Raw genomic sequence first — 57795 nt, forward strand, 5'->3', positions numbered from 1 at the left:
CAAATGGTCAGTGAGTTTGAACCCACCAGCTGGTCCATGGGAGAAAGACGGCAGTCTGCTGCCATAAAGATTTAAAGCCTTAGAAACCCTATAGGGCAATTCTACTCTGTCCTCATCTCAATACCAATGGGTTTGGTTTGGATTTGGGTTAGAGAAGGAAAGAATTGTCTGTATCCTTGAATTCTTTGCTACTCACATAGCTGCCACCTTTGGAAGCGAGAGAGGGAGTGCACATTGGTGGACCATCTGCCTGGTTGGGTGCTTTTACTGCTTGTCATCAGGTTGACTCTGATTCATATGACCACACCTGTGTCAAGAGTAGAAGTGAGCTCCACAGGGTTTTCAGTGGCTGATTTTTCAGAAGTAGGTCACCAGGGCTTTCATCTCTTGTGCCTCAGGTGGACTTGAACCTCCAACATTTTTTATTAACAGTCAAGCGTGTTAACTGTTTGGACCTAAGCCCCACGTCCATATCCTCACAGAGATTTAAACCATGCAAGGAGGAGGGACTTTCCTTGCTGTTTGGCCTTTCAGAAAAGTTCCAGAACTGCTCCTTTGGGTATGACAGTCATTTGGCCTTGGTCCCCTTGCTGACTACCGTGACCTGTCTTCCTGATCACAGGCACTGGCTAGGCTAACCTTCCTCATCCTTCATGCACCTGTGGCCCATCTCAGGGACTCCTGGCCCTGTCTCCTGTGTCTCCATGGCACCTTCTGTAATCGGTAATGACAAACAGGTTTGTGTTGCCTTGTTTAGTGCCCATATCCACCCTGCTGTCTACCACGTCCACTTGGGACACACAGCACCCTCAGCCCTGGCCTAGTGCTACCCATTTAGTGCATTCTCACAAAATGAGCAAATGAATAGGCTCAGGTCATGCTCCCCCTATTGGCTACCAAATTGTAGGCAAAAATCGGAAACTCCCTGTGCCTCAGTTTTCTTATCTGTCACATGGAAGTAACAGTACTCAGCCTGTAGGGGCTCTGAGGGGTAGCTGCACCAGGCCTGGTGCATAGCATGTGTACACACATGAGCTGTCAGTTATTTTACTTAATTTTTTTTGTTTTGATTGTCAACAAGGCTGGAATTTGAACCAGCAAGGCCAGAAAAAACCTACTTGACACAGTGGGTAGCCATTGACTCCCCTAAAACAGCATGCAGCATAGAGTTGGGATGTGGGTGTGCACCCTGTCCCAGTTGTGTATGGCCAAGTGATTGGGGCATGTGGCTATACCTCCCAGAGCTCTAGGCCCCTTGTGGGTGCTGGGATTTGTCATTGCCATGGCTCAGAATGAGGACAGGAGGCAGAGGACTGTTGGCCAGTGTTGTTTATTCAGCCCAGATGGGACAGGCTGCCCTGATGTTTGAGTGATCACCCTTCAGGAATCATTGCACTTGATTCCTGGTTCCCTGTGGGTGCAGAGGCGATGTCAGTGTGGATTGAAGGCAGCAGCTCCATGTCAGGCAGCAATTTGAATCCTCCGGTTAGCACTGATTACCTGTGCCTGTGGGTATGTTCCTTAATAAGGAGCTTGATATTTGCTTGGTAAAGTGGGTCAACCTCACACCTGATAGATGAAATGACCCCATGAAATACGCAGCACCATGGAATAGCCTATCACCCAGTCCCTAGTAAGTACATCATTAAGTAAGTGTTCATTTTGGTGGTGGCATCCCTGATGGAGGATTTCATCCTCCAAGGTGCATGCCAAACCCAGATATCACCCTCTGGAAAGAATGTTCTGGATAGGCAGGGTCGGGTCCTAGTCCATGTCTCACACAGAACCTGATTCTCACCTTCTGTGTTGGACAGTAGTATCCCCCAAGCTGGGAAGGAGGTGCACTCTGGTCTTGCAGTACTCTCTTGGGGCACAGCAGGCATCCCGACCTCATCCTCAGAGGACACTCAGATGCCTGGGAGCTGAGCTCCTGCACATTCACAGCTCTAGTTTCTTTGGGTATAGACACGGGGCTGGACCGTTCTCATACCAGTGCAGACCTTGTTGTTAAGTGCCGTCGAGTCGTTTCAGACTCATAGCGACCCCATGCACAGCAGAACGAAACACTGCCCAATCCCGCGCCAGCCCCACAATCCCTGCTATACTTGAGCCCATCATCGCAACCACCGTATCAATCCATCTCGTTGAAGGCCTCCCCCTCTTTCGTTGACCCTCCACCCTACCAAGCATGACATCCTTCTCCAGGGAATGGTCCCTTCTGACAACATGACCAAAATAGGTGAGACGAAGTCTGGCCATTCTTGCTTCCAAGGAGCATTCTGGCTGCACTTCCTCCAGGACAGATGTTAGTTTTTTTAGCAGTCCATGGTACTTTCAGCATTCTTCGCCAGCACCACAACTCAAAAGCATCAACTCTTCTTCGGTCTTCCTTATTCATTGTGCAGACCTTAGCTTTTTGCATTTTTCTTTTACTTTAACTTGGTCACAATTTCTGTGGAACTAAATTTAAACCCATATCCTTTGTCATGTTGTCAGAATGGACCAATCCCTGGAGAAGAATATCATGCTTGGTAAAGTGGAGGGTCAGTGAAAAAGGGGAAGAGCCTCAACAAAATGGATTGACAAAGTGGCTGCAATGGTGGGCTCAAGTATAGCAAGGATTGTGAGGATATTGCAGGATCACGCAGTGTTTCATTCTGTTGTACAGAATTGGAACCAACTTGATGGTACCTAACAGTAACAGTAGCATCCTTTGTTTATTTTATTTTTTGTACTGAACTCCTCCTTACTGTATATTGCCTTTCCCTTCAACCAAGTTAATAGGTGTCTACCTTCTAGTTGGTGATTGTCCCTCCCTTCCCCTCTGTCCCTGGAAACTTTAAAAGAATATTTCTTTCTGTGTAAACTTTTTCTTAACTTTTACAATAGTGGTCTCATACAATAATTGTTCTTATGTGATTGACTAATTTCACTCAGCATAATGTCTTCTAGGTTCATCCTTGTTATGAGGTATTTTGCACATTCATTGTTATTATTTAATGTTGGGTAGTAGTCCATTTTGTGTATGTACCATAGTTTGTTTATCCATTCATCCATTGATGGGCACTTAGGTTGTTTCCATCTTTTTGCTACTGTGAATAGTGCTGTGATGAACATGAGTGTGTATATATCTATTTGTGTCATGGCTCTTATTTCTTTAGGATATATAGCTACTGGTGGGATTGCTGGATCATACAGTATTTCTATTTCTAACTTCTTAAGGAAGCATCATACATAATGTTTTCCACAGCAGTTGTACCATTTTACTGTCCTACAGTAGTATATGAGGATTCCAGTCTCTCCACACCCTTGCCAGCATATGTTGTTTTCTGTTTTTTGAACTTTGCTATTAATGCTTGGGTGAGATGACATCTCATTGTTATTTTGATTGGCATGTCTGTAATGGTTAATGATTGAAACCATTTCTTCATGTGTTTGTTGCCCACCTGAATGTTGTCTTTGGTGAAGTACCTGTTCATGTCCTCTGCCCATTTTTTAATTGGATTGCTTGTCTTTTTTTGTTGAGGTGTTGAAGTTTTCTGTAAATTTTGGAGATTAGTCTCTTATCCAATATATTGCCAACTTTTTTTTTTCCTACTCAGTAAGTTCTCTTTTCACTCTTTTGACACAGTGTTTTGATGCACATAAATGTTTAATTTTTAGGAGGTCCCAGTCATCTAGTTTGTCATCTGCCATTTGTGTATTTTTAGTACTGTTTGATAGTATATTTATGCCAAGTATTAGGGTTTCTAAGTTTGTCCCTAGTTTTTCTTTGATGCTCTTTATAGTTTGGGGTTTTACATTTAGGTTTTGACCCATCTAGAGTTAGTTTTTGTATATTGTGTGAGAAATGGATTCTGTTTCATTTTCCTGCAAGTGGATGTCCCATTTTGCCAGCACCATTTGTTAAAGAGATTCTTTCCCATTTAATGGGCATCAGCCCTTTGTCAAAGATAAACTGTTCGTAGGTAGGTGGATTTACTTCTGGGTTCTCAGTTCTGTTCCATTGGTCTGTGTGTCTGTCATTGTACCAAAAGTCCTTTGTTAATTTTAAACGAAGGGCTTTTGAACTTCAGTGCTTGGTGTGTATGTAACCCAGGGCTCCCTTAGGTTGTTTGCCATGCGTTTTTCTGGCCTGTTTGAGGCAAAGTGATTTTTCTGCCCCCTCTGAGGCCTTGGTTTCCTCACCTGTAATGAGAGTGAACATCCCCCTCACATGTTAACACCCTGAGGACCGCCTGAGAACAGAGGATCTGTTCTCTTGAAGTGATCTGCCCCAGCCACACCTACTGTTCAAGCAGCCTTCCCATTTTCTCAGACCTCTCCTCAGCTTAAGGATAGTGACTAAGGCATTTGACTGCTAGCCAGAAGGTTGACAGTTTAAACCCACCAGCCACTTCGTGGAAGGAAGACAGGGCTATTTACTTCCATAAAGATTTACTGCCTCAGAAACCCAAAGAGAGTCTCTGTGAGTCAGAATTGACTTCATGCAGTGAGTTTTATTTTTATTTATTTATTTATTTTGGTCTCCTCAGCTTAGGGCCTCCCTGACCTTGACTCATCCAGTCTGCCTCTGACCTACTTCTGAGGGAGGACAGATGGTCACACACCCTACTAGTGCTGTTCCCTGGTATTTACAGTTGAAATGAGGCCAGTGGTATTGGGCAACCCTGGGTACCGTGCCCGTTGCTAACCACAGCATCCCTACAGTGTCAACAGTGTCTCGACCCTGGAGCCTGTGCGCCAGTGCCAGCACCTGAGCGAGCTCTACCTGCGCAAGAACCGCATCCCCAGCCTGGCCGAGCTCTTTTACCTGAAGGACCTGCCGTGCCTGCGGGTGCTGTGGCTGGCTGAGAACCCATGCTGCGGCCCCGATCCCCACCTCTATCGAATGACTGTCCTGCGCAACCTGCCCGGCCTACAGAAATTGGACAACCAGAGTGGGTGTCTTGCCAGTGTGCCAAGACTGGCCTGGGTGGGAGACCACGGGGCTGTCATGCTTGCTAGTCTAGGGACTTAGGAGGCTGAGATTCAACACCACATCCAGAAGAAAATCCTGATAACCCACATCATTGCTAACAGGCCTGAGCTGGGAAGCTGTCCCTCCCCTAATCTTCTTCCCTCCACAAATTCCTCATCTTTCAAGACACATCTCCAAGGTCATCTTCACCATAAAGTCCTCTTAAGGGGGAACTCCCAAAGTTTCTTCTGCTTATAATAGTATTAAGGAGCTCAGGCGACATAGTGGGTATGGCATCTGGTTGCTAACCAAAAGGTTCAAACCCAGCAGCTTCCCATGGGAGGAGGGTGAAGCAATCTACTTCCATAAAGATTTACAGCCTTGGAAACCCAGTGGGGGTGGCTATGAATCCGAATGGACTCCGTGGCAGTGGATTTGGGTTTTTGGTTTATTTCGATCACCTGGCTTTCCTTTCTAGGCCATAACCCACCCAACCTTGAGTCCCAACCCTCACTTACCCAGTCGTAAGGGTAAGTACCTCCTAGGTAAACACAGCACAGGCTGGTCATCCACCGTCAAAGGGCACTGGAGCAGTTTCTTTTTCTTTTAATAGGCTTTACTTTTTAGAGTGGTTTTAGGTTTAAGGAAAATTGTGCACAAAATACAAAAAGATAATTCCTGTATGCCCACTCCCCCCAACCCTGCATACAGTTTTTCCTGTTAACGCCTTAGATTCCTTTTCTTGTTTTTATCCTCTTAAGAATGATGCTGCTGTAAATCCTCACCCCTGGTCCCTGGCGAGCGTGTGCAGGTGTCAGAGGTGCAGTGTCTAGGCATGCAGGTGGTAGTACTGCTGGGTCATGGGGACTGTGTGTGCCCAGCAGCCCTGACTGAACTTGAACTCTAGTAGCTGTGCCATCTCAACCCCCAGCAGTGAATCTACACACATCATCCCCAGTTTGCACTCTTCCTGTTGAAGGAGTAGAGTACCCCCTGAAGTTTCAGTTTGCTTCTCTATGTTCACCCATAAGGCAAGTACCTCACCATGGGCACGGCCATTTACCCCTCTCTGTGAAGGTGTAGCCCATTCCCCAGGGGACTATGCCTTTTCCTTGTTCACCTACTGGCTCTCTGGAAGCCAATTACTAATCCCTGTCAGTCATACGTGTGACAGATACTTGCTTCAGATAGGCAACTTTAAATAAGCATCAGGGCGATTGAGGCATGTGAGTGAAGTGAAGTAACTATGGTCTCGTCCTTTTGTAAACTTTGCCTCAGTTGAGGGGTTTTATGAGCTTTTACTTCTAGCAAATCTAAGTTCATAGGCAGACATGTGTCCAGCAAGTGCCTGAGCTGAGGACATGGACATGATTGCCTGACCCTGGGCAGCCAACTCACTGGGTGGGAGGACACACATTCACACATGTGCAGACACCATTTCAAGACTGCGCTGAATGCCATGGGATGACGAGGGCCACAGTATGTGGTTCGGTGTCAGGAGCCGTTCTGATACTCTGGCCTGTCTCCTTTACTCCGAAGCTGTGACCGAGGAGGAGCTGTCCCGAGCACTGATGGAGGGGGATGAGATCACTGCTGCCCCAGCCAGAGAGGACACAGAGAGCAGGCAGCCTGGGATGCCCTTTGCCCTGAGTTCCGTTGACCCTTTGACTGAGACCGAGCAGGACCCATTGGGCTTCAGCACTGATGAGGCGAGGTATGGCTCACAGGGGGCTAGGAAGTAGTAGAGGCCCAGCCTGGGTCTCCCCATGCAGAGAGTCAGTGGGTATTTCTCTGCCCTGCTAGGTCCTTTCTTCTGTTATTTGCATTTGAGACCATAGTGTTTCTTCAACTACTATTTCTTTTAAAAGCCACTTTAAAAAACCGTATTTATCAAACAGCAGGCGGGGCAAGAAATAAGTGTGGTCTGGAGACACCCTTAAGGAGCTCTGATGGTATAGTGGTTAAGGCATTCAGCTGCTAATCAGAAGATCAGTGGTTCAAACATACCAGCCACTCCATGGGATGAAATTGAGGCACTCTACTTCTGTGAAGATTTACAGCCTTGGAAGCTCCCAGGGACAGTTCTGCTCTGTCCTTTAGGGTGGCTTTGAGTCAGAATTGACTCAATGGCAGTGGGAATGGTTTTGGTTTGGTGGAGACACCCATGGCCTCTGAGTTCCTGAGGACACTGAGAGGGGGACTGCATGCAGGGACAGAGAGCTGGGACACAAAGGGTTTAAATGTGGGCCTCTGGGCCAAGAGTCTACTCAGCAGATCCAGGCCCTTCCCCTTCCTACCATTGTTTTTCCCATGATGGGGGAAGGTTTTTCAGGGCCACCTTCACTGAGGGGACTAGTGCAACCCAGCATCATGTATGCTGTGAGCTCAATGTGCCAGGACTCACACAGGGGTCAGTCATGTGAGTGTTTAGTGCTCCCCCACCCCAGGAGTTGTTATAGCTGGGAAGTTTGGGTGCAGAGAGGCTTCCCCTGAATAGGATCAAGAGAAAGGCTCACTCTCTGAGCCAAGTGCCGGTCAGCCAGAGTTGACCCAGGGTTCCACCTCAGTCTCGCTTTGTGGAAGCTGACCTTTTTTTTGTCTGCTTCTGTTTTGCTTGGGTAGGGAGGTCTGTTTTCATGATGGAGGAGTCTGTCTGCACTGTGCTATTGGGTGCAGGGACTCCCCCACCATGCCCCTTAGGCCCAAGCTCTATGTACCCCCTCACCAGCAGTGTCCAGGAGCACCTGGGCATGAAGTCGCTGTCCCAGGACCAGTCCTCCTCCTCTCCACCACAAGAAACCACCAGCAACCTCAAGAACAAGGTGAGTGTGCCCAGGCAGCCCCTGGTCCCTATACCTCAAATGTGGAAATCTGGGTGGTGGGAAGCTTTGAGACACTCTAGGAAGTTATACCAAAGCCAGGTCCCCAAGAATGGAAAACTGGCCCTGAGGGCTCCCTCGTAATTGCCTGACCCTGGGCAGCCAACTCACTGGGTGGGAAGACACACATTCACATGTGTGCAGATACCATTTCAAGACTGTGCTGAATGCCATGGGATGACGAGGGCCACAGATGGAAGCTCATGAGAAGAGCAAACTCCTTGGAGAGCTGAGGCTCTGAAAGATGCCCCTCCCACCTGGGTAGTGGACGGAGGTGGCAGCTGTGCTAACATGTGCTCCCACATCCTGAGCTGCACTTGTTGGGAAAGAGAAAGAGAATGGCAGGAGTACCCACCCAGCTGTGGGGTCCCAGGTCCCCCTGTGCTCCCCCCTGCTCCTGGGGGCTCTCCTGGCAGGTCACGGTCCTGCAGAGTTTCATGTCCCTCCCCCATGAGGTGACCAGGTCAAGGCTCCTTGGATTTGTAATGTGCTTTTAGCCACTGAGGGTTTTCTAATAAATTTTGGGAGGAACCCCAGTACATGAAGTATCCAGGAAGGATCTGCTCCTCTGCAATTGGGGGTGTCCAGAGCCCCTTCTCTTTCCCTATCCCCTTCCTCCTTGCTCTTGAGGCCCTACAGAGCCCCCAGGCCTGTGGTGATCCTAGATTAAAAGCATGGATTTACCTCTGTGTCTTCAGCAAATACTAAACAGGCTATAAGCCTGCCCCCCAGCACACACACATACACAGCTGCCTCTGCAGAGAGACAGGCAGGTGCTGCTCCTATCTGGGTGTGGGGTATAGCCTGGTGGATCATGAGAGGGCTTGGTGGCCAAAGAGACCCTGGGGACATGGGAAGAGGGTGAGATGTGAGGGATCAGAACCCAGGATGCAGGCAATCAGGTGGGCCCATGACTCTGCTTTGATGGCAGTGGACCTCCTAGAACAGACCTTTCCTGTCCTGTGTGTGCCTGTGTGAATAAGCAGCAGAGTGGCTAAGAGTGCCGCTCACCTCCACGTAACATGCAGAGGGAATCAGCTCAGGTGGTCCTATTTCAGTGCCCTTGTTGTGTCTTCCTGGCAGAGAAAGATAGAAAATGCATGTGTAGGTGTGAGGTACACGTGTTTGGGAGCACATGTACATATGTGATATCCACAGCACATGTATGTCAGAGCACATATCACACAGAGCCAGCCCTGCTCTAATTTCTGCCTCCATGTGCCTCAATTTCCTCATCAGTAGAAGTGAGTGGTGAGCAGAGGGCCACCTGGGGATGTGAGGGACAGCAGGTTAGCAGGTAGAAGTATGTGAGATCCCACCTGGCAAGCGTGAGCGCCGTGGAAATATCTGCAGCATGGTTTCCCTGTATTCTGACTTTGTGTCTGTTTCATATTACTTGTTCCCTGGAAGGCCCAACCTAATCCCCACCCTAGATGCTCTGTTCTCTGTGACATGACCATGGCTGCATCCATGGTATGGGAGTGGCCCACATTGCTTGGCTGGTGGCTTTCATTTAATGACCCCTCTGTCCCCAGAACAATGTGCTGACTGCCATCCTGCTGCTGCTGAGAGAGTTGGATGCTGAGGGGCTGGAGGTGGTGCACCACACCGTGGGCAGCCACCTCCAGGCCCTGCACAGGCGGGAGTTGCAAGAGGACATGGAGTGACCCCATAGGGGATCAGCCATCAGGCCCCACTGGCCGGCTGGACTGTGCCAACTACACCACCTCCCTGCTGTAAGTCCTAGTGTGTCCCCAGTGTCCTCTCCAAGTATCTAAGAATGGAATGCTGCAGCACTGCTACTGCCCACAGCCCCTGCCTGGGCCCTTGGCTGGGAGTAGCCTCAGGCTGGGAGCCAGCACCAGAACCATGTCTGCAGGAAGCTGCACCACAGCCTGTCAACTCCCAAGAAGGCCCTGAACAGCCCCCAGGAAGGAGAAGAGTGCAGCCATTGGGCCACCGGGTAGATCCAGTTCCTCCTGACCAGTAGAGGGACAGCTGGGGCAGTGGTGGTGCACCCAGGCCAACAGGGTATGGATGCCTTCCTCTGCCCAAGCCACTGCTGTTCCTGAAACTCATCCCTGTGGCTGTGAGGATCCTAGCTGAACTGGGAGCTGCTTAAAATGGACAACTTTGAAGGTGATTTTCCTAATAAAGTATTTTTCCAAAATCTGATCTGTAGGCAGACATGTCCACATGCACACATAGCCTGGGAATTTTTTAAAGATAAATACTATTTCTCTCAGTAGAATAGGGAGATGCTCGCAGGATGTTCTGCTCATTTTCAGTCCCTGACTTGGTTGGACACACTCTTCACTGGCCAACGGAATCTTCCAGAATGCTGGCCTTGTCAGGCTCCCCAGCAACCCCTCCATCCCTACCACCTCACCCCCACTGCAGCTTCTGCCTGCATTTAAGGCCATGTTTGAATTGTGAGGAGGAGGAATGGTCATTATTTTCCCCTCTCTCTAATAGCCCTGCTTCAGTGCAGGGTGTTTATGCTGACTAACTTAGCCAGACCCCATTACTTCCATGTGGGGGCCGGGGGGATGTAGCTGTGGGGAGAAGAGAGCCTCCTGGAAGCTAAAATACATCTTCCCTGTGAAAAGTTGGCAGGTCTCATCAGGTCTCATCATGATGTCCAGCCTCTGGGCAGTGAGCCCACAGTAGAGGCCTTTATAGGGCCTACCAAAACTTCAGACACACTCACGTGAAAAATGAGGTTGTGAACTGGTCCAAGCCATGACAGACTAGCCAGCTCATGCTGGTGTATGAGTCACTGGGCTGGAGAGGAGAAAGCTGACCTTCCCTCTGCCCCTTCCCACTGCTGGGGCTGGGGTCCAGATCTATTTAAACTGTCCCAAACCTGCACAAGCTAAGAGCATGTGCAGTTATACTGACAGGATAGCAAGTCAAAAGGATGACAGGTTGAAGGGATGCAAGAATTGAGTGATGTGTGTGCAGGTCAGCAAAGGCTTAGCTCCCAAAGATAAGGCATTCAGATGGCTATGCTGTCACAGGAAGGTGAATGGTCTGCTAACCATTTCAAAGCCATTTCTAGAATTGTCAGAAGCCATTTCAACACTCTACCTTTGGAAGACCCAGTGTGAAGATGGGGTGCTTCTGTCTGTGGGATTATTATGTAAGTTCTCTGGGCATGGAGCTTGGTCTCTGTGTTGTGGGAAGCAAGGAGTGGCTACCTGTGGTCACTGAGGTAGGGTTGTCACAAAGCCTGTGTCTATGCCTTCTCTTGATTGATGGTATGCCAGATGCTCTCAATAAAGTGCTGTCTGTCAGAACAAGTTGGTGGAATGCCCCCCTTCCTCCCCCACCTGTGTATCTCCAGAATACCTGAAGGTAGTGCCACATGACTTCCCCGACCTTCTCCACTCACCTTCCCCAGCTGCCTGTTCTAGGCTCCTTTGAGTTCTCAAGCTGGGTTTGAGGAGGAACTACATCAAGTCCACTCCCATTTCTTCTGTTCAGAGGTGGGCGCTGGGCAAAGTTAAACAACCTGCTGGGAGTAAGGGGATGGTGTGGGGCATTTGCCAGTTTCCATGGTGTACTCCCACTATGGCTGACACCAGGCTTCCAGGGTCAGGCCACATTGGGCAGAGGCGCCCATAGGCACTTGGTACTTGGTGGGGGTGTGGATGCTAGTCACTGTAGGTGCTTAGAGGCTACTGCTGTTAGAGGACTGCCATCTTTCTCCAGAGAAGTCACCTTCAGTCTTACTGGGGGAGGGGCAGAATGGGGAGGGTGGTGGGTACCCTCTTAGTCTGTGGTTCACACCTACCATGGCTCCTCCTTCCCCCTCTCAGGCCTGCCTACATTCCTTGGGGTCTTATCCTGACCTTTACTTCCCCCTCCTACTACACCCTAGGGTGAAGCTGGTCTGGCCCCCAACCTTTCCAAGCCAGGCAATCTTGGCTAAGACTATTCAACTCCCAGCCCCTCATTTCCCAGCTGTACAATGGGGGTACAGCCCCACCTCATCAGAGACTGTGACAATTGGATAACGGAGTGGGTATCTTGTCTGTGGCCTCCCCACACACGTCTCTAGACACTGCATCATCCTGTCATTGTTTAGTCCCCAGGAGATCCTCCACCTGCTTATGGAAGGACACTCTGAAGCCTTTCAGCTCCTCTGTTCTCAGAAACTCTTTGCATGGAATCTCTTGGCTCTCCTCTGGGGGGAGGCTTGGAAGAGGCACTCTGGGAGACTCCAAACTGCTGTTTACACCCTCCTCCAACCTGGGTCAGGACATTGGGTCCCACTCACACAGGGCCATCAGGTTCACTGCCTCAGAAAGTGCTAACCTCAGGTATCAGGCTGGTCATATGGCCCAGAACACCCCAGTGCATCTCAGGAAAGGATGTCACAGAACCCAAGGGGCCTGGGGGAAGGGAAAGAAGCCCTCTATAGGTGCCACTGCCCACCCCTCAGGGCCTCTGAGCAAGGACACAACTCACTGTGCTGCTGACCTCAGGTCTGAAGGGGTTGGGAACCGGGGCAGGGGGCTGCTTCATGAGGACAGTGATATCACTCCTCTGTTCTCTGGGATAGTGCTCATTACCACAGCTGTCCAGGCTCAAAAGTCACAACAGGGTCAGCCTCCAGGCACCTGAGCAGCGTGCTGCCTGGCTCCTGTCAAAGGGAAGTTCACCTATTCCTGGGCCCTCAAATCCCCACTTTTACTCACCAGGACCTCCTCTGAGTCAAGGCCTGCAGGGTTTCAGAAACGGCAGGGAGTTTGGGCCAGGGCATCCCTCATCCTTCAACAAATGCCTCAGCTCTGTGGTCGGAATGCTGGGACTCCAACTTTGTAGCAGGTGGAGCTCTCTGAACTTCATTAGGCACGTAAATAACCAAAGGTCCACTAAATGCAAATTTCAATTCAGTGAGCATAGGTTCTGTATTTCCAATGTGCTGCCAGGTGACTCTGCTGCCAACCCTGAATTATACCAAGGACACAGGCTGACATGGTCTCAGAACTTTCTGACCCACCAGGGGACACAGCTGTTTTGGTTGCCTGGCCAACCCTTCTCGTCCCCACTTACCTACTCCCACAAGTGTGTGCCTAAGGAGCCTTGTCTTGTCTCTGTTCTGCTTCTGAGACCTCAGTCCAGAGAGTCTGGAGGACCTACCAGGGTCTCAGCAGCTGGGGGCTAGGCTCAGAAACTCTCCCCAAACCAGGGCCAGTGCTGTGAGGACTGGAAGGCCACTGCCCCTCTGCCCCTAAGGACACAGCCCCAAGGCCAGGGCAGGCTCCGGAGAGGCTTGGGTCACTCCGCAAGGCTCACGCAAGCCTGCAAGACCTAAGAAAATGAGGTTTACCCCCAAAGGCATGTGTCCTTGGACCGCAGTCCACCCTGGGGTCAAAGGAGCCCTACAGTCCAAGTGGTCAGAGAGGATGTTACCATCCGTCAGGGCAGCCACACGTAATCCCACCCACCTGCCCTAGAAGGTTGTAAGGACCACATTCCACATCTAGAGTAATTTTATTTATAGAAAAGGTGACAAGGGCTAGTCAGCCACAGTGGCCAGCTTGGCCAGAGCAGGTTAACAGTGAGGTCCACAAGGAACAGCCCCTCTCAGAGGCCAGCGGGTACATTGGGCTTCATGGGTGCACCTGGGGCTAGAAGGTGGGCTCCCCAGGAGCTCTGTCCATGGACAGTTGGTGCTGCTGGAAGGAGGGTCCATGGGTTGGTCCAGGAGGCCTGACTACAGCAGGGACAGAGACGGGCACCTGCCATCACCTTCCCACTTGCCCACAGGCTCTGGGCCCCTTTGCCTCAATGCCTGGAGATGCGCTGGTCTGGGTAGGATGGACAAAGCCAGGGAGGAGGTCTGGGCATGGCTTAGAAGCCCTTCTCGATGCTCAGGGTGCTCCGTGTGACGTGCTCCAGCTCCCCCGACACGTAGTCAGCCATGCTGATGCGGTAGTGTGCCAGCATCTTCAGCATAAGCCTCAGGTTCAGCCACCACTGCTCCCGGGGCATGCGGTGCCTGCAGTCAGGCGGGTAGCTCAGGGCTCAGTCCATATGCGCACACACCCACGCTCCCTCCCCTCCTACCTTCCCTGGGTTTCCAGTCCACAACCTGACCCCTAACCCCTGTGCCCTGCCCCACACTGCACACTCCTACCTCCCCCAGCTTCTCCAATCCCTGTGCTTGGCCCAGTTCCCACTGAGCCCCACCCTGCGCTCCCTGCACATCATGCCCCCCATGTACAAGCCCCTCCCTCTGAACACCACAAGCTGTCTTACAGCCCGGCCCCTCAGCAGTTGATCTACTTGAAAGATAAGATATGTGGTTGTGTGGGGACATGCCTTAGTGCCCTATCCCTCCAGGGCCTGGTACCAAGAAGGAGCCCCTAGGCCTGACCAGTCCCCAGGCTTCTCCAGGCTCCTCCTCCTTCACTCTACCCCCACCCCACGTTCTGCCCTTGGAAGACTGTGGGAGTGGAGCAGGGCCTAGAGTGACAGCCCTGAGTTTGAGGCCTGCTCTGAGTATCTTCACAAGACCCCAGGCCTGACCTTGGGGATAGGCACAGCCTGGGGTGGGACTTACTCAAAGTCCGTATCTTTCTTGAGCTCTGTGACAGGGCTAAAGGCCACTGCCTTCTTCTTCAGGCCGATCACGCAGGCTGAGTCAGGAGTATTGGCGAACACCCGCCCTGTGGATTGAGGCAGGTGTCAGGAGCCAAGCCCTGCACAGGGCAGGCAGGGCTCACGGCCACTGGCCCCCACCCCATGCATGTACCCTTGCGGTAGACTGCCTGCAGCTTCTCCGACATCCACAGCATGGCCTTCACCCCCAGCTTGGTGCCATAGTTTCGGTCAAAGGGGGTTGGAGCGCCACCCTGCAAGCAGAAGGGGTAAGGCCACATAGGCCTGGGCAGGGAGAGGGAGCCCCAACCAGGGAGCAGCAATGAGCCCCACAGTGTGGCCATATCATGACCTCACGGGAAACCTTCCAGAGGAACTTCTGGATACTCTTACCCTTCCGACCTCTGCTTTTGCCAGTGCTATTCCCTCTTCCTGGAGGGCCTGGTTACTTTTCTCCACTTCCTCACTGTGGCAGGCAGAGGGCTGCCAGGTCACTGGGCTGGGATGACCCCAGTGATCCCCATCAGTAAGCTATAACTCCCATGGGAGAGGGAGGCCAGACAAAAGGACTTGGACCTCATGTCAGGCGTGATCCTGCAGTCACTGAGGTGGATGGCACACCAGGGTTTAGATGTTCAGGTGGTGGTCACAGGAAGACAAAAGACACTGTAGGCAACCTAGCAAAGAACTTGGAGCAGGACTTGGGGTTGGGGTTTGACTGCCCCCTATTTCCTGTAAGAACTCAGCAAGACACAAAACCTCTCTAAGCCTCTGTCTGGGACTCCATGGCCCCAGAAAAGAGATGGGGAGATAAAGGGGCTGGGCTCCTGACATATGGAAAAACCCTGGCTCTGACCAGGGGCTCCACCTTCCAGAATGTGCCTCCCCTACCTGTTGCAGGTGGCCCAGAACATTGGTCCTGCAGTCAAATACACCCTTCCCTTCTGACGAATACAGGTTATACAGGAACTCCGTGGTGTAGTATTCATGGGACTTCTCATTTCTGGCAGAAGGAACCAGAGGGGAGCTGGGTTAAGTGGCGCTAGTTTAATCTTAAACTGCAGGATCTGACCACAGGCTGGGTTTGGGAGAGGCAACGCTGATGCTCTTGGGAAAGCCACATCCCCAATCCCTTCCCAAGGCCTTTTGCTGCCCAGCTGCCCCTCCAACAGCCACTTGGTAGCTTTCCCACTCCACCAGCCCCTCAGGTCTGGAAGCATTCACTGAAGCTCGGCAGACCTCACCCCTCCCAGGCTCCCTACACCCAGGCCCCAAGCAGCCGCACCGAAGCACCAGGCCCCTCTGGATCTCTGTCTTCATCTTCTCCGTCATATGCTCCACATTTGCCTGAAGAGAAGAAGGGACACACATGGAATGGTCTCAGTGTCCTGGAGGGGCCAGACAAGCACTGGTCTGCAGCCCCAAGGCTGTCTGGGGAGGAATTCCAAGCAAAGGATGGGCAGGTCAACAATGTGGCCCGAGGCCACTTCAGATGGGGTGGGGGATGGGGAGAATGATGTAGGAATGCTGAGGGTGACAGGCATGGAAGGTGGGGGCATGTGTGCAGGGCCTGAGGCTGGACAGGGCATGGGCACTTTGGGAAAAGTATGCTAGGCAAAGAAGCATGAAGAAAACCAAAGATACATGGAAAGAATTACTCAAAGGGACTAGTGGGCCATGTGAACGTCAGCCTCTATGACCATGAGATCAGAAGAATTAGATGATGCCAGGCTGCCACTGTCAACCACTTGGAAAGGGATCAGTACAGGAGATCCTGGATAGAGTGGGAGAACAATATGGAACAAAAATCACAATCATAAAAAAAGACCAGGTTTACTGGTCTGATGGAGCCTGGTGAGACCTCTGAGACTACAGCCCCTAGTTACCCTTCAGTTCCAGAACTGAACTCACTCCCATGGCTTCCAGCCAAATAATAGACAAGCATATGGGGTGAACATTTACATCAGGTGGATACACTCTTTAGAGCAATCAATCATGAGAAAACAGAAGGGCAGTATTTTTACAGGGAGATAGCTCAAGGGGCAGGAATGCATAGGAAAGAAGGACACAGGGAAGAAGTAACTACAGGGAGGAAGTAGGAAGAGAGCTATTACATTGTGGGGAATTGCAGTCAATGTCATGAAACAAAATGTGTATGAACTGCTCTGTGGAAAATGAATTTGCTGTGTAAACTTTCACCCAAATCACAATAAAAATTAAAAAAAAATAAAACTCTACTCAGCCAAAGGTAGCAACTGGACTTGAAGCCAGGCAGGGTGGGGCATGGCCACAGTTTCAAGGGAGAGGGCATGGGGGATGGTAGGCTGGGGTTTTCAAATAGGCCATGAGCTCCAAGGCAGTCAGGTCATGACTCCTTCACAGCATGCCCAGCCTGGTTGAACCCCAACCTCACACATGCCTCAGGAGCAGACCAGGTCCAGCCCTGTGGGGTGGACCATGGGGGTGGTCTGCAGTGGGCTGGGAATGGGGACTGAGGACAGGGGTGAGCTGGGCACACCTTTAGGTCATGGATGTTGAATGGGTCCTCGAAAACGTAGGCAGCATCGGCACCCACAGCAATGCCTGTCACGGTGGCCAGGTAGCCGCAGTAGCCTCCCATGGTCTCCACGATGAACACACGACGCTTGGTCCCTGACGCTGACTGCTTAATGCGGTCACAGCTCTGCAGGGCCACAGGGTTGTCAGGGTCTCCATACCCCTCCCTGTGATAGGCAGGGACCTAGTCGCTCTACCCAATAAAGTGGCCCCATACATGGACTTGGGAAGAGCCAAAGGCTGGAGAAGGGGAGGCCAGTGGGAAGTGAGAGGAAATACCCATACACAAGGGTGGTCTTAGGGGCCAGAGCTGGCCTGTGCTTGCTAGGGGGTTGGGGAAGTTTCTACTTATTGGAACTGTGCCCCTTAGTGTGGGCTTCTGCAAAGGGAGCTCCATCCCTGAAGGCACTCAAAAGGAAAGTTGAAGGGGTGCAAAATTCCCTCAAAAGGCTCCTGAGGAGGTTCTGAGGTTTAGACTTTCACCCACATCTCAAGGGCAATGCATCCTCAAAGTCCAGGCCAGGTCCTTATACATCAATCCTTTCTGTACCCTCAAGGTCCCATGCCCCAGGCCTCCCCATCCTCCTCAGCCACAGCGAGTCTCTCCAGGTGTTTTCCTTCTTCCTGTAGCCCTTCTCATCCTCAGCCCCAAGCCCCCTGCACTCCCACTGCAGTACCCATCCAGGTGTGTGCCCAGTCTAGACTGAACAGGGGTGCCAGCATTGGGATACCCTGTCCTGGTTCAAGAAAACCAAGAGACCCCATGGTCTACCACAGGGTCATACAGCAGGGCATATCTGCCCTAGGAGCCCATCTTTGGCTCTGAATTTCCCCAAGCAAGTCATGTGAGGGATGCCCTCAGCAGGAGGGACCATGCCCCAGCATCTAGGGTGGAAGGGATAGAAGGGTGGGATCAGTAAGAAGAAGTCTATAGAGTGAGCCCCAGGATGGGGGTGAGGTGCCCTGGCACTGCACCTCCATGGCAGCATTGACGGCGGTGTCGGAGCCCAGGCTGAAGTCGGTGCCAGGCACGTTGTTGCTGATGGTGGCCGGGATGACGCACATGACAATGCAGAGCTCCTCATAGTGCCCACGCGCCTCCACCAGCTGCAGCACGCCCTCATAGGCCTGTGGTCAGGAAGGGGGGCTGCAGTGGATGGGCTCAGACAGGGCCGCAGGCCTGCTCCGCAACCCTTCTCATTCCCCTTCCCAAAACTGGGCCAGGAGGCAGGAGTCATGCCCAAGAGCTCAGTGGCCTGCTGTGGGCCCAGTGTAATCTAAGGATACCTTGCTTCCCAGGAGACTAGGCTGGACTTAGCCCACGGGGGATGCCCCCGTCCACCCTCCTCTACCTCAACCTCACTCCCACAGTCTGAACAGGCTCAGCTTTTTGAGGAAAGGGGAAAGAACCATTGTTTATTCATTTTTTATTAATTGATTGCCAGTCCAGCCTATCCAGCCCATCCAGGGCCATCTTGCTTAGCACTCACTCTGTGAGATACATGCTATGACCTGCACAGGTAGCCTGAAGCCAGACACTCAGGTCCCTCCTGCCCCAAACTTCTACCCCTGGAGGCAAAATTGAGTGCTCTCTCTCCTTAGGCTCAGAGCTAAGGAGGCAGGTACTTCCTCCCCCTCTTCCCCTTTTTCTTCCACCTCTTCCTGCTCCTTCCCTTCCTCCTTCCCTACTTCATTCCCACTTCCTCTTCCCCTTTCCCCCTTCCTCCTCTTTGACCTTCTCCTTCCCTCCCCTATTTCCCCCTCATTCTCTTCCTCTTCCTTCTCCTCCCCTGCACCTCCACCTTCCCCAGCACTCATTTGTACTTGGTGAAAGATAAAACCTCCAAATCCACCTCCAGTTACAAACACTTCTCACAGGGGAGTCCTGCTCAGCCCCGCTGGCTCATGGAAACACTCCCAACAGGTAGATTTTCTGGAAGGGCCACCTCAGCAGAGGGGAGCTGCTCCTGGGGTCTCACTGTCCCAGCTGTCACTGAGGGCAGCCCGCTCACCTCAAACCCGCCGACAACCAGCAGGGCATGGATGTTGTGGATGCGGATGTTGTCTACAATCTTCTCCACGTAGCTCTTGGGAAGGGTCCTGCAGCCAGACACAATCACAAAGTAAACACGCATGAACACATGTGAACATGGGTCACGCCTGTCACTCCAGCCCAGGGCTGGAAAGACACATATCACATTCCCTCTGATCACAGAATAGACCATTCCTGGGCCATCCCCAAACCAATGAGTCCCTGGAAACCCTCTGGGATGTGGTGACATGACGTCAACTTTAGAGCTGAGAAGACAGATGCTCAGCACCTGGGAGTGGGTGTGTAATTCCACGGGCTCCCCCTCATCGAGAAGGGCAGCTGGGACCCTCCTCCCACCTCGGCTTCCAATCTCAGTTCTCCACCCTGTGGTGCCAGCCTCTCTGCCCTGGGAGACCCAGCCCTTATCCTCCCCTCTAGGACCCAGGGACCTGGGCCAGCCACTGCTTTTCTGGCTGCAGGCCTGGCCTGGAGCCACCACTGCTTTTCCTGAGGCCTTAGCTTCCCTGAGGGGGACACAGAGGCAACGTGAGTTGCTTCCTCAGGCCTCTCTAGCCAATTAGAGTGGGATGGGGCAGCTAGTTCCTGCAGCTGCCCAAGGCAACAATCCCTCTCCATGGCTACTCCAGGGAGCTTCCCAGGCCCTTGTGGCTCCCCTCCTTCCCTAAGCAGGTGCAGAGACCACCAGGCCCTAAGATGACATGACCACAGATGGCAGAACATGCATGGACACCTCTTCCCCCTCTTCCCTCCTTCCTGTCCCCAGGAGAGCTGACCAAGTACCCACTGTAGGCCTATAGCCACCTGAGCAGCATTCCCTCATACAAGTGACCTTATCAGGTGAGCTCCCACCAGGGAGGCCCTCACAAGAGGGCCAGCTCAGAGCCGATCACCTACCCAAAACGGGTTCCCTTCCCAGGGCCTCAGGCTGTCCTCCCCTGGCAGCCTGGAGACCATGCCAGAGATTGCCCACCCCCAATGCCCACATGGCCAGAGAGCCTGGGCCTCAGAAGCACCTCACCTCTTGGTTCCCAGCATTGAGCCACCACGCCCCAACCAGCCAGCCACATCATGCCAGCATACTTCCTGCACCTGTCAGGGGAGGCTCAGCTTTAAGAGGGTCGGGTCAGATAATTTACACCAGCTCTCTGCTCTTTGGGTAGGGGAGGTCCCTGTGCTGGAGGTCGGGATTGCAGACATGGTCCTAGTCTCTGGGTGCTTAAGGTTGGTGAGGGTAGCATGGCTGCCAGCACTCACACCTCCATCACCTATCACCCAAAAGGGTCTCTGGTTTGCCTTCTTCATTCACCTGAACTGGACCATTTCACAAGGCTGCACGTCACAAGCAAACTGGGGCTAAGCTATGAACAAGCCAACAAACACACCAGCCCAGTCCCAACAGGGAAGCAGCCCTGGTCCTCAGCCCCTGGCCACCACCTACCTGTCCTTTGGCCAGCCCCTCAAAGCCGTCGTGCACAACGTAGACCGTGTGGCCGTGGCAGATGCCAGTGCGTACTGCTGCACGCACGGCCGCATTCATGCCAGCCGCCGGGGCCCCCACATTCAGGATGGCAAGGGAGAAGTTGGTCTTTGAAGAGAAGTGGAAGGAGATAAGAATGTGAGACATAGTGGGGTGGGGCAGGCTCTTTCAAGTCCAGGAAAAGGGGCCCAGGTGCTCAAGCAGTCACACTGCCAGCAAGGCAGCTCCCTGGAACAGACACATCTGTCCTGCTAACTTCAGCAGATTTTTATAATGGCCAATGGAGGCATTATACCTCTCCAACTGATGAATAGCCAAGGCCTCAAGCAGAGTGGTGAGCATAAATGCCACCGTGAGTAACAGTCAGGCTGTAGAGCACCTGCCGAAGCCTTCAACCGTAACCTCACTCCTCAGGGCCAGAGCAGCCCCCAAAACTTCTCCCCCAAGAGAGACAAGGCCAGTACAGCTATACTTCTAAAGGTGCTGGTGGCCACAGCTGGTATCGGATTACCCAAAAAGCAAGGTAAGCACAGGCTCACTTGTGCTTACTTATAATCTGTAGTGAACAGTTTCACATTTTTTTTACCATATCAAAGATTCTGCTTCTAGGTATGGCTAGCATCTGTCTTCCTCCTAACCCACAGTATCTTCCTATAGAATCAAGCCTCTTTTCAAATACACAATCCCTGACAGTAACCTATAAGGAACATAAGTATTTATTACAGATTAGTGAGTAAGGTTGGGCATTCCTACTTCCGTAGTGATACTGCCTCGGAAACCCAAGGAGGGGTCGCTATGAGTCGGGGCCGACTCGACAGCACATAACAACAACAACAAGTGAGTAAGCACAAATAAGCCCATGCTTACCTTGCTTATTGGGTAATCCACCCTTGATAAGGAAGTACAAAGAAACCAAAACCAAAACAAAACAAAAAAAACAGTTGCCATTGAGTTGTCTCTGACCCATGACAACCCTGTGTGTGGGAGTAGAACCGTGCACGGTCCATACAGTTTTCAACACCTGATTTTTTGAAATTCAGTGTCTAGATTGCCAGGCCTTTCTTCTGAGGCACTCTGGGTGGACTTGAACCTCCAACCCTTCAGGTAGGAGCTGAGCACATAACCATTTGCATCACCCAGGGACTTAAAAAAAAAACAAAACTGAATGCAATTTGAAAACTATAGTTAATTTAACCCAATACATCCCGAATATGATCCCTCTGACCTGGAATCAGTACACTAAATCACTGATGAGAGTGTACATTCTGTCTTCACACAAAATCTTTGGAATTAGTGTTGTTTGGCACGTCAGCTCGTCTCACTCAGACCAGTTGCATTTTGAGTGTTTTGTGGCACCTGTGGCTGGTGGCTCCATGCCGGGCAGTGGGCTCTAAGTATCCCCTAGTATCCAGTAACCAGCCAGCCTACTGCCCCAGAAGCAGTACTGCCCCAGACCCATCCTGGGAGTAATATGGAGGCTCATCTGTCTCCCCATAGCCTGGTACTGACAGTGTTTGGGATAAAAGGAGTTGAAGAAAACAGGACACTCAGAGATGAGCTCTCACAGATGGGTGCCTGGATGCCCACCCTACACCACCACCACAAGGTGGGCAGCAGAAATACAACAACTAGTCCCTACAGTGGCCATCACATCTGCCAGGGCTCACTGCTTTGTGCCAGCTGCCACACCGTGCCCCCACCCTTCCGGGGGAAGACTGGCCTTATCCTCATTTTGTAGCTGAAGAGACTGTGGGTGAGGGTGGGGGTTGGAGGTTAAGCAGTCTCTCATCCAAGGCAGATCCTATAGCACCAAGAATCAATCTTACGTCTGTGCTGCCATCTCACCCATGTGGGTTAGTAAAGGGGTGTGTCCACCCTCATGACACCCCAGGGAGGCAGTGAGTATGCATAGGCAGAGAACAGACCGAAACAGAGGGGACCTCCTGGCTGCCCCAGTCCCAGGGACAAATACTCACAGAGGAGAGTCTGGCAACAGAGGATGGTGGAGGCTTGGGTAAAGGACAGAGCCCTGGCAGAGCAACTGGCCCAACTGAGCAAGGGGGAGGTGGCTCCCTGGTGTGCTCACAGACTCTGGTCCTCAGCCCCTCTCCTACCCCTGGCCCCCAGCCTCTGGCCAAATTGGACTTCTGCATCCTCCACCTGCTAGCCCCATGTGATGGCTCAAGGTGCATGGTGCCAAGACACCACTGTCTGTGACTACCTTGATAACATCCTTTCCTTGTCTCACAGTCATTCAGAAATGTCTTTGATCAACCTGATTTTAAGAGAGCTCATTTCCTCAGGCTTTTGGCTATTTTAGCAAGCTTCATAAATGATCCCTCCTCCCTGAGTTAAATGTATTAACCTGACCTAGATTTTCCTCAGCTCTTTGTGAAGCAGCCAGGCAACAGCACGCTTGGTGCTCCCTGCCTCTCCAGACATGGGCTGTCAGGATCCACAGGCAAGCAGCACTGGGGCCTGCAGCGGCCAGAGCCAGGCACACAGAAGAGATCACAGCAGAAGGGGCTGTGACTCAGTGGGGCCAGCACCAGCTCACAGGGGCACCCTGAAGCTGCGTATAAAGGCACATTTGCAGCAGGGGCCAGCATGGAGGCTGCAGAGAGAAGAGGACCAGAGGCCCTGTCATGCACGCACCTTACCTTCTCTTTGGCGATCTTCTGGTGCGCAAGGCGCTTATAGATGTTCCAGTTGTTCTCGAAGCTCCTAAAAAGGAAGCTGGTCATGCACCACACAGCCTGTAGCTCAGCACATAGCCACATGAACAGAAGGTCACACGGTCTCAGGAAGCATGACATGTGGCTCAGCATGCAGTCACAAAGACACAGAGTCACACAGCACATGGCCCCACAACTAAGTAGGTCACACAGCATGAAGCTCAGGCAGCAACGTGGTACGCAATCATACAGTACACACGCAGTATGCAACAACACAGCACAGGGCCCTGCAGCTCAGTCCTGCAGCAGGTGGCTTGCAACTCAGCCACAGAGGAGCTGGACACATACAGAGTCCAAGGAAACTGGCCACACAGCAGCCCACAGTTCAATCACAAAGGAGCTGGACATGTGCGGAGTGCCACTCAAACCCACAATCCCTCAGTTAGGTGCCACTGCTTGAAGGTATAAGATGCCATAGCCTGAAGGCCCACTGAACACGAGATGGCAACATCTCCCATAGCACAGTCCACACCCCATGTCCACCTGTGCATACCGAGGCTCTTCAGCAGTTTCCAGGCAGCACCTTCCAGCCCCTTGATCTGTGCCTGCATTCTCACACTGCCCACTCCACGGCACCATGTCCACTGGCCTCCGCCTGTCTCTCCCACCCACGAGACTGCTCCTTCCCCTTGCTGTTGTTGTTAGGTGCTGTCGAGTTGGACCCGACTCATAGCGACCCCTCCTTGGGTTTCCGAGGCAGTATCACTACGGAAGGAGATTGCCCCATCTTCCTTCTGAGGAGTGGCTGATGGGTTTGAACTGCCAGCCTTCTGGTTAGCAGTCAAGTGCCTTAGGCTCCTTAGTTCAACTTCAGAACTCTGGAGAGAGTTCCAGGCTGAACCCGCAGCCTGCCTCTTCCTCACACTCAGGGCACGCCACAGCCTAGGCATAGCTGTGAGAGGGCCATGTGAGCCAGCAGATCCCTCAAACATGCCCCCTGGGCCTCACCTGCCCCGGAGCTGGATGGCCTCCTCAAAACGTTTCTCGTCCATGGCCTTCTGCACTTCCTTCGTCTTAGAGAGGAGAAACAGAGCACAAGGGCAGGGCCTGGCACATACACATTCACTGCCAGGCCGAGCCCAGCCAGGGGAGGGAAAGACAATCCCAGACTTGTTGCTAGAGCAACAGCCACTGCACAGGCCAACTCTCAAGAAGGTAGGGAGACCCACAGGGCCGGCCCTGGGCCCCACTCGTCTTCGGTTTCCAGGGGCCTAGCCAGGGCATGAGGAACAGAGGGTGGGGCTGGTCAAGCCTGCCCCAAACCAAACCCAACTAAGGTCACAGCAAGAGGCTCTTCAAAGGGAAGTACCACATCTCCCCCTCTGACTCATCAGCCCATCCTTCCCTCACCAGCCCTGCTCTGGCCCGCAGCTGCAGGGCCCCTGAAACCTGCTGAGTCAGACTTATTGACTCCCTTGGCTCCACCTAACAACCCCTGGAATCACTCAGCACCCCTTGGCTCACCCTGGATCCCCATGGCACCCCTCAACTCACCCTGGATTCCCCATTTCCCTTCATGTGCTCCTCTGTTGATCCCCCACCTCCAGCTGCCCCCTGGATCCTTACAATTTTAATACCTCTCTAGGGGCCTGTCTGAAGTCCCACCTTACAGATATGATCACATTTCCCTCTCTTATCAGTTGACAGGGGCCTGGAAAGCTTGGCCCCACTAGACATCCAACATGCAGGCTTTGGGTTTCCCCAGAAGCAGGGGTGTGACTAAATTGAAAGGGTGGAGCTGAGTGGTGGAGGCATGGCCAAGAGAAAGAAGCCTGGCCAAACAGTGGGAGCACCCGAGTGCTTAGTACTCACCATCTGCACACACTCCATGAGGGGCAGCCGCACTGACTGGTTCCCCGAGAGGCTGACCACGCAGGCTGGTGTTTCAGGTGTGGCTTCCAGGAGTGCCATCACCGCCTCCATGCCCATCTTGCTACTCTACATGAGGAGAAGGGTGGGTTGGCTTCTAGGGACTGGCCTACCCCCAACCACACATGCACACATGAAAACACATGTGTGCACACACATTCAAACAATACCCCACCTACCAGGACACGGTCAAACGCTGAAGGGGTCCCTCCCCTCTGTACATGGCCCAGCACGGTCACGCGTGTGTCAAAGCCCAGCCGCTGGACCACCAACTGCTCAGAGGGAGATACAGTCAGAAGTCCCAGGACTCACTTCCCCAGCCCCAGCCTAGCTACAGGCATTCTAACCTGTTTAGCACCCCTGCCCTATCACAAAGACTCCAGGGTATCAGCCAACCAGGTCCCCCACAGAGTTGGCCTGGGGTCCATGCCCACAGCCTTTAAGTGTGGGGTCAGAATCCATCAGGCCATGGTTCTTAGGTCACAGTGCATAGAGAGAGCCACCGATGAGGAAATGCTAGCTGGAGACAGGATCACCCACTCCAGGATCACTCCACTCCACCCCTTACCCACCCACGGTGGCCAGCGGGTAAGGGGGTATGGTCGGGCAGGGTCAGTCATTGGTTTGGCTGCTTTGGGCAGAGGAAGGGGGACTGGACTGCAGGGAGCATGTCCTAAATGAGGACAGAAACCAAAGAGTCTGGGCTCCCTCAATCTCTGGGCCGGGCACAGGTTCAGGCCTGAGTCCAGGGCTTCTCAGGTACCCAACCACATCCACCCACACCTGCTTATCGCTTGGAAGGAAAGATCTTCCATTGCCCCATCCCTGGAACAGAGCTGACCCCCAAATCTGACCAAAATAAAGCACCTCTCTGGTATGCTAGAGTGGGAGTCTAAGCATGAGGGCACAAAGAAGTGCCCCACCCACTCCCAACTATGTGACCCTGTGCCTTGCCTCATCCATGTGACAGGGCCTCCCAGCCCCTTACTGGCACACTTACATCCTTCACGTAGCTGGATGTGATGGGCTTCCCATTGCGGTCGATGGCGCCCTCAGCGATGATGATGATGTTCAGTCGGGACCCACGACTCCGAGTCTACTCCAAAGACAAACCGCTGGGCTCAGCCATCTGCCCCGACACAGCCACCAGCTGCTCTGGAGTGGCCTCCACCCCTACACTGCCATCCTTCAGTAGGGTCCTGGCCCCGCCCACTACAGTGCTCACTAGTTCATAGTCCTCCCAACCCACATGAGGTACGCAAAATCACCCCTATTCTGCAGAGAGGAAATGAGACCTAAGGGGCTTGAGGTCACCTCTTGGAGAATGGGCCTGAGGTCAGCCCACAGGGCCTCTGGTCAAGGAAGAGTGAGGGGCAGAAAGGGAGGAAGAGCTTGATGGGTGTAAGCTGGGGGGCTCTTGACCTACCAGTCTGAGGAACGGGGCTACTGAGAAGGGTACCCTTGGGGCTGGGCCCAAGGCAGACAGCACAGTGGGGTCAGGTCTGGGTAAGGCAGGCTTGGAGAAGCCCCTTGTGCTCCTAGAGGAGGGCTCTTGAGCACCAGAGCTGGAATGCTTTTGAGGGAGGACAGGGGTGGCAGGAATTGGCACTGTGTCCCAGAGCCATTAGGCTCACAGCTAACTGGACAGTCGGGTCTCCACGAGTCCCACCTCAGAGTGCTGGCCACAGACCAGTGCTTCCCAGAGCCCTGCGGCCTGGAAACAGTCCCCTTCTCCAGTCCCTCTCCAGGGCTGTAGGTAGAGCCACATACACCACCCCCTATACTGGCCATGCCCCAGTCTCTGAGTGGGCATTATGTTCTCATTGTTGGCAGTGCACCACAAGATTTCAAAACACTCTCTTGTTTATTCATACAACACTACAACAATGTGGGACTACTCAGATCCACAGACGGGGTGGGTCAGCTCACCTGAGTCAAAGGAGCAATGGCGGGAGGGAGGCTGTTTGGATGAGGAGGTACTGGTGGTGGGGGTAGGCTCTGACACTCAAAGATGGGGCTACATGTTGGGGAGAAGAGCTGGACCCTCCCTGAACCCCCAGCACAGCAGCCAGGTGGGGGAAGGGACACCCACATGTGACAAGTAGAGAGACTGAGGCTCAGGGCACTCCAATGAGGCCTGAGAGCTAGATAGAGCCAGGGGTTGGTGTCCAGATCCAGGTCCTTCCAGAAGATCTTCATCAACTGGAAGGCTCCGCCCAAGTTCAATAGTGAGTATGCCAAGGCCAGAGGCTGTTGAGGCCATGGTCACCCAGAGCTACCAAAACCAATCCACCTGGTTAAGAGCACACTGCGGCAAGGCCTCCAGGATGACAGGACCCCACACAGAATTGTGGCCAAGAAAGAACAGGGGCCTCCCAGGTCACAGCCTCCAGCCAGCCTTATCTGCTAGGCTCCGCCTCCACCCTGCCCCTTCATGTTCCTGGAAGGTTCTGGAAGCCAGGCTATAACCTTTGGCCCTGGATGGGACAGAGCTACACAACCACATAGAGGCAGTGCCACCATTACCACCACAGCACAATATGCTAGAAGAAGGAGAAGCAGCCCCAGGCTGCCTGCTGACCCCAGGCTCATCCTGAGAGTGAGGTGTGGGTAGGGATGGGGGGTGCAGGTGATGCTTTTCCAACTCAGAAGACTGAGGAAACCCAGGCTCTGATCCTGGGACTCCAGAAACAAAAGGAGAAAGAGCCAGAGCCACTGGGGAGACAAAGGGATAGAGGCCCAGGGGAAAGATGGTCTCACACACATAGCAACCGTGAGAGGGATGTTGGGAGGACAGGAAGCGGAGAAAGCTCCTTTCCTCTCTGCAGAGACCCCCAATATTACCTTCAGCGGCCAGCCTGCCTTCCTGCATCACCACCCCTCAATCACTGTCCCAGGGCTTTTGCACTGACAGTGCCTTTTGGCCCCTGACTTCCCCACAGCAGCTCCCTCAAACCCCCCTCCTCTTCAGACATCCTTCTGCCCACCCAGCACTGCTCCCTCACCTGCCCCACTCCTTCCTAGAGCACTGAGCCCATCTGCCCTTCCCTGGATGGGCAATGACCAGCCCTGCCCTTCATGGAATCCCCAGCCAAAGACTGGGCTAATGTGGATACTTTCCCCTAGCTGTCAGGGCCTGGGCCCAGAGAAGCCATTTAACACCCTTCAACACATGCCTTCCCTCCAAGGCCCAAGTCTCATCCCCATGGATGTGCCAGGGCTGGAGGGCAGCCTGCCTGCACTAGCCATGTGCCACCTGCCTTAACCTCTCTCTGGATAGGAATAAGCTCAAAGCTCCCAGGGCTCCCAACTGCCCTCAGGAGAAAGTGCAAACCTTCACCAGGTGGAGGAGCTGCCCACTGCACCACAGGCCCGTCCTTGCCTATATACTCATCTTCACAAGGCCACCTCCCACAATCCTCAGATCAGTGGTTACAACCCCCAAGAAGCCAGCCTGATCATGCATCACACTTCCGGACCTTCTGGGCACCCACTAGAAGCAGCCTGACCACGTGGAAAGGCCTGGGCCTAGGACAGGGATTCACTGCCTTCTGCCTCTCACCTACCCTGCAGCAGGACAAGTGGGGCATCAACTTGTTTGTTGAACGCATGCATGAGCGAATGAACAGCAAAGCTGGCACAGATCCTCAGACGATGCCCAGAAGAACAAGGGCAGGAGGCACCTCTGTCTCAGCCCAAGTTTGCAAAGGACCCAGGGAGGAGTCACACTGCCACTCACCTCACCAAGCCGCTCGCACATGAAGTTCTCCCAGCCATCTTCAGGGGGCGCCTCGGGGATGAACAGCCAGTCAGCCCCGGAGGCCAGGGCAGACACCAGGGCCAGGTACCTGGGGTGAAGAGAGGCTGGGCAGCCACAGAGAGCCCCACCCAGTCTGCACAGCTGCCTCACCCAGGAGACTGACCCACGTGTGGCAGGGCCTCTGAGCCTGGCCCAGCACTAAGGACTCAGGACCCAGTCACTGGGGTCCTCCTACCCTGCTGAGGAGGTGCCTCTTCTTAGTCCTTCTCCCCTTCACCCAGCCCGAGACAGTGCTCTGCACACCCTAGCTCACTCCCACCCCACTATCCTTCATTCCTCCTCCTAGGTTAAATGAATGTGTGCCTGCTATGTGCACTGTGGTATATCGTGGGTATATTGTAGTATATTGTGGGTGTAGGACAGAGCAGTGGACAGGACAGCAAATCCACAGTATAACTGTCCCCTGTTCCTGCTCTCTAGAAACCGGCCCCAGAGGTCCGCCTTTCAGCTGACAAGGACACTTCCCCTCACCCATGTGCCCTCGATGACCAGGATGCCCCCTTACCCACAGTGACGCCCCATCACCTCCAGCACAAAGGTCCTCTGGTGGCTGTTGAGGTAGAACAGAATGTAAGGTATCAGTGCCTTCCTGTGCCATGCCTGCCTGCCAGACTCACTGGGAGTTCTGAGTGACATCTTGGACATGGAGCACAGATGAGGGATAGACACCCGGCCCCTTACACCCTGGGGAGCACATCTCAAGGCTAAAGGACACCTCGACCCCTGACAAGCCCTCAACCAACTTCCTACTTCGTTTCTGTTCTAGAGTGGAAAGCCATTCATCCACCCTAGTCTGGTCGCCCTGTCCAGCAGCCTGAGGACACTCTGCAGACACATGTCATCACTAAGAGTAGGTGAGTGGCCAGCAGAACCAGGCCACACTGCAAAGACCCCAAAGGAAAATGTCCAGAGGGTGAAGATAGACCCCAAGCCCTTACTTCTCCCTACAGGCATCTCTCCCTGCTGACAGATGAGGACACTGGCTGGACATCAGTGACACTGCACTGCCACCAGCAACAGTTTCCCCTGGCCTTCATTGCACCAGGCCTTGCAGCACCAGGCCCCCATTGCTCAGGCATGGAGAAGTGGTATAGTCGTGCTGACCTCTGGGCAGTGGTGGTAATGGCATCAATGACTTCCATGATGCGGTGCAGGGCCGAGTCAGTGCCAATGGTCATGTCTGTGCCACAGAAGTCATTGTCGATGGAGCCAACCAGCCCAGCAATGCTCAGGTGGGAGTAGGTCTGTGCTGTGCTCTCGGAGATCTTACCTGGGCAAGGGGTTACACGGGAGGGCTGGCTGAGTTCCAGCCCGATTGAGCTCCTGAAGCCACCACACTGGCCAGAGACCCCATAAAGCCAGCACAACACCCTCAACCACAACCCAACCAGCAGGTGGCCTAGCAGGTCCCAGAAGCCTCAAGCTCAGCCTCCTCCTCCCAGGAAGAACAAGGTCCCCTCACAGAGGAGGTGGAACTCATCACTCTGGTGGGACAACCCCAGGGCAGGCTTGGAGAGTGGACTGCACCCCTTTTCTCCATATGCCCCATACAAGGGAAGGGTGTCTCAAGTGTTTTCAAGTACATCCAAGAGATTGCTTTCTGACTTGTGACCTCAGGACTTTTAACTACATCTGCAAAGTGTGTTCTGGATCATGTCCAGGATGCTGTCAGGAACCATTAAACACAAAACTTGTCAATCAGCATAGGAGCCTGCTATGGGTTGAACTGTGTCTCCAGAAAAGATAGGTGGAAGTCCTAACCCCTGTACCTGAATGTGATCTTGTTTGCAAACAGGGCCATTGAGATTGTTACCAGTTAACATGAGACATACTGGAGTAAGTATGGAGTAAGAGACAGCCCCTGGACTGTCTACTTGAGTGATGTCTTTATAAAAGAGAAGAGACAGAGAGACACACACAGAGAGGAAGACGGTCATGTGAAGATGACAAGGCAAGGAACACCTGCTGCTACCAGAATTTGGAGAGACAAGGGAGGATCTTCTTGAGAGACTTCAGAGGGAGTGTGACCCTGCCAGTACCCAGCACTTGGAGTCACAGCCTCCAAAGTGTGCAACAATAAATTTCTTTCGTTTCTAGCCACTCATTTTGTAGTACTTTGCTACAGCAACCCTATAAGACTCATAGAGAGAGACTTCCAAGCGTGCTTCTGGTATTCCAGTCCCTGGTTCCTCTAAGCCTCTCAGAGTTGTGGGTCTTTGATGTATTTATCTATACCAGTATCACTGCACTGTGGGATGAGAGGATATGACCTATGTAATTTCCACTTGCAAAATTTATTAAGGTGTGTGCTTTTTTCTTTTTCATATTCCATGGACTTCCTCTGCTTCCAGGATCCAAAAGAGATGTTTCTGAATCTCCCTTTCTGCCTCTGTGTTTTCAAACACCACCTATGGAGATGGTCTGCTCACTGTCCATCTTCCTGGGTTTTTTGTTGTTGGTTGAAATTTGTAATTGGAGTAGCTTTGCTACTTTTCAAAGACCAAAGTGCTTTTACAGGGTCAATCAAAACACAGTATCAGTTAGCAGATGTTTTTCTAACAAACCACTAAGTATTTTAACATCAATCCAAGTACTGCAGTCTACCCCATGGGTAGCCTGAATGCTTCCTGTGTTGCCAGAGTGGCAGACGGGAGTCAGGGAGTGGACCCCACACTCCTTGTCTGGAAACTGTCCCAGGTGGCTGTCCAGGACTGACATCTGGCTGGGAGCTGCTTCCTGCCCAGGCCAGCAGTGCATCCATCAGTCAGGTACCAGACCCAAGGACAACTTGGCCAAGTGCGGCCACTTGCCCGGGCCAGCAGCACGTCTGCTGGGCCACTTCCACGCTGGTCTCACCACAAACCCACCTTCCTCCACCAGTTCGGCCAGCAGGCTGCCCCACTCGCTGCGGAAGATATTGGCACCTGTAAGGCTGCCATCCCCACCAATAACACACAGGTTGCTGATGCCACGCTGGACCAGGTTGTAGGCTGCAGCCAGGCGTCCCTCCCTTGTGGTAAAGGCTTTGCAGCGAGCACTGCCAATGACGGTGCCGCCCTGCACAGGAGACAGGTTGTGGGCATGGGCAGCAAGGGTGAACAGCAAGGGGACTGGGCAGAGCCCACAGAACTGAGAAGTCCAGGGGCTGTCTCTCTGCCTCCTGGGCTTCTCCTCACCTGTGAGATGACGATAACATCACCCCTCAGGCTGGTGAGGATCAGAGTAGGTGAGGGAGTGAAGGGGTCGGGAAATTGTGCCACAAATACACACTCACACACATGCTACAGAGACACAGACACCCACTCACACTAGTACTGTCACACTCACACAAACACAGTCACACTTTCACATTTGTACACACACACTCACAGACATATGCTCACATTTACACATGCAAAGAAATACATTCACACACTCATATACAAACACACACACTCACACACACACACTCTCACATGCATTTCCCCCCCTTAGCTGGAAACTGAGGGTGAGATTGTAGCCAGAGTCCCCAGAGCCCATCTCAGCCACAGAACCCCATGACGTGGACAGCACGACCAGCCACAGAGCCAAAGCCAAGAAAGGGTGGACACACAGGCAGGGAGAGCCACCATGCTGCAAGCTCACCAGTTGAATGATGTTGGAGACACTGAGCCAATTGGCCTGCTTGATGTTCTCACCTCCTTCCACAAGGCCCTCATAGCCCTGAAACCAGAGAGGGACAGCAACATGGGCAGGCAGCCCAGGACAGCCAGACAAGCTCTGTCTGTCTGGGCTTCAGACTGCAGCCAAAACGTCCCCTCTAGGAAGCAGCAGGAGGCTCCTGACCACCTGACCCAGGGCCTTGGTCGATGAAGCCCATTCAGCTAGCAGTCATGAGGCTGCCCAAGAAAGAAGGCTGGTCTAACACCCACTGGGCCCAATCCCCTCCACCAGGTTCACAGTCTCATTATTGAATATAATACACATGCAGCAAAGTGCTCAGGCTGGAGAGGGCCTATTGGATGAGTCTCCTCAAGCTGAACACAGCATACACCTGGACCCAGGTGGGAACCTGAACAAGACCATTGCCCAGAGCCCCAGAGGTGCCTTCCAGTGACCTCCCTTCCTGGCCTCTCTCCCTGCACAGAGTGACTGGCTCTCCTTGCTCCCATGGTATAGATCCCTTCTGTTCATTCTAATCCTGACAGAGGTGAACACATAGGGTCCGTGTTCTTTGTATCTGGCTTCTTCTGCTCATATCATTTCTGTGAGGTGCAGCCATGTTGCTATGTGCAGCTGTACCTTTTCTGTGCTCTACCTGTCCCCTGCTGGTGGTCACAGGTGGCCCTCCGTGGGACTATTAGGAGCAAGGCTAATGAACATCCATGCCCCTGGATAGACATGTGGTTCATTTCAGGGGTGGGAGGGAGGTGGGCAGGCTGCCACCCACTAGGAGCACAAAGCATGAGAAATTTCTCAGGGGTCACAGGAGGACTATGGCACCCCAGTCTGAGGGACCTGGGAGCCACCTTCTTTGGCTCAGTGCAAACCAAGCTTCTCTCTCACTGGTCTGGGACTTGGCTGTCAGAACCCACACCAGCCCCCACCCATATACAGAAAAGGCAGAAAAGTGTCCTGAAAGTACATACTACCCAGGGAAGGGCAGCTATAAAACCCACAGATATATGTCTGCAAACACTGGGGACCAGGTCCAGCACCCAGTGTATGCCCATCCTGGCCTTTGACCCGCTGACCATGAGTCTCCAGCAGTCTCCAGAGACCCCAGCAGAGCAAGTCAAGTCAGCTCTGGCCAGCAGCTGACCATTTCTTCAAATCAAAGTCTCATAAACAGTCTCATAGCCTTGTTTCCTAGCCTTGGAACTTTCTAGAATGTCTTCGCACACTTCCAGTGACAGGGTGCTCATTTCTGACCAAGGTGGGAGACCCAGTGCACTTCTCAGCAGTTCACAGGTCCTCCCTGTGTTGAACTCTTAGCCTACAGGCCTAGTTCTGTCTTCTCAGCTGGTAAAAGCAGTCTTTTACTGAGTCCTTCTCAGTGCCAGGGACTATGGAATGTGCTTTCATATTCTGTTAGCTTTAATCCCTTAACATCATCATGAGGAAGAACTTGTTATTATCTTCATTTAACAGAAGACACTTAGGATCAGGGAAGTGAAGGACCACACCCAGTATCTCATGTGTACAACCTCAATCTCCCTGCCTGGAAGCCCATCTCCTGTTCACTAAACCAGACCACGTCCTGGAGAACCTCACAAAGGCCACCTCTCCTAGGCTCCTGAGGTCATGGACGCATGAGGCTCTCAGAAAATATAGCATAAGACTTTGAGGGGGTCACAGGCTTAATGCCAATGTAAGCCTGGGTCTGTGGCAACCAAGAAGTACGGCAAGGCTGAGAACAGGGGAAAAGAGGGGAGGCTAGGGGTTGATATATCTGATGCAAATATCAAAAACAAAGAATTACAACTAGAAAAGTACAAGGCAGTGCAGGAAATTCCATTGTCTAAAGAAAAGCCTGGCAATCTGCTTCTGCAAAGATTACAACCAAGAAAACCCTATGGAGCAGTTCTACTCTGTGCTCTGTGACACATGGGATCACCATGAGTCAGAATGAACTTGACGGTTGGCAAGAGTATGTAGAAATGCACAGGCTGACAGAGCAGGCCCCAATCTGCACCAGGGATGTGCCAGGGAAGGGGACTGAAGGATGGGTGGGTAAGTATGAGGCAAAGGGGCACCTACTGTGGCCACCTGCTCTCAGTTACAGGCCAACTAGAACCATAGAGCACTAGACTTGGTGATTTTGTAAGGAGGCTATTTATTGGCTGCTATGCCACCAAGGACCCAGGCAGGAGGGTGATGGCAGGGGAGCTAAGCAGGGGTGTGGTGGGTGGGCTCCTCACCTGCACTCTAGAGCTGGGGTCTGGCCCTTCCTGTATATCACACTCTGACCAGCCTCAGGGTGACCACTGCCCTCAAACCCTCAGGGCAGCCTTAAGGCTCCACAGCGACCAGTGACTACTTTCTGGGCAGAGCCATATTGCCCCATATCTTCTGCCTGACCACCTTATCACTTCTTCTATTCCTCTCCTCCTCACTCCAGCCCCTCCTACTGTTCCTCATCTCTTCTTCCCCCTCAATTCTCTACAGGCAGCCTTTGAACTTGAACCCACATTCCATCCTGGGCAGCAGAGACCTTGGCTGGGTTGACAGGCTCCCCCTCACACATCCTGGTAAGCTGTGGACACAGTGGATAACTGGAGGGCAGGCCATTCAAACCACCCACCACCTGGCACCTATTGCCCACCACCCAGCAGGGCTGGGCAGGCATGGACACCATGAAACCTTACCTCACAGATGAGGAAGACCTTGGCTCCCACGTAGATGCCCATGCGAGTCACAGCTCTGACGGCAGCATTCATGCCTATGAGGGGACCACAAGGATGTGTCATTCATGCAGGTGCCATGGTGATCAGAGGCCCTGATGTTTACGTGGCCTGGCCCAACCTCCCCCACCTCCCCTGTAGGGCTGCTGCCAGTGTCAAGAGGTCGAACCCCTACCCTGCCTGGTCGAACCCCTACCCTGCCTGCACTAGCCAGCAGACTCAGTGAGCTGGATTCTGCTATTACATGATGTCACAAATATTTGGAAACAGGATGCTTTACAGAAAAGCTAGGACAGTCCCCCAGCGAGGACACAGTCTAGCTTGAAGATGGAGGTCAGTGGTGTGCAAAAGTGAGACAAAGACTCTGGAACCCTGACACCACTGCGTGGGGAGAATGTGGACCACACAGAACTTGAGACAGATTCTGTGAGAAGGACAGAGCCCCTGGAGGAAAGACAGAGCCAAGGAGGGGCTGGGCGAGGAAGGGAAGAACAAAGATAGGTGAGGAAGCACCTGCTCTACACTTCCATTTCCCTGGCATTATGAAAGGGGATGAAGCCTATTCAGCCACCAAGGAATGTTCCAGATTATTTACGGCTCTCATTCCAATCCCTTGCTCCTTCAGCACCTCTGGTGCCCAGTGACAAAGCGGCCTACCTCCCCTCAGGCCCTGACCTTGGACACGACTAGTGAAGTTCCAGCCTCCTGCTAAGAAGCCAGGTGGGTGGCAGGAAGGCTGGAGCCCCTCTCCCTGGATGGAAGGAGAGGGAAAGTGGTGAGCAGAGCTAACCTTTCCATATGCCCTCCTCATTCTCAACTCCAAAATTTAGGCCATGCCTCTGCAGGGTTCTCTCCTGACCGCAGCACCTTGGAGACAGCCAGTGGGAAGGACTCTGGCCTCCGCAACTTCCCCAGGCAGCTCTGTGTCTTCAAGCCAAGGAGAAGACCTCTCCAGGAACTCACTTTGAGGACAGCCTGCCCTCCCTAAGAGTCTGGTTGTCAGGAGGCTGGAGCAGTCTCAGATGGTGCAGTTGGAGGGCCTCATGCTTCCAGTTCTCCAGCCCAAACATATACCCTGACGCCACCAGCCTCAGGTGTATCACCTACTCTCCCTGACACCCTAACCTCAGCCCTTAGGTCTGAGGTTGAAGAAAGAATGTCAGAGCAGCCACCCTGCAGAGAGCCGTTGGTGTCCTGATAAGATGAAACAGTTGTGAAGGGGGAGGAGATACACCTCAAGACTGCTTGAGCTGAGGGGAAGGAACCTTAGCTACATCTTTCACTACAGTTTGGAGACTGCACCAGGTTGAAAAGTGTCCCCCTAAAACTCATGTCCACCTGGAACCACAGAATGTGAACTTGTTTGCAAATAAGTCTTTGCAGAGGTAATTAAGTGAACTTGAGTTTATACTGGAGGTGGGTGGGTCCTAATCCTACATATTGTTATTGTGTGTGCCAACAAGTCAATTCTGACTCACAGCAACCCCCTACGACAGAGCAGAAGGAGCTCTGGTGGCATAGTGCCTATGGCATCTGACGGCTAACCAGAAGTTTGGCGGTTCAAACCCACCAGCCACTCTGCAGAAGGAAGACTGAGCAATCTACTTCCATAAGGATTTACCACCTTGGAAACCCAAGGGGGTCGCTATGAGTTAGAATCGATTTGATGGCAGTGAGTTTGGTTTTGGTTTGGATGACAGAGCAGAACTGACTCATAGGGTTTTCTAGGCTGTAACCTTTACAGGAGCAGATCGCTAGATCTTTTCTTCCATAGAGTTTCTCCCACAGGGTTAGAACCGCTGATCTTTCCATTAGCTACCCAGTGCTTAACTCCTGTGCCATCATGGCTCCTTAATTTTACATGATTGACATCCTATTAGAAGAGAAGAGACACAGACACATAGGAAGGAAGGCCATGTGAAGATGGAGGCAGAGATTGCAGTGACACAGCCACAAGCCAAGGGATCACCAGCAACCACCAGGAGCTGGAAGAGGCAAGGAAGGGTCCTCCCCTAGAGCCTTCATGGGGAGCCTGGCCATACTGATACCTTGATTTTGGATTTGTGATCTCCACAACTGTGAGAGAATAAATTTCTGCTGTTTTAACCCACACACTTTGTAGTAGTTTGTTATGGCAGCCACAAGACATTCATGCTAAGACCCAGAGATGACAAATATGTCTGTTTGCATTACATGGCCACCAAACATGTCACTCCAGTAACAGGACTTCCCATGGCAGTGGGGTGCCCTGGCTGGGAGGGGAGAGAGGTGGGCAGCTGAGAGCAGTAATGACAATAGCAGGGGCTGTGGCCACCGTCGGGACACAGTGGTTTGATCACCTCTCACTGTGCAGGAAGGTAGTAGACTGGTGGTGGTGAGTATGGTGACATTATCAGGACAAATGAACAGTGACACCACACCATCTTTCAGAAAGAAGTGAAAATGCAAAAGAGAGAAATGGGTGTCTGCAGAGAGGGCTGTCTTAGTTACCTAGTGCTGCTGTAACACAAATACCGTAAGAAACTAGATTTCTTGTCTCACAGTTCTAGAGGCTGAAAGTTCAAATCAGGGTCTCAGCCATGTCAGTTCCTTCCCTGCCAGCAGCCCTGGATGTTCTTTGCTTTCTGTGCTTATAGACAATCCTCACACAGCATCTGTCTTCCCCTGTGTGTGTCTCTCTATTCTGCTCTTTTTATAACTCAGAGATGATTAGGTTTAGGACCACCCTACTCTGGAAAGACCTCATTAGCATGACAAAAGAAAATCCTATTTCCAAACAGGATTCAACATATTTGGGGGGACATAATTCAAACCATAACAAGGGAGAAGGCAGAGTCGCTGAGGCTGGTATTGCCCCTAGAATTGGACAACTGGACTGATCTGCACCACAAGGTCCACAAGGCCTGGCACACTGCAGGTGCTCATGAAACTTGTCTTAAAGAAGTCCCATGTGCCTCATGAGAAGCACAGGCACCAACAGAGGCCAAGCGTGGTGGTCTCTGCTTGCTCCCTGGGAAGGATGAGGACATTCCTGGGAAGAAGACACTGGGAGTAGAGGGCTGTGCCAGAAGGGCTGCAATGGCTGTGGCTTACAAGATATCACACTGCGTATCTGGTCAGTGGCATGGCAACTGGCATGCTTGTGAGCCCAGCCCACACTGACTGTGGGCACAGTGGGTAGCCAGGCTGAGGCTGGGGGTGGGTGAGGGGCACAGAAACCCCTAATGCTAGCTGCTGGCAATTTACCTCAAAGCTTATCCCTTGAAAGCCCATATCACCAAAGATGCCAACAAATTGGTTCAGAAAAGGCAGAGGTGATGTCCCTTGTGTCCTCAGAGAGGAAGGAAGAAGTCCAGGGTCATCAGGCCAGGGGTTGGGCCTGCCCTGGACCCCATCCCACCCTCAGACACTGGGTGTGAAGGCCCTGGGAACATTGTGGCCACCCACCTGCCACCCATGAGCCCAAGGCTCCATGCACAGCCTATGATGATAAGCTGTCCCCAATCCAGTGACAGCATCTTCCCTGGAGAGCAAGTGTTGCTGTGCTCCCCCACAGGGACTCTTGCCCTCCCCAACCCCCTGGGCACATCGTCATGCTTATCTACTGGGCATCTAGTAAGAAAGTCGATACTTCCCCAGATCCCCTCATATGTGTATGGTTCATGTAGTGATCCAAGGGAAGACTCAGACCTTTGCCCTGATTACACAAATCTCACCTGGGGCACTTCCAGCTTGGAAGGCAGGACCTGGGTGTGAGTAGGTCTGGGAGGACAACACCTGACAGACAACAGAACCAATGGCAGAGCCTCTTACCATGCTGGGCATTTGCCACTATCCCCATTCTACATAAGGGAAAACCAAGGCAGCCATCCTCCTTGCCTTGCCCAGAGTGGAGGGTAACTGACACCCCCAGCCAGCCTGGAAGAGGGACAGCCAATGCCCCAGCCTGCTTTGAGGGTATAGCCCTCCTCCAGCCCTACACAGAGTAAAGGGCAGCCCTTCCTCATCCTGCTCCAAGGGGAAGTAACTAAAATGATCAGCCCAGCCAATAGCCTCTCCAAGGGTCACAGAGGACTGACAACACCCCTGTTGTTGTTGTTATGTGCCGTGGAATTATCTCCAACTCATAGCAACCCCTCCTTAGGTTTCCTAGGCAGTATCTCTATGGAAGATTGCCCAAACCTTCCTTCTCAGGAGTGGCTGGTGGGTTTGAATGGCCAGCCTTCTGCTTAGCAGTCAAGCGCCTTAGGCACTATGCCACCAGAACCCCTGACAACACTCCTAGGCTTTCACATTTCCTAGGGTGGGGTGCCTCACTGCCCCACCCTCCCTGCCCCAGCTGAGGATGTGCAGGCTCAAGGTCCAAGCCCAACCTTGGCAGGAAGTGGCAAGGCAGTGGCTGGGGAGCCGGCCAAGAAGAGCAGCAGGAGGGGTGGGAGGGACAGCAGGCTCATTGTTCAACCTGGAAGTATCTGGTAGCCACTGGCCTTGGGGTCAGGGTCATGTCACTACCAGCTTGGTCGGCTGGTCAGAAGCCCAAAGGGAGACCTCAAGATAGTGACAGGCCCCTGGGGTTAAAGAGTGTTTGAACCACATCCCAGGCTTCCAGATGGTTCTAGGGCATTCTGCCCAACAAAACCTACTTGACCTCCAGAAAAAAAGAAAGCAGCCAAGACCAGGTTCTATTTTCAGTTCTCAGGAGAACAAAGTATCCACTTATTTGAAACCTTTTGAATTTTAGAATGAGGATTCCAAGGCTCCCCGCCCCCCCATCTGTGAGTTTGTCAAACTGTGGAGGCTTGAGTATTGCTGCGATGTTGGAAGCTCTACCACCAGTATTTCAAATATCAGCAAAGCCAATGGTGGACAGGTTTCAGCAGAGCTTCCAGACTAAGACAGACCATGAAGAAAGGCTTGGTGACCTACTTCCAAAATTGTTATTGCTAGGTGCCGTCAAGTTGGTTCCAACTCACGCAACCCCATGTACAACAGAACAAAACATTGCCCAGTCCTGAGCCATCCTCACAATCCTTGCTATACCTGAGTCCATCATTGCAGCCACTGTGTCAATCCATCTTGTTGAGGGTCTCTTCCTTTTTCACTGACTGGAAGGAAGACCGGGCAATCTACTTCTGTACAAATACAGCCTCAGAAACCAAGGGAGGGGTCGCTATGAGTCAGAATTTACTCGATGGCAGTGAGTTTTTTGGTTTTTTTTTTTTTTTTTGCTACTTTATCAAGCATGATATCCTTCTCCAGTAAATTACACATGTAGAAATTATTGAACTGGTGTATGTTTTGCTGTGTATATTCTCAGGAACAAAAAAATAAATTTAAAAATAAAAGAAGAACATTAAAATACAAAAACAAAAGCCCTATGTATAACAGAATACTGGCTGAGATTTCATCTTGCTTTCTGTGGATGTGCCATCAGGAGGGACCAATCACTGGAAAAGAACATCCTGTTTGGAGGGTCAGTGAAGGAGACAGAAACCTGCAATGAAATGGATTAACACAATAGCTACAGTAATTATTCCAATTACACCAACCATCGTGAAGAGGGCACCAGGCATCTGTTTTACATAACACTACCATGAGCTGCAGCCAACTAGACAGCAACTACACCATAAACCTCAATGTAAGCTACATTCTTAAAAATGTCTCTTAAATTACCCTCCAGTTTGTTTTTCTTGCTCAAAATAAGCCTGGGCAGGCAGTCATACTGCACCGGGCCAATCTGCTACAAAAGAGTTCTTTAAAATGTTAAAAAGAAAAGATGTCACTTTGAAGACTAAGGTGCACCTGACTCAAGCCATGGTATTTTCAATCACCTCATATGCATGTGAAAGCTAGTCAATGAATAAGGAAGACCAAAGAAGAGCTGATGTCTTTAAATTGTGGTAATGCAAAGAATATGGAAAATAACCAAGCACTGCCAGAAGAACAAACAAATCTCTCTTCGAAGAAGTACAGCCAAATACCCCATGGAGGCAAGAATGGCCAGACCTCATCTCACCTACTTTGGTCATGTTGTCAGAAGGGACCAGTCCCTGGAGAAGGATATCATGCTTGGTAAAGTAGAGGGTTAGCGAAAAAGGGGAAGACCCTCAATGAGATGGACTGACTCAGCGGCTGCCACAATGGCCTCAAGTGTAGCAAAGATTGTGAGGATGGTGCAGGACCAGGCAGTGTTTCATTCTGTTGTGCACAGGGTTGCTATGAGCCAGAACTGAATCCACTCACCTAACAACACAGGCAGTCATAGACCCAGGAAGTCCCAGGAGAAGCAGGAGAGCAAAAGGATCCTACCCCAGCCAGGGACATTTTAACCAGTGACTTCTTATTTGAGAAAAGAAATGATGCAACTGAAGTGATGTGTAAAGTGGATGCATTTGTTTCTATTGATCTTTAGAAAAAGAAAATATTGTATGAGAAAGTAGTAACTGTCAGATGCTACTTGGCTCAGTAATAACACTATTTACTATGGATTAACATAACCTTGGAGCCTGATTTATCAAACATTAGGCCATCAGGTTTCTGTGGAGTTTCCAGACTAAGACAGACTAAGAAGGACAGTTCTGAAAAAAAACTGACCAATGAAAACCTTATGAATAGCAGCAGAACACTGTCTGATATAATGCCGGAAGATGAGCCACTCAGGTTGGAAGGCATTCAAAATATGACTGGGAAAGAGCTGCCTCCTAAAGGAGAGTTGAACTTAACGACATGGACTAAAGCTTTCTGGATGCAGTGCAGTGGATTGTTTAATATGCACCTTCTAGCCACTCCTCGGAAGGAAGATGGGGCAATCTACTTCTGTAGTGATAATGCCTCGGAAACCTAAGGAGGGGTCCCTATGAGTCGGGTCCAACTCAACGGGACATAACAACAACAACAGCCATAGTCCTCCATTTTGAGATGTACTGTAAATTCTAGCCTCCATGCCTATGTTTATGGTCTTATTTGGGAGTAAATTATTTGTTGCATTGCTGACATAGGCTTAGGTGGGATATATCTTGACTCGCCTTGCTGGAGGGTGTGACTCAAGTCACCACCCTTAGTTTGTAGAGGGTATAGATGTGAATGTTCTGGCAATGTTCTTGCTCTGGACCCTGCAACTGGTTCATCATCATCTCAGCCCTGAGTCTTGGGATCTAAGACAGCAGCCAATTCTCCGACCTGCCAGTTTGGGTTCAGTAGCCCCTGCAACCATGTGGGAGAGGAGATACCTCCAGACCAATGCCTGACCACAACAACGTTAGCTATTTCCTTGACAATTTGTGAGTTCTGGGAGAAGTTGCAGTGAAATAGAGAACTCTAAGATGGGAAGGAGAGTACTGAGAAAAGGATGAGGAGTTGATGTTAAAGATGATGGGGTGTGCAACAGTTAGGAAAAGGTAGACATCTGGGACATCTTTAACCTCTGCCTCACAGGGACAAGCGTTGTGCTGATCCTCCTAAAAGAAATTATTAGAACACAGGACGTTCATTTCCTGATATAGCATGACTCAAAATAAGAAGAAACAGCTGCAAATATCCATTACTAATCGGAACTTAGAATGTACAAAGTATGAATCCAGGAATACTGGAAGTTGAAAAAAACAATATGGAACACATAAAGATTGATATCCTAGGCATTAGTGAGCTGAAATAGACTGGTATTGGCCATTTTCAACCAGATAATCATATGATCTACCATACCGGGAATGACAAATTGAAGAGAGAGAGTGATGCTTTCATCATCAAAAAGAACATTTCAAGATTTATCCTGAAGTACAATGCTGTCGTTAATAAAACATATCCATATGCCTACTAGGAAGACCACTTAATACAACTATTATTCAGATTTATGCAATTTATGCACCAACCACTACTGCCAAACATGAAGAAATTGAAGATTTTTACCAACTTCTTAAGTCAGAAATTGACAAATATGGAATCAAGATGCATTAATAATTACTGGTGAAAGTTGGAAACAAAGAAGGATCAATAGTAGGAAAACATGGCATTGGTAATAGAAATGATGCTGGAGAAAAAAAAAAAAGAAATGACGCTGGAGAAAAAAAAAAGAAGCTGGAGAACACATGACAGAATTTTGCAAAACAAACAACTTATTCTTTGCAAATACCTTTTTTCAACAACACAAATGCCAACTATACACATGGACCTCTCCAGATGGAATACACAGGAATCAAATCAACTACATCTATAGAAAGATACATTGGAGAAGCTTGACATTATCAGTCCAAACAAGACAAGGGGCCGACTATGGAATAGACCATCAGTTGCTCATATGCAAGGTCAAGCTGAGGCTGAAGAAAATTAAAACAAGTTCATGAGCGCTAAAATATGACCTTGAGTATATCCCACCTGAATTTAGAGACCATCTCAAAAATAGATTTGATGCACTGAATACTAATGACCAAAGAGCAGACAAGTTATGGGATGACATCAAGGACATCATATATGAAGAAACCAAAGGTCATTAAAAAGACAGCAAAGAAAGAAAGGACCAAAATGGATGTCAGAAAAGACTCTGAAACTTGCTTTTGAATGGAGAGCAGCTATACAAGTGGAAGAAATGATAAAGTAAAAGAGCTGAACAGAAGATTTCAAAGGGCAGCTTAAGAACACAAAGTAAATTATAATGAAATGTGCAAAGACCTGGAGATAGAAAACCAAAAGGTAAGAACACACTCAGCATTTCTCAAGCTAAAAGAACTGAAGAAAAAATGTAAGCCTATAGTCACAATATGGAAGGAATCTATAGGCAAAATATTGAATGACACAGAATTCTCCAAAGAAGATGGAAGGAATACACAGAATCAATGTATTAAAAAGAACTGGTTGATGTTCAACAATTTCAGGAGGTAGCATCTGATCAAGAACTGAGGGTATTGAAGGAAGATGTTCAAGATGCAGGCATTAGTGAAAAACAAGACTCCAGGAATCAATGGAATAACAATTGAAATGCTTCAACAAATGGATGCAGCACTGGAGGCGCTCCCTCTTCTATGCCAAGAAATTTGGAAGACAACTACCTGGCCAACCAATTGGAAAAGATCCATATTCACAGCCAATAGAATGGGGAAATAATTCAACAATATCATTAATATCACACACAAGTAAAATTTTCCTAAAGATAATTCAAAGTGGCAGTACAACGACAGAGAATTGCCAGATACGCAAGCAGGATTCAAAAAAGAATATGGAACAAGGGATATCATTGCTGATGTTAGATAGATCGTGGCTAAAAGCAAAGAATACTAGAAAGATAATTACCTGTGTTTTATTGACTATACAAAGGCTGTGTGTATTGTAACAAACTAGGGATAACACCGTGAAGAATGGGAAGTCCAGAACTCTTCAGTGTGCTCACGAGAAACCTGTACATAGACAAAGAAGTAGTCATTCAAACAGAACAAGGGGATACTGCATGGTTTAAAATCAGGAAGGCTGTGCACCAGGGTTGCATTCTCCCACCATACTTACTCAATCGGTATGCTGAGCAAATAATATGAGAAGCTGGACTATATAAAGACAAGGCAGGATCAGGATTGGAAGAAGACTAATTAACAACTTGCTATATGCAGATGACACAAGCTTGTTTGGTGAAAGTAAAGAAGACTTAAAGCACTTACTGACTACAGTCTTCAGTATGGATTACACCTCAACATAAAGAAAACTAAAATCCTCATAACTGAACCAATAAACAACATCTTGATAAATGAAGAAAAGATTGAAATTGTCAAGCATCTCATTTTATTGTCTACACAATCAACATCCATGGAAGCAACAGTCAAGAAATCAAATGACATATCACATTGGGCAAATCTGCAAAAGATTGATTTAAAGTGTTAAAAAGGAAAGATGTCCCTTTAAGGACTAAAGTGCACCTCACCCAAGCTATGGTATTTTCAATCCCCTCATATGCATGTGAAGGCTGGGCAATGAACAAGGAAGAGTGAAGAAGAATTGATGCCTTTGAATGATGTTGTTGGCAAAGAATATTGAATATCCCATGGACTGCCAGAAGAACGAACAAATCTGTTTTTGAAGAAGTATAAACAGAATTCTCTGCAGAAGCGAGGATGGTAAGACTTTGTCTCAATTTTGGACATGTTATCAGGAGGGATCAGTTCCTAGAGAAGGTCATCATGCTTGGTAATGGTCAGCAAAAAAGAGGAAGACCTTCAATAAGACAGACACAGTGGCTACAACAATGGGCTCAAACATAGCAACAACTGTGAGGGTAGTACGCAACTGAGCAGTGTTTGGTTCTGTTTTACAGAGCGTTTCTATGAGTCAGAATCGACTTGACAGTACCTAACAGCTCTGGTGGTGTAGTGCCTAAGGCATCTGACTGCTAACCAGGCTAGTGGTTCAAACCCACCAGCCACTCCTTGGAAGGAAGGTTGGGCAATCTACTTCCGTAGTGATACCATCTCAGAAACCCAAGAAGGGGTCACTGAGTCGGATCTGACTTGACGGCAGTTAGTTTGGTGTAGTAACAACAATAAGCCATCATGGAATGGGACAGGGGAGATGGAGGACTCAGAGGTACTTTTAATAACAGGAAATCAATACCCAACAGTGACCAGCCAGGAAAGGGCAATATTCTGGGTTTTGTAGGGACAGGGAGGGGGACTAGAAGAAAAGGCTCTGAGATTTAACAGTGGCTGCTTCTAGGGGAGACCCAGGGCTGGAAAGAGGAGTAGGCTATGTGTTTTAGGTTGTAAGTCTTCTAGATACTTTTGCATCAATTGTTGTTGTTGTGTTGTTATGTGCCTTCAAGTCGGACCCGACTCATAAAGACCCCTCCTTGGGGTTCCGAGGCAGTATCACTACAGAAGTAGATTGCCCAACCTTCCTTCTGAGGAGTGGCTGGTGGGTTTGAACCGCCAGCCTTCTGGTTAGCAGTCAAATGCCTTAGGCACTAAAGGGAGCTACCAGAGCTCCCTTTGCATCAATTACTCTGATAAAATCTGTATCCTCCAATGACAAGCACCTTCCCTGCACTCATAAACCTCATACCAGCCCACAAGGAGTGGGAGGTGCCTAGAGCTGGCAGGACAGGACACAGGGCTAGCTGGGAAGGACTTTGAAATGGCATGCCTTGCCTTGTCCCATCCTTTATCACAGAGGAGAAAACCAAGGCCCGAGAGGAGTGCCAGATCACAGAGCAAGGTGGGACCTGGGATTTGGAAAGCCAGGTGCTCTTCCTCAGAGAAGCTTGTGTTTTCTCACACTCCAGGGAAGGCAGACCTGGATAGACATCAGGGATATGCACACTGGAAGCCCATTCTCCCTCACTGCCCAGGACTAACACAGGGGAGCAGGCATGTGACCACATGAGATGGGGATGGGGGGCACACACTGACAAGGGGGAGCACTTCCCTGGAGCACTTCCCAACATGGGAAAGCACATATGTGATAATATGGTAGAGCGTACCTGACATGGGACAGGTGTGGTGCCTGTGCTCCTCTTCCACCCAGGACCTCCCACACACACACACCCCAGGATAACCTTTGCATGGAGGTAACGGCCCTGAAGGCAAATACAGCACTAAGTCTGCAGTTGGGATGACTGAAGTGGTGCTGGGGGAGGGCCACCCAGCCCAGGAGCATATCAAGGATGGTACTTACACCTTCCCAAACAGAGAAGTTCTGGGTATCTCACGAATACATGCCTCTCTCCTATGTCTAGTAATAACTGGAACCTACATCATCCTCACATCACATTAGCCCTGGGCCCTAACCTGGGTGAGGGTAGGGGCTGTTGTTGAGTCCTCCTCTTTTGAAATTCCAAGCAGATAATCAGTGGTCCAGCATCCATGCTGTCACCACGTCTACATGGTCACTGCATCTACACAAGTCAGATAGCACATGGGGAACCAAGCTGCCAGGAGGAGCCTTGGGAAGTGAGGACATTTACAGGAAAGGCTGGAGCCAGAGCCAAATCATCGTAGCCACTTCCAGAGGCACTGCCCACCCCATGTGATGCACAGGGTCAAGCATCCCCCTCCCCAGCCAGCCCACTACACTCCAAGTGTCCTTGCCAGGGTTGGGGACCTTTCCCATCTCCCAATTCTTCCACTAGTAGCCCAAACTCCCTATCTGTCACCCTGGACACCCTTTCCCTGGTCCAAGAGCTTCCTGCCAGGCCCTTCCTTGGCCCCTAGTCCTCTGTTCAGCACGTGCCAAGAGAAGACAGGGATGTGCCACCCATGGAGCCTTTCTTTGCACATGCTTTCCCACATTCTCTGAGCTGCTGTCTCTGTCTGACAAGTGAGGAACCTGGGGTGGAGGCCTCCTGGGCTTGCTCCAGCCACAGGGCCTGTAGGTGGGAGCTGTGGCCTCAATGAGAATGCACCTCCCTGACAAGGTGGTCTAGCCCTCCTATGATGGCTTCTAACTTCGTGTCCTCCAGTGACACTGGCCTTCCCCATGGGCTAATCTGATGATGCTTCACAGCTACCACCTCTAATCCCTCCCCCTCACCCAGTCCTGGCCCAGCCCACTGCGCCATTCTCAGGGAACTGCCACTGCCCAGTGCTACAACTGACATGCAGGTAGACACGGGTACCCAGAAACAGCCTGGGCCCAGGGCTCATCCAGGAAGGGAGATGGGCCTGCTGCAGGTGAAGTGCAGACAGCAGCGTGCTACCAGCCTTCCGGGTCTGCTTGCTCACCTCACTCATAAATATCTACCTTCCTCCTACCTCCTGCTGCACTTTGGAGTACAGGGTAGGAGTCAAGTGCCAGAAGGCTGAGGGGAAGGTGGTCTGGTTTTGCTTTTCTGAAATCTGTAAAAAGAAAGTTAGCAGACCCTGACCAACTGCCCCAGGTGCTGGTCACCTCTTCTCAGCCCCCTACCTCCTGGCTGTTAAGAAAGGCCTCCTCCCCCCACCTCAAGTTTAGGGTATGCATGCTCCTTTGACCCAGTACAACAGGTGGCACCCTGGCCATTCCAGGTCACAGGCACCAGAGACCACCAGACCATCAGGCAGTCAGGTCACCAGAGCAGGGATCAGATCCCCCCCACCTCCATCAAGCTCCACCAGGCCCAGCTGCAGGAACAACGGCAGGTGACCCCGTTGAAGTCTCCCCTGATCAAGACTTTGCCAAAGAGAAACTCAAGGCAGGCAGAACTCACCTCGCCCCTTCCTTTTTCCCTCCACAGACACCACCCAGGAGACAGAGAGTGGGGAGTGTGGGGTGCAGGGTGGGAGGTGGCGCGGGAGGCCATGGTGTCAGAGAGAAGGGGGGCCGCGGGCGCCCCAGAACCAGGAAGGACCGGGTTCTCGGTGGCAGGACGTAAACCTGAGTCGGCTCCGCGCGGCCTCTAGGAAATGGCTCCGCACCTCGCGCCCGACACATGTCACCCTAGGAAGGAGCGCGGGGTAAGCCGTGGCGGCCTGAGGGTCGGGAGCGCTGAGTCCCTGGCCAGGCGAGGCGCGGAGGCTCGTGTCTCGCCGCACGTACGCGGCCACCCAGTGCGTGGGGCGGAGTCCAGGTCCCTGGGAGGGGAGGAATGGCACGCGGGTACAGAGCATGGGCTGGCCCCGCGCCTCCAGAACCACGGCCTACGAATAGCAGGCGCGCCCTGAGGGTCACAGAAACAGGTAGACGGGCTGCCCCGCCCCTTCCCGGCTACACAGCCCGGCGCCCACCTTGCGCGTCGCCGCCGCTAGTCAGCACGCCGATGGCCTTGCCGGCCCCCGACATCCGCAGCTTCTCCAGGTCCACCGTGGCCATGGTGGCGGCGGAGTCCGAGGGTCCGCACTCGCTCTTCCGCTGCCTGTCTGCTTGCGGCGGCAGTCTGTCTCGGTCTCCGCCCAGCGCTGCCAGCGCCACTGCGCCCGCCCCGCCTCCGCCGTGGCCACCGGGCCCGCCCCTGCTCTCCGACTCCACCCCGCACCGCCCTGTGCCCCAAGTACAAACTTGGACGGATACGATCTCTGAGTTCCTGGAGGCAGAAACAGAACACATGAAGTCATTCTGCTGCCTAGTGGCAGGGCTGGAGCCGGCAGCCTGGCTTCAGCGAAGACCAGGAGCGCGAAGGTTCTGCACCTTCCCCCTACCAGTGACCTCAGGGAGTTGAAGGAGGGAGTAGGGCTCAGGCTTTGTGGCAGAGGGTCTCCTCCTGGGGCCAGGAGGACTGGACCAAGCACATCCCCTCTTCAGAAATGCCCACATGGCTGTTCCCAGCCCAAGGGTCCCCAATGGTCCCTCAGCACCCACTTCAATGCCTAAACCACACCCACACACACCCCCAGTGGCCAGCATCCCACTAGTTGGGAACTTGGGTGAACTTGGACTGATCAAGGATATCTTTATCGTTTAAGTTTCTAGACTCAATTTAAGGAACACATTGCATTTATGGAAGGTCTATTTCATAACTGTCCAGGTGCTATTAAATAAAAGCTTAAAAAAAAAAAAAAAACTTTTCAAGCATTTTAAAAACTACTCAGTCGTACCATAACTAGACCAAAGCACAGAAAAGCAATGAGGTCTGACCCTACAGGGGAGAGTCATTCCTTTGCCAAACGCTACTTACCAGGTTTCTCTGCAGTTACTAAAAGTGACTCTTGCTGAACTTGTAATTATAGACCTACGTCTTTGTTTTTCAAGAAATTCATTGCTGTGAGCCACAATTGGCCTCATTTTCATTCAGGGCACCTTGGCAAGGCTCCAGTCATCTGAAGCCTTAACTGGGGCTGGAAAATCCACTTCCAAGATGGCTATGGGCGGGAGCCTCAGTTTCTCACTCAGTTCCTCCCACATGTCCAATCCACAGGGTTGCTGAGCAGCCTCACAACATGGCAGCCAGCTTCCCTCACAGTGCATGATTCAAGGGAAAAAGTAGTAATGCTTTCTAAGACTTCATGTCATATTGTAACTTTTGCTTCATTTCTTAAAGAGAAGAGTATGGGAAAAAAAATTGTAGCCATATCTTACAACCGCCACAGGTGCCTTCTGGGGAAGGTGTGGGAGCAACTGTGTGAATCCTGGGAAGTGCACCACAGTCAAGGCACCTGGCAGAGATGTGGTATGGGCAGGTCCTGGATGTCAGGTAAAGATATGGCCAGAGGGCAGGCTGTTCTATATTTTCTGCTTCTGAACACACAAAGGACTACTTCTGAGTTCTCAGGAGAAGACCAAAGCAAGTCTTTGGGTACAAATGCATGCCCTCACTGCACAGCAGGGAGTGATGGGAAAGAGAAAGCTTAGTAGTCAATGGTTAACTCAAGTCAGTACAGATAAGAATCTGCCCATTCACCACCCACCAGCCTCAGGTTAAGGAAACGGAACAGTGCAGGAGAGCATTAGCTGGGACAGCCCTTGTGTATTCCTCCAGGCACACAGCTACAGTGTGGATGGTGGTCCTCCTTTTCTGAGGCAGGGCTGTCATCCTGAGATTGGCATTCACCATCCATTTTCCTCACTGGAGCTCATGGTCACTAGTCTGAATCTTCTCCCTCTTTACCCTGTGCTTGGGTGGGGTATAACCTCCAGGAGCTTCCTAAGAAAAGGCTCATGGAAGAAATGTTTTTGAGATGCTGCACGTAAGAGAATGGCATGATTCTACCTTCATACCTGATTGAAAATTTGTACCTGTATAGAATTTTACAGGAGCTCTAGTAACATAGTGCCTAAGGCACTTGACTGCTAACCAGAAGGCTGGCAGTTCAAACCCACCAGCCACTCCTCGGAAGGAAGGTTGGGCAATCTACTTCTGTAGTATACCGCCTCGGAAACGCAAGGAGGGGTCGCTATGAGTCAGGTCCAACTTGAAGGCACATAACAACAAAATAGAATGTTACATTGGAAAACATTTTCCTACAGAATTTTGAAGGCTTATTCCTGCATAATTTTAAAGGCATTCCTACTGAGAAGTCAAAGGCATTCTGATTCCTTGTCTTTTATATATAACTTGATTTTTTCTCTATAGAAGCTTGAAGAATCTCCTTTTCCCCATGTATTACAAGACTCCACAATGAAGTGCCTTGGTGTGGGTCAACTTCCCTTGATCTTCTACATGTCTTATCTTTTCTAATTTCCTAACTCTGTTTTGCTCTACTTTCAGAGAGCTTTCCTTTATGTGATATTTCACACTTTTATAAAGTTTTTCATTTCTGCTGTCATGGTTTTGATTTCCAAGAGCTTTCATTATGGTTGCTGTTGTTCTCTGAATGTTCTCTTTCACAGTGTCCTATTCTTGTTTCATGGATACAAGCTCTTAACTCTTTAAGAATATCGATAGTTTTACTTTATTTTTAAAATGTTCTTCCCTCAGAGTCTTTTTTATTTTTAACCCATACTGCTTTATTTATGTTAGTTTGTCTTGATATTTGCCATGTTAGAGTCTTTAAGAAGCATCCATGGTGGACATTTCACACATGTCACAACTCACTGCTAGGGTCATTAAGTGTATTCCAAGTGACTCCACTGGGAGATAATTCTGGATACTTGTGCCTTGTTTTCGCTAAACTATGCCCCCATACCTTCTCCCTCTGCTGATTTTGCTTTGTATCCTTTTGCTGTAGTACTTTATAGCTGTGAGTACAACTATATGCCGAGTCCTGGGAAGGCTAGTGAATCACCAAATCTGGAGGTGGTCTTGAAGATCCCTGACACAAAATGAAATTAGATAAATGTGTTCAATCCATAAAGGCAAGTCTTTCAAGAAGTTTGGCCATGAAGGTAAGGACATGAGTAGGTCAGAAGTGCCAGGAGTATGTGTGTGTGTTGGGGGGGGGGATGTAAGATAAATTCTCCTAATATAGGAAAAGATTATGCATATTTAAATATTTACAGAAAAGAGGGTGGGTAACATATAGATCAGGAGTCCCTGGGTGGTACAAACAGTTAATACATTTGGCTGCTAAGCGAAAAGTTGGAGGTTCAAATCCACCTGGAGGCATATCAGAAGAAGGGCCTGGTAATCTGTTTCTGAAAAATGAACCATTGAAAACCCTATGGAGCACAGTTCTACTCTGACATACATGGGGCCTCCATAATTTGGAGTCAACTCAAGCTGATACTGGTGTGACATATAGTTTCTCAATCTCGGTACTGCTGACATTTTAGACCGAATCATTCTGTGTGCTGGGGCTATCTTGTGCTGTGTAGGATAGTTAGTGGCATTCTTGGCCTCTCCCCAGTAGATGCCAGTAGTGACAACCAAAAATGTCTCCAGCCATTGCCAAATGTCCCCAGGGTGGGTGGTGAAAATCACTCTGAGTTGAAAGACACTTTTACCCATATTACAAGATACTTAGGAGACTTACCAAACAAATGCAATGGAGGTCCTTGTTTGAATCTGCATCTGAACAAATCGACCATAAAAGAGCATTTATGAGCAAATGGGAGGGTTGAGCATTGACTAGGAACTGGAATCATTCCTTATGTTGGAGCCAATTTTTATTTGTGTGTGCAGTGCAGTGAATTACTTAATATAACCTATCCCTTCCCCTAGAACCACTGCTTGTTCTCAACTTCATCTTACAGACTCTAGACCGGGAAAGGAAAGCTGAAATGAGCACCAGGATCTCACTGCCTCCCGGGAAGCATTCCTGGCTCTTCGACCACTTAGCTTAGCTCATCCATATACTTCCTCAGAAAGTTGTAGTAAACTTCTTTGGGGACAATTTCCACCCAATTCCTCTGAACTGCAGGAAACTGAACTGCTGTGTGGTGTGGGTACAGGGTTCCTACCCAACAGCCCAGCAGGGAAGCCCTGCACCTAGGACTCAGAAAAAGGTCTGGAGAGAAACTAGGACTGCTGCTGCCCAGGGTTTGGGTGGGACAGCCTCAGAGGGCCCACCCCCACCCCAAGGACTCTTCCAAAGGAGAGTGAAGGGACTGGGGGAAGGAGAAGGGCCCTGCAAGCTGTGGTCATGTGTCCTCTGGTGGTCAACAAAGCTGGCCTTGAGTTGAGGGGCTTCCTAGATCTGGATGCACTGAGGGGCTTAACCCAGAGAGCAGAAAGGGAGACCATGAGACCCTCAAGGAGAGGCTGGAGAGACAGGCCTTCTCACTTCCATTAGGCAGGGAAAATGATGATTAATTTCAAATGCCCATGGCCAGCAGGAAAACCTTGAGTAGGTAGAGAGACCAGCTCCAGGAAGGACCCAGGAAAAGACCTCTGGGGACTCCAGGCAGAAAGGCCACCCCAGCAGTGGGACCCAAAGGACCCTCATCCAGCCTCTTGTGGTCTCCCACATGTCATCTTTCCCACTGTGGAAGAACACCATGCTCATCACTCCCACTACCACCTCCATATCACCACCACCATCCATACCTCCACTGCTATTACCACCACCACCATGCATACCACCGCAAGCCAAGATGGATCGTTTTACTATTAATGGGTGTTTTCAGCGTTCTATTGTTCCTTTTGTCCCTTTTCCTTTTCTTAAAATTTTATTGTGGTGAAAACATACATAACAAAGCATACACCATCTCAATTTCTATACATACAATTCAGTGTTTTCCTTTATTTAATCACACAGCAAGCTTATTAATCATAGAAAATACTTTTAAAGAAAAAGAATCACTGTAAATCTTACCAGCATAAGGACCCCCTTGAACATTTGGGCATGTGTAGTTCTAGCCTTTTTCTTAGGTAAATTGTTAAAAGATAATTAAGAGAGGGGGGAAATAAAAATCATGACACACATACAGATATGAAATGAACACGTGTTAAGAAATTTGTGTCACTTTTTATTCAGGATGTAGCAAGATATTCTGACCAGTACAAAGGATAATTCAGAGAAGAGACATATTTATAGATCAGGAATATTGGAAGGATGTGTAAATGGATCCAAAACTGTCTTCTTCCACAGTGGAGGAGAGAAAAACATTGACCCTCTGTTGAAGACGCACACATGTCTATACACAAGAATTATTTTGTATTGTTTGTTGTTGTTGTTATGTGCCTTCGAGTCAGACCCAACTCATAGTGACCCCTCCTTGGGTTTCCGAGGCTGTATCACTCACTACGGAAGTAGATTGCCCAACCTTTCTTCCAAGGAGTGGCTGGTGAGTTTGAACCGCCAGCCTTCTGGTTAGCAGTCAAGTGCCTTAGGCACTATGCTACCAGAACAAGCTACAACTCACAGAGTTGGTCCAACAGTGTAAAGGCAGCGAGGCACCAAGCCCCAAAGATTGGCCCAGTGAATGTGGCATTCAGTTCACAGATTCCCCTACAGAGGGATTCAGAGGATGCTGAGAAAGCAGTCCCAGCCATGAGCAGAGTGCCTGCACAGGATGCATGGAAGCCAGCTGGGAGGACAGGATGCACCAGAAAGGCACAGGCTGGTTGCAGGAGTAGCTTTGCAGAGGGGACAGCTTTGGACACATATGAGTATGGTTTGAATTTTTACAAGAATATTGGTGGACTACAACCAGAATACTTCTTATAAGCAAAGACGGTGAGACTTAAGCTCACTTACTTTGGACATGTCACCATGAGGGCAACAATCACTAGAAAAGGTCAGTGAAAACCAGGGAAACCATCCATGAGATGTAATGACACGGTAGCCACAACAATATACTCAAACATACCAGCGGTCACGAAGGTGGTGCAGGACCAGACAATATATTGCTCTGTTGCACATGGGCAGCGAGGGGATCTGCCCATGCTGACTCCTCCATATCCCATGTATCCTGTTGGTCACCCCAGCTCAAAGCAGTTGGGACAGCACCACCCTCATGGGGTCTGAGGAATTTCAGAAAAAGGGCATCAAGTGCTGATGTCTATAAGGTCTGGTTTAAGACGGATTTTTCAGAGTCAGGACTTGATGGGGACTGAACAAGGTTCATGATAGCTGAGCAAGGCTTTTGAAGGGAACTTGAGGAGTGAGTATACAACCATTGGATAAGTAAGTGAGTGGCTTGCACAGTTGAGTTTCTCTGGAAAGTAAGCCAGTTGAGTCATTAGGAAAATTGAATTTTCAGGGAGTCCTTCAAATAGACAATAAGGTTTTGGTTTGCAACTTTATCTTCCTGGGCCAAAGCTTGTTGGAATAGTTATTGCTATTTTTGCTAGTTGTTAGTTGTAGTTGAATATTCAGGTTCATGGTCTTCTGTAAAACAGAATGAAACAATGCCCAGTCCTGCACCTTCTTCAAGGTTATAAGTAAATTAGCTGGAACGGTAAAGCTAGGTGAATGTAAGCAGTCTTAGTCTTGATCCTCTTAAGCTGTGTGGCTGCAGGCAGTTTGTTCTCATCAGTGACATGGTCTGAGGCAACTCGTTCTACTTCTCTGAGCTGCATCTTTATCCCCTGTAAACTGGTCCATGGCCAGCATTTATGTAGGTATAACATGCTTTGCAGCCAGATGCCACTTGTGTGGAACAGCTGGCCCATTTGTGCATTTATCTGCACACTGGTCAACAAGAGCTAACTGGTATCTGCTACGTGGACAGACACTGTTTGGGGGCTAGGTGGGTACAGCAATCTCCGGCCCCTATGCAATGTTGGATGAGAACTAGCAAACTGGGAACATCTGACACAATGTCAGGTTGCAATGGCCAACATAAGGCAGGTGAGGGCTGCAGGGAGGCAGAGCCTGTTTTCGAGGTGGGCAATAATTTTATGTATTCATTTTTAAACACTAAGCAGACATAATCACAAAATGAACACATGACTGTGGAGATACATAAGTAAAAGTCTATTCACATCCCCAGCTCACAAGTCCACAGAAGGATTTTAATTTCAGCACACGAGTGCTATGGGCATCACAAACACCAGACAAGCTGAGTATTGATAATCTGAATTTCTCAGTTGTTCTAACTTAACCTGGTACAACTTCCAGGGGTGAGAAAGGGTGTCCCCTGGGGCCCTCTGGGAACAGAACTGCTGTGGCCTCAGCACAGTGGATGTTCACTGACCCTCGTCCACTGGCTGCAGTGACAGAGGGAGGTAGGTTTGTGTCTCTGGTGCCCGTGGTCTCCCCTTACTGCCCCACACTGCCTGTTGGGCCTGGGCCACTGGAGTCAGGATTGGAAGGTGGGTGCCTCAGCCAGCGGGCGGGACATGCTTTGGATGGCCCACTGCAGGATGCCGTCGAAGGAATGCTGCAGGACAAGGAGGAAACAAGGGGCTCAGCACTGTGAGTGAACCTCCAGAAGATAGGCGTGCCTACCCATGGCCAGCGACACTGGCCTCAGGGCCACATGGGAGACTGGACATCATGACATGAAAGCAATGTCTGACCTAAACCTCTAATTCAAAGGTGGGAAAACTGAGGCCTCATGCTCCATAGGATGGTCCAGGCAGGAGAAGTACCCTGAGTCCAGGGTACTGCATGGCATTTCAAGAGCCCAAGACACAAACACCACCTGAGGGCATCCTCCCTGGAATGGGGCTGCTCAGCTCACTTTTGCATTTCCCAAAGAAGCCTGATGCTCCAACAGGATTGCAAAAGTATGGGAAGACCCCATATTACAGCAGAGTGAGGGTGGTTGCACCAGAGGGACCTGTGAATCTACACCTCTATTTCTCCAGACTATGTCAGGACCTGCCCCCTCCCCAGCACTACAACATCTTCATCTAGTCTCTCTGGTCACCCCTCAGCCTCAGGACTCCTGGGGTCCTTGTCTAAAGACACCTGCATGGTCTATGATCTGCCTTCACCTCTCAAGGCAGAGGGGCAGACTCCACTCCTCTGGTGTCATCTGGGCCCCCTGAGGAGCAGTGGTAGACTCTAGAAGAGTTTACATATTAGACACCTGGAGCCTGGGAATGGCTGAAGGAGTTGTACCTCTAGCAGAAGAAGACAGGCTCCAAACAGCCACATTTTCTTCCCAAGGTGAAGTCTGAATCTGGAGGGTAAGTGGAAAGACCCTGGGAAGGGCAGAGGTTCCTGGACCACTGTCTCCCAGGTGAATGTCCTTTCCTTCAAGTCAGGCTTGAGCCAGCCCAACTCACACCTGGTGCTGGGGCTGAGATTCTGCAAGTTGTCCACCTCCCAGGAACCCAAAAGGGTCTAGACAGAGGGGCAGAAGCTGCACTCAGCTGACTCTGGGCCCTGTGTGCGCTGGTGGGGCATGTGCCTGATGAGTGTGATGGCCTCACAAAAGCAGGGACAGCCTCACTGCCATGTCCCTGGAACAACAGGGCCCATTCCTGGGCCTTGGTGCTGGCTGCATGGGGGCAGGGCAGAGGATGAGCAAGTGAACACAAGTATTACCTCGTTCAGGAGGGACTCCAGGTCATCCCTGTGCAGACCAGGCTCATGACCAGCAGAGTTATCCCCCGCCTGGAACCCAGGAAAGGGAAGAGGTCATTCCAGCTCCCACCACCAGGCTGAGGACATGTACATGGAAGCAGGCCTTGGGGTGGGAAAGGAAGTGTTCCATCCTCTGTGCTCCCAATCTGAATGCCTACATATGCTAAACTTAAAGGCTGCTGTGCACCTGTGGAGGAACCTTCAAGAAAA

At 50.8% G+C, this 57795-nt stretch overlaps 3 protein-coding genes across 3 annotated transcripts in view; 1 reads left to right on the top strand and 2 right to left on the bottom strand.

The window, feature by feature from the left end:
* CFAP410 (cilia and flagella associated protein 410) overlaps nucleotides 1–9506 on the top strand; it is a 15692-nt gene extending 6186 nt beyond the window's left edge. The window contains exons 3-7 of the mRNA XM_007947246.1: nucleotides 2013–2021; nucleotides 4700–4940; nucleotides 6500–6674; nucleotides 7689–7782; nucleotides 9375–9506. Of these exons, the coding sequence (XP_007945437.1) occupies nucleotides 2013–2021; nucleotides 4700–4940; nucleotides 6500–6674; nucleotides 7689–7782; nucleotides 9375–9506 (651 nt within the window). The remainder of the gene's footprint in view (nucleotides 1–2012; nucleotides 2022–4699; nucleotides 4941–6499; nucleotides 6675–7688; nucleotides 7783–9374) is intronic.
* A 4195-nt stretch (nucleotides 9507–13701) lies between these two features.
* Nucleotides 13702–49102, bottom strand: PFKL (phosphofructokinase, liver type). Its single transcript, XM_007947247.2, has 22 exons — nucleotides 49018–49102; nucleotides 35309–35382; nucleotides 32586–32663; nucleotides 31829–32018; nucleotides 30066–30231; nucleotides 29467–29511; nucleotides 28881–28989; nucleotides 26142–26237; nucleotides 25321–25413; nucleotides 25085–25210; nucleotides 24221–24285; nucleotides 23198–23261; nucleotides 20499–20645; nucleotides 20079–20149; nucleotides 19020–19107; nucleotides 17983–18135; nucleotides 16970–17134; nucleotides 15737–15798; nucleotides 15343–15454; nucleotides 14606–14705; nucleotides 14414–14519; nucleotides 13702–13849 (listed from the first exon to the last, which is right to left on the bottom strand). The coding sequence occupies exons 1-22, from the start codon at nucleotides 49100–49102 to the stop codon at nucleotides 13702–13704; spliced, it is 2343 nt and encodes a 780-aa protein (XP_007945438.1).
* A 7248-nt stretch (nucleotides 49103–56350) lies between these two features.
* AIRE (autoimmune regulator) overlaps nucleotides 56351–57795 on the bottom strand; it is a 15007-nt gene continuing 13562 nt past the window's right edge. The window contains exons 13-14 of the mRNA XM_007947304.1: nucleotides 57547–57615; nucleotides 56351–56431 (exon numbers count right to left, since the gene is read on the bottom strand). Coding sequence (XP_007945495.1) covers nucleotides 56351–56431; nucleotides 57547–57615 — 150 coding nt within the window. The remainder of the gene's footprint in view (nucleotides 56432–57546; nucleotides 57616–57795) is intronic.

The sequence above is a fragment of the Orycteropus afer genome, unplaced genomic scaffold (assembly GCF_000298275.1).
Source record: "Orycteropus afer afer isolate SDZICR_OR568_19922 unplaced genomic scaffold, OryAfe1.0 scaffold00179, whole genome shotgun sequence".
NCBI classification, from domain to species: domain Eukaryota; kingdom Metazoa; phylum Chordata; class Mammalia; order Tubulidentata; family Orycteropodidae; genus Orycteropus; species Orycteropus afer.

What these genes read in the sequence shown, in the direction of transcription:
- PFKL (XM_007947247.2), bottom strand. Translation starts at nt 49,102, where the DNA reads ATGGCCACGGTGGACCTGGAGAAGCTGCGGATGTCGGGGGCCGGCAAG. An exon ending in TAGCGGCGGCGACGCGCAAG is followed by an intron (nt 35,383 to 49,017) that starts GTGGGCGCCGGG and finishes GTCCCCTCATAG; the next exon opens with GCATGAATGCTGCCGTCAGA. An exon ending in TGGTTGTCGGCGGGTTTGAG is followed by an intron (nt 18,136 to 19,019) that starts GTGAGCGGGCTG and finishes TCCTGACCACAG; the next exon opens with GCCTATGAGGGCGTGCTGCA.